At 34.4% G+C, this 72089-nt stretch overlaps 3 protein-coding genes across 3 annotated transcripts in view; all 3 read left to right on the plus strand.

Moving 5' to 3' along the window:
- LOC134705776 (hephaestin-like protein) overlaps positions 1-3535 on the plus strand; it is an 8565-nt gene extending 5030 nt beyond the window's left edge. The window contains exons 7-10 of the mRNA XM_063564494.1: positions 227-366; positions 911-1017; positions 1857-2028; positions 3229-3535. Of these exons, the coding sequence (XP_063420564.1) occupies positions 227-366; positions 911-1017; positions 1857-2028; positions 3229-3535 (726 nt within the window). The remainder of the gene's footprint in view (positions 1-226; positions 367-910; positions 1018-1856; positions 2029-3228) is intronic.
- Positions 3536-10541: 7006 nt separating this feature from the next.
- On the plus strand, positions 10542-15329 carry LOC134705143 (hephaestin-like). Its single transcript, XM_063563896.1, has 4 exons — positions 10542-10616; positions 11803-12022; positions 13542-14477; positions 15230-15329. The coding sequence occupies exons 1-3, from the start codon at positions 10598-10600 to the stop codon at positions 14464-14466; spliced, it is 1164 nt and encodes a 387-aa protein (XP_063419966.1). The 5' UTR covers positions 10542-10597; the 3' UTR covers positions 14467-14477; positions 15230-15329.
- A 14734-nt stretch (positions 15330-30063) lies between these two features.
- Positions 30064-39501, plus strand: LOC134705142 (hephaestin-like). The gene is made up of 9 exons (XM_063563895.1): positions 30064-30110; positions 31110-31281; positions 31844-32109; positions 33296-33513; positions 34365-34485; positions 35230-35445; positions 36395-36614; positions 37596-38531; positions 39417-39501. Exons 1-8 carry the CDS (start codon positions 30080-30082, stop codon positions 38518-38520), a joined length of 2169 nt encoding a protein of 722 aa, XP_063419965.1. The 5' UTR covers positions 30064-30079; the 3' UTR covers positions 38521-38531; positions 39417-39501.
- The last annotated feature ends 32588 nt before the right edge of the window (positions 39502-72089 follow it).

Genomic DNA, 72089 nt, shown 5'->3' on the forward strand with positions numbered 1-72089 from the left:
GCACCAAATCGAAAAATATGGAATTTACGTTATTTTAATGCTATTATCATACAGTAAAAATCATATATTATTTAGACTAAGTATATGATAAATACCGATATTCGAGTTTAATAATATTGATACAATCAAAAATGTTGCGAGATTTAACTTTTGACATAACAGCACCAATGAAATGCTTCAGAAAATCTGAGTTGATGATATTAAAAACTATATATTTATTTCACAGATTAACGGTTATATTTATGGAAATGGTCCGGATTTTGAAGTTTGTTCTGGTGAGAAGGTAGTCTTTTATGCTTTCGGAATAAACTCTGGAATACAAACAGTTACAATTTATGGAGGGATACAATCATGGGTGAACAGAAGGTAAGAAATAAATAAGACTTTAAAATATTATTTTCAACATATGTGAATGATAGCTGATAGAAAAAAAGAACTTATGTTAATATTGACAATTTTTTTACGGTTGGTATATGTATATAACATATGGAGACTTTTTGCCGGTGTACTCTCATTAAAAGTTTTAAAACATTCAGAGATACATTAAATTCACTAGATAAAAGACCAGTTAAAAACGTTTGAATAGATATAGAAGTGTCTTCTTTTATTATATGTATAGACTATCTGCCTGTGAGAAAGACTTTGATTCTGTATCATATATATGTCTGAGAAATACCAGTTTGCATCTAAAAAAGAGATGTTTAAGACTAATTTTCTTCTTGATTTCAGTTTTATCTTAATTGAAATATGTATGAAAATCAGGGAGTGTTTATAACCGGCAATGTGACAGCTATCACGAAATAAATTTGTATTTACAAATTATTATTAATTTTCAATATCAATGCATGCGTTTTATATTTGAACAAATGTATAACATGATATGGCACAACATATTTCATTGCCAATCTAGATTCGAAGGAATTAGTATACAATCTGGAATAGCTAAAGTAATCAGTGTTAATCCAGAAGGTACTGGACGTTGGCTGATGGGAAATACCAATCTGGACAGCTTTGAAAGTAAGTATGCTCCAGTTGTTTTATATGCTAAGTTGTAATTACATTGTTTAAATAGTAATTTAAAATGCTCACGAAAAGCGAAATATGCGATACATAACTAAAGTAAGATTTTAAGACTGCCATGGATGATAAAAATAGTTTTCAGTTTAACATATATTTTTTTTTATCAAAACGAATTGTCGCAAATACTTCTGACAATGAAAAGATAAAAAAAAAACCGTGAAGACTAAAATTTGTTAACTAATGATAACAATAGTGGTCAATTAATTTCATACACATCGGTGTCCATAAATAAATCTTTTATATTCATTTTCACTTTGAAATCAATTCTTACACTTTGTTGATAGCTGCGTAAAAGCGAAATTAATCAAAAAGGTCTAGAATTCAAGACTAAATAATTTTGTACAAAATTTAGTATGACCATGTTTCTATCCAAATTTTAAATTTACACACCCTGCTCTTTGTTCATCGTGTCTATATCTGACAAGAAGTAAATACAAAACTTTGTACATCATCTAAAAAATCTAAAATTAGAGAACTTCAACTCGTCATCAAATAATCTTCTAACATTCGGTGTATTTGTTTTAAATCTAAAATTAAAATTGAAAAGAAAACCATCTAAATGTAAAATTTTAATATAAATATTTGTCGTTTGGATTATTAACATCAAAACAAGTTACCTGGTTATTTTAAATGAAAAGTAACATCACTAAAATGCTGAACTCCGAGGAAAATTCAAAAACGTAAGTCACTAACCAAATTGCAAAATCAAACTCTCAAACACATCAAACGAACCGGAGGTGTAATGTCTGTCGTTGATATTCAACATTTTCTTCTAGATGGTATGTTTGCATTCGTGAAAGTCAACCAATGCCCAGGGATCAAACCGCTTACAACAATACCTTCCGGTAAAACTGTTCGGTTTTATATAGCAGCTGAAGACATTGATACTTGCTCCACACCAAATGGTATATTAGCTAGAGCAGGTCAGCTAACGAAAGAAAGGGCAGAGTAAGTGAATATTTGATTAAAAAAAACAAAACAAAAAACAAGTTACCAATCAAAAGTCAAATATATGTTCATTAAAACCAGCCAAAAAAAAGAGAAAGACTTCGAAAAGACAATACAACTATAACATACACTACACAGAAAACTAAAGATTTAGCGACACAAGCATATAACAAAAGCCTGAGCGGATGGAGGCAGTCGGCTTCATTTATCTTAGGGCTTGTGTTTATCGACTTAGGGACGACATCAAAAGTTCAATGTAGGATAAAAAAAACTTTATTCACATAGTTTTTTCACTGACCCCCACACCCCCCTCTTTACTTAATTAGGGAAAAATTACCAATAGGGATATATGTAAAAATCGATCCTAGATATACAAGACTTGCAGAATTTTGACCCCCATCCCCATCCCCAAACTATTTGATTTAAGTTTTTTATCCTACATCGATCTTTTGATGTCGTCCCTTACAGCTATGATTTCTTTTCTTTGTATACAACATTACCATATGCTATGTTTGGTCTTCGTCTTTAAATTGGTTCAGTCATTTAAAAACCTTATTTTAACATTTCTCACTGTGATTTTCAGAACTTAGAATATTAAATGGGATGACTTCTCAATTCATAGTTTCATTCATTCATTCCTTGATATTCAATATTTTTTTCTAGATGGTATGTTTGCATTCGTGAACAAATCAGCATTTCCAATCGTAAAATGTATGACTTACAAGTTTATATTAACGATTGTATGTTTTCATGTGTCTTGTAGTATGTATTTTGCTCATTGTTGAACGCAGGACGATGACTTTTATCAATTAATAAGCATTCGTAAATAATGATTAATGTTTAAGGATTAATTGCTTTGCTGGAGTAAATTAGCGAGACTACGGTATGCCATGTTCGGCCGAGGGGTCAACAGTGTGTAAGTTTGTTATTTGTTCATTTTAGTGGTCTGTACATGATATTTGTTTTATAAGCATTAGATTATCTCCTTTCCTTGGATATTCTTTATTTTCGCCCCCATAGTTATAGTTCATCGACTTAAAACCTTAATGCTTTCCTCATATTTAGTTTCAAGATAACCACTAGTGGAAGGTCTTTTATATTTGGTATGTAGATGGATTAGCATTGACAATGTTCCTATACCTTCTTATAAAAACTGGATCATCAACAGTATCACATTTTTACTTTACATAATTATTTCAGACGAGAACAAGAATTTATTGGTGCAGGAAAAATACACCACGGCCGATTTACACAGTATACTGATGAAACATTTACAACTCCTGTCCCAAGAACTGCAGACACAAAACATTTTGGCGACTTTGGACCACACGTGTATGCGGAAGTTGGTGACATCTTAGAAGTGGTTTTGAAAAATAAACTAAAGAATCGAAAAGCATCTTTTGTTCCTGTAGGTATTGATATCGAAAAGAAATATGAAGGGATTTTATATAGAAACGATAGAAAAAGTAAGTTATTAATTTTTAAGTCTTTATTGATGTGGTTATAATTTCAGAGCTAAAAAAGGGGCTTCTTGATTAATTATCATCTTCATCAGTCATGCATCACTTTACAGAAAATTAAAAATTTTAATATATGAAAATAATGTTCAAAAAGGTTTAGGTTTCTTTTGCCAGAGATTTAAAATCTCCTTTAATTTCAATGAAGTTGAATTTAACCAAAAAAAATGAAGATTTACTTTCTCTCAGACAAAGTTTGCCAAAGTTGGCTTTCAAAACTATTGTACTTATTATGGACTGCTAGGTACCTGAAGAAACCATCAGATCAATCCTCGGTTTGATTAAGTACTGACTTTTTATTAGTATTGGCGTCCACCATGCAAATGTTATTAATGTCTACATATGATAGAATCGAACGGGAAAATGCCTCTAAAGAGGGTCACTGCATACAACAATGGGTTTAGATAATTTCAACCTTTAAAAATTAAAACACTCATCTTAGTTCCTTGAGATATGTATGCGGTAGTATGATAGAAATAGCAATATAATCTGTATGTTTATATCATTTTTGTTGGTTTTTTGTTTCTATCCAAATAGCATTGAGAAAAACGCTACATCTGTCTTTTTGTATTTGTTTTGTTTTATTTTATTTTTTTAATTGATGTTTTATGATGAATCAAATGTAGACAAAAGCAAAAATTAAACGCTATATTATCATTAAGATTTCCATTGTGAATTATTTGTATACATTCATTCAGTGACTTTATGTGCATATTTGATTTATCAATGATATATTTTTCATTTATACATATCTCATTGAAACAGCGATAATGACACTTTCTTGTTCTTCATAAAAATCTAAACAAAAAAATCCTGATAGCAAACTCATGGCTTCAAAACTTGAAAATAAAGCCTGCTGAATTCCATGTATGCACATGATTATGGATTTGTTGAACGACTACTTACATATCTAACCTCGCCTTATACTTGTGTTTGCCCGTCCCAAACCAAGAGCCTCTAGTTCAGTGGTTTTCGTTTGTGTTTGTGTTTTGTTTTGCATATTTGTTTTTCGTTCATTATTTTGTTCATAAACTCGACAGTTAGTTTTCTCGTTTGAATTGAATTAACTTTGGCATTTCGGGGACTTCTATTTTTGACTATGCGATATAGGCTTTGCTCATTGATAACAAAGTACGATGACATATAAAAGTTAAATTCAATGTCATTCGGTCTTTTGTAAAGAGTTGTTTCATTGGCAATCATATCACATCTTATTTTTTAAATATAATTAAATGATTAACTCAATTAATGAAACACATCAAATTGGACTGAGGCTTGATAGATATGATGAATCCAACTTTACATAGCAACTTAAATAAAATATTATGTTAAGTAGTACCTAGAATTTCCTCTTTCAAAAGGTAGTCTGCGGACCTTATATTACAAACAATTAGTATTAAGATATGTACATGAAGCTTTCACGGTATTTATTGAACACATAAACAAATTCTATTCCACCTTGGTGGCTCTAATTCTTTACACAAAACATAGTTTAGATAAAACTTATAGTAGGCTACCAAAAAGTTACTCAAACTATTATAGAAGACCAAATACTAAATATAGTATTGCACGAGACCTAATTAAAACATAATTTCAATGAAGTTGAATTTAACCAAAAAAAATGAAGATTTACTTTCTCTCAGACAAAGTTTGCCAAAGTTGGCTTTCAAAACTATTGTACTTATTATGGACTGCTAGGTACCTGAAGAAACCATCAGATCAATCCTCGGTTTGATTAAGTACTGACTTTTTATTAGTATTGGCGTCCACCATGCAAATGTTATTAATGTCTACATATGATAGAATCGAACGGGAAAATGCCTCTAAAGAGGGTCACTGCATACAACAATGGGTTTAGATAATTTCAACCTTTAAAAATTAAAACACTCATCTTAGTTCCTTGAGATATGTATGCGGTAGTATGATAGAAATAGCAATATAATCTGTATGTTTATATCATTTTTGTTGGTTTTTTGTTTCTATCCAAATAGCATTGAGAAAAACGCTACATCTGTCTTTTTGTATTTGTTTTGTTTTATTTTATTTTTTTAATTGATGTTTTATGATGAATCAAATGTAGACAAAAGCAAAAATTAAACGCTATATTATCATTAAGATTTCCATTGTGAATTATTTGTATACATTCATTCAGTGACTTTATGTGCATATTTGATTTATCAATGATATATTTTTCATTTATACATATCTCATTGAAACAGCGATAATGACACTTTCTTGTTCTTCATAAAAATCTAAACAAAAAAATCCTGATAGCAAACTCATGGCTTCAAAACTTGAAAATAAAGCCTGCTGAATTCCATGTATGCACATGATTATGGATTTGTTGAACGACTACTTACATATCTAACCTCGCCTTATACTTGTGTTTGCCCGTCCCAAACCAAGAGCCTCTAGTTCAGTGGTTTTCGTTTGTGTTTGTGTTTTGTTTTGCATATTTGTTTTTCGTTCATTATTTTGTTCATAAACTCGACAGTTAGTTTTCTCGTTTGAATTGAATTAACTTTGGCATTTCGGGGACTTCTATTTTTGACTATGCGATATAGGCTTTGCTCATTGATAACAAAGTACGATGACATATAAAAGTTAAATTCAATGTCATTCGGTCTTTTGTAAAGAGTTGTTTCATTGGCAATCATATCACATCTTATTTTTTAAATATAATTAAATGATTAACTCAATTAATGAAACACATCAAATTGGACTGAGGCTTGATAGATATGATGAATCCAACTTTACATAGCAACTTAAATAAAATATTATGTTAAGTAGTACCTAGAATTTCCTCTTTCAAAAGGTAGTCTGCGGACCTTATATTACAAACAATTAGTATTAAGATATGTACATGAAGCTTTCACGGTATTTATTGAACACATAAACAAATTCTATTCCACCTTGGTGGCTCTAATTCTTTACACAAAACATAGTTTAGATAAAACTTATAGTAGGCTACCAAAAAGTTACTCAAACTATTATAGAAGACCAAATACTAAATATAGTATTGCACGAGACCTAATTAAAACATAATTTCAATGAAGTTGAATTTAACCCAATAAAATGAAGATTTACTTTCTCTCAGACAAAGTTTGCCAAAGTTGGCTTTCAAAACTATTGTACTTATTATGGACTGCTAGGTACCTGAAGAAACCATCAGATCAATCCTCGGTTTGATTAAGTACTGACTTTTTATTAGTATTGGCGTCCACCATGCAAATGTTATTAATGTCTACATATGATAGAATCGAACGGGAAAATGCCTCTAAAGAGGGTCACTGCATACAACAATGGGTTTAGATAATTTCAACCTTTAAAAATTAAAACACTCATCTTAGTTCCTTGAGATATGTATGCGGTAGTATGATAGAAATAGCAATATAATCTGTATGTTTATATCATTTTTGTTGGTTTTTTGTTTCTATCCAAATAGCATTGAGAAAAACGCTACATCTGTCTTTTTGTATTTGTTTTGTTTTATTTTATTTTTTTAATTGATGTTTTATGATGAATCAAATGTAGACAAAAGCAAAAATTAAACGCTATATTATCATTAAGATTTCCATTGTGAATTATTTGTATACATTCATTCAGTGACTTTATGTGCATATTTGATTTATCAATGATATATTTTTCATTTATACATATCTCATTGAAACAGCGATAATGACACTTTCTTGTTCTTCATAAAAATCTAAACAAAAAAATCCTGATAGCAAACTCATGGCTTCAAAACTTGAAAATAAAGCCTGCTGAATTCCATGTATGCACATGATTATGGATTTGTTGAACGACTACTTACATATCTAACCTCGCCTTATACTTGTGTTTGCCCGTCCCAAACCAAGAGCCTCTAGTTCAGTGGTTTTCGTTTGTGTTTGTGTTTTGTTTTGCATATTTGTTTTTCGTTCATTATTTTGTTCATAAACTCGACAGTTAGTTTTCTCGTTTGAATTGAATTAACTTTGGCATTTCGGGGACTTCTATTTTTGACTATGCGATATAGGCTTTGCTCATTGATAACAAAGTACGATGACATATAAAAGTTAAATTCAATGTCATTCGGTCTTTTGTAAAGAGTTGTTTCATTGGCAATCATATCACATCTTATTTTTTAAATATAATTAAATGATTAACTCAATTAATGAAACACATCAAATTGGACTGAGACTTGATAGATATGATGAATCCAACTTTACATAGCAACTTAAATAAAATATTATGTTAAGTAGTACCTAGAATTTCCTCTTTCAAAAGGTAGTCTGCGGACCTTATATTACAAACAATTAGTATTAAGATATGTACATGAAGCTTTCACGGTATTTATTGAACACATAAACAAATTCTATTCCACCTTGGTGGCTCTAATTCTTTACACAAAACATAGTTTAGATAAAACTTATAGTAGGCTACCAAAAAGTTACTCAAACTATTAAAGAATCCCGATACCGTCATGTTTATCAAACTAAAACTGTTATATATTTTTTTTAGGTAAAAAATTATGTGGTCTACTAACTGATCAAGGAGATACAAAACTATATAGGTTCGTAATTCGTGACAATGTTTCGCCAAACACTAAGCTCGGACTGCAGTGCTTTTCTTCCTTCTTTCATTCTGCAGGCGAAGGATATGTTGAAGATGTGAATTTTAGATTGACAGGACCATTAACTATATGTAAACGTGGAGGATTATACGGGGACGGAAAACAGGTAAATAATAATGCGTGTACCTATAGCAATTTAGTTGCATAAACAAACCGGATCGTAAATACAGTTGTTGGATTTAAGCATTATTTTGATAGAAATTTAGTTTGTTTACTATCTGTATCAACTAAACACGTGAATTCGCCATCTCCAAAAATACATTGGTACTTGGATTACGATAAATAAATAACTAGGTTTGTTAAAGGGTCAGTTTGAATTTGTTTTAAACGAAGATTTTGCATTCCTGCTGAGGGAATACCTGTGTATTGTATATATTACCGATCGTTCATGTTTAACCGTTTAGAATCACACTTCACTTGTATAAGAAACTTTAAATCAGAGCTTCTTGACATTTTTTACCAAGTTTTTAATGACTATGTTGTACCATGATTTATATTTATTGAGCATAACCTTTCTTTAATATAAGAACTTTTCGCCCTTTCCTACGAAAAAAACTAATGTGAACTCTTTTTTAGAATAATGCATTCATCTTAAATAAATGTTAGCATGCATTACTATAGGATGCATTCCACATCAATAACCCTCATAAATGTCTCGTCAAATTTCCTTTTAACGAATACTTATATATTTTGACATAAAAATGGCCACGATTGAAATTTTTGTGGTATTTTCATTGAAACATCAAATCGGAGCTTTCTGAAGTTTGATATCAATACTCTTTGAGTCCGATATACCATATGATGCGGTTATAATCCCTCGCTGATTGCTTCCTCTTTACTAAAAACTTAAATCGGGGTATCATTAGTTAGTAGGTATTTAATCTTGTTAGGATCGAATTTATTAACATTTACATTTCCGAAAAAAAAACACAAATCGAGTTCCGCTTTTACTGGTTTGCTCTCTTTCTTATAAATTAAATGCCATTAGTTATTGCTAGAAATAGCTTTCTTGGTCGAAAATTTATATTCAGTCTATAGTGTTGATTCATTTTGTTTTGAAGGTCGGATTTGACAAACAATTTTTCCTACAAGCATCAGTATACAACACACAAAAAAGTTTGGGAACTCAATATAAAGGAGTGTATCCTGCTTATAAACCCACCGCAGTAACACGATTTCCAGGTAAATATTTCAGACACAAAAATTGAAATGTTTAAGACATCTTCTATCTTGAATCATATATAGATATAGAAAGATGTGGTGTGTGTGCCAATGAGACAACTCTCCATAGTCCGTTTTGAAATGTGATGATATATCCGTTCCAAAAATAAGATTTTGTGTCCCTATGTTGGTCATTCTTCTTCTTGGATATTCCATAAATCACAGTGTTAAAGTTTAGAATTAGAAAAAAAAAATGCTGAAAGTGTATAGAAGACCAAATACTAAATATAGTATTGCACGAGACCTAATTAAAACATAATATCTTAAATCTTCTGTGTCACCACAACTGATACCGTTTCTAACGTATGCCATTTTACAGCTGCTCTAATGTCTGCAATTGACCATACATTAAAAGTTATTATAACAACAGAAAGCCATGAACATGTAGGAAAACAGAGCAAGCATATGATGTTGTTTGGAAAACCCCTTTGTTAAAGCTGGTATAAGATTGACAACAAATTAATCTCCTTTATTTAACCTTCATATTTGAAAAAAACCAGATGCGGTATGGAATTCAAGGTAATTTGGTATTTATAGTTTCTTGGTCTTATTTGCGCTTGCCCGAAGTCAAGAGCCTCTGGCCTTTGTTAGTCTTGTATAATTTGTATCTTTATATCATTTATATTAATTGGAGTTTAGTGTGACGTTCATTTTCGTCCCCGATGGTATCACCAGCCCAGTAGTCAGCACTTCGGTGTTGATATGAACATCAATTATTAGAGCGTCACTCTTATGTAGACGAAACGCACGTCTGGCGTATTAAGTTACAATCCTGGTAAATTTGATAACTATTTCATTGAACTAGTACACAATTTAATTTAGGGGACAGCTGAGGACCATCTCCGGGTGCGGGATTTTATCGCTGCGTTGAAGACCAACGACAAGCCTTCGGCTGTTGTTTGCTCTTATTCAGATTGTTGTCTCTTTGACGTATTCCCCAACCCCATTCTCAATTTTATTTAATACAAGAAGAGAAGGAATTACACCTTATTTAATTTCTAATCAATAAACTTTTACAGCAATAAATGGTTTGCAGTATGGAAACGTCAAAGGACTAGAAATGTGTGCTGGCGAAACAGTCCTAATCAGTATTTTAGGATTTGCAGGGAGTAATACTATGTATCAGTCTATAATATTTGAGGGTAACAGTGTGGGGTATAATGGACAAACGGTCGATGCACTAACTGTTGGAAATGGCGAGGCAGTCACAGTTACCATGACACCAGACAATGTTGGTAAGAAATATGAATAAGAAATGCAATGCAACAGCATTATTGTATGACAATAAATAAGATAATCTTTTGAGCTGATAAAAAAATGGTTTTCCGAAATTTTCTGGTCCCTTCTTGTAAACCGGTTCATGCTTACTCACAGAAAATCGTATTCGAAAACAAATTTATCTTAAAAATATAGTGTCTTTGACCTGGTAAAACAGGTGCAAACTCATCATATTTATTTCATACGCCACCAGTAAATTCTATCTTACTCGATTTTCTATAAAATATACTTCTTTAACTTGAACAAAGCTTTTTTTAACTTCCTCTATCTTGTCGTATTGGCTATGAAGCAAGGAGAGATAAAAATAAAAACAAAACAAAAACAAAACAAACGAACGAACTGTAACGGTGGCTAATCAGGATTAAAACACATACAAGGATTAATTTTCTTTCAGTTATTATTTGAAGAAACAATTGGGGATACAGACCCGTTCATTTAAACAGGATCTAAACTATTTTATCCTGCTTCTCAATCTTGGGGAAAAAATGTATTGCAAGACAAAAATGGGGAACCAATTATTTTCATAAGTTCCTAAATAACTGTTTCCGCAAATAAAAATTTTATGAAACAAGAAAAAAACACCATCTCTGTAATAAAAATTATATGATAAATTGCATATAATGAATCTACATCTTAATAATACATTTGATACTTGCTTTGATGGCTTAGTTCAAAAAGTTGATTAAAACAAAACACAAGAAATGACGTCTTCGGGTGTAACCAGCCCAGTAGTAGTAAACACTTCAGTGTTAACATGCATTTCATTAGGTCATTTTTTAAATACATTAACTGTTAACAAAAGTATGAATTATTCGAAATATTAACGATTTTTTTATCCCGGGCAAAGATTTCCTTAGCCTTATTTCGCACAACTTTTTGGAATTTCGGGTCCCCAATGGTCTTTAACTTTATACTTGTTTGGCTTTATAACTATTTCTGATTAGAGCGTCACTGATGAGTCTTATGTAAACAAAACGTGCGTCTGGAGTATCAAATTATACGCCTGATACCTTTGACAAATATTTGGGATTAATTTCCAGAATATTGCTGTTCAAAGATGCAGTCTGTCATAAAATGTTAGAACTATATTACATACAAAACAGCCAACTTTTTTAATTATCAATTGTATGTATCAATATTTAGGGGTTTGGTTTATAAAAAGTGGTCAGACAAACTTACAAGAAGATGGAATGATCGCTACGTACACTGTAAAAGACTGTGGAATCAAATCATATGTACCAAAGTCAATACAGTCAGGTGGTAAACTATGGAGATATTACATAGCTGCTGTAGATGTGGAATGGGATTTCTCTGAAAGGAAAATTCATCCTGTCACACTTGGAGATATGCGAGATCCAAACACGTGAGATATCTTAACTTTTACGCCTATAAAACCAAAACGTTGAGATTGATTTGTTGTGATTTTAAAATGTGGAACTTTGAAATCATTAATAGATACAATATGTACTGTTAAAAGATATATTCAATACTGAACAAATCTTTCATGTTTCCCATCATTAGTTATTTTACGAAATATTAATAAAAAATTACATTCGAATTTCTTAATCTAGATCAAAATTGATCAAATATAGCCTATTAATAAATGTCTCATGGGTGTTGATAAAATTCCTAACATACTCTAACTATGCGGAGATAGAAATTTTATTTGAAAATTTAGGGAAACCAAATAATTCTTCGCTACAGACATACTGGGAGGCATGTTTTTTGTACAATTGAGGAACATTGCGTTGCGTTATGTGTAATACTAATATAAACATCAAATTGTTAAGATCATTCTTATTTGTCCCTTCCTGTCATATTTACAAGTAGTTATTACTCCTCTGATTTCGAAATCAAAAGGATAGTGTAATCTTTTTACAGTCTAGCCCATAAACCAATGTTGGCAGAATACATGTAAATACGGATATTGTTTTATTGAAAATTGCTTGTATAGACCGTTGGAAGTCATTTGAATAAAGAGATGGTTTTACTTTTGCCCTCTATTGGTTTTGTCAGCTGTTCAACGTAAGAATTAGAATTAAAATTTTCAAATATTATGGTTTGGATGATCACTTGACATACACTATTTTGATCTGAGCGTCACTGATGAGTCTTATGTGAACGAAACGTGCGTCTGGTGTATTAAGTTATAAATAAAGGCAACAGTAGTATACCGCTGTTCAAAACTCATAAATCCATGGACAAAAAACAAAATCGGGGTAACAAACCATAACCGAGCGAAACGCATTAAATATAAGAGGACCTTTGATAACAATGTGGGTGTCCTATCTGGTGCAGTGAGACTTGTAGCGTTTATTATGAATTAAATCATCAAGTTTTCAAACATCTATTAGATGTTCGCTGCAAAATTCCTACTTGGTTGGATTTCAACTGTTGTCACTCTGATATTTTGTCTGAAAAAATAACTGTACATGTACATATACTTGTTTCTTCCATTCTATCTAACAGTTTCATTCTCATGTTTGTTACATCGTTTCCAGCTAATTCTCTCTTATGAGTCGTTTGGTTTTTATCTTTTAAAACTGTTTTCACACTCATGTTCTTATACCTCGACTTTCAATCATTTTCAACCTCGTGTTTGTTTTTCGATGACTTTACTTGTTTTCACTCCTACAGTTTCTTAACTTCAATTTTGTTTGTACCTGCAACTGTTTCCCCTGTAGTTTTCACTCTAAAGTTTATTTCGCTGTTTCCAACTGTTTTATTCACATATTTGTTTTTTGCCGTTTCTATCTGTTCTCGAATTCATATTTTTGTTTACCTCGACTTTAAATTATTTGTACCCTCAGGTCACTGTTTACACTATCGTTTGTTTTAACCTTTCTATCATCCATGCAATCATTAACTATTTCATATTTTAGAGATGGTAATGTTTATATAAGAGACAACAGGGAATTCATTGGAACGAAATATATCAAAGCGGTTTACAGAGAATTTACAGACGGATCATTTAAGCATTTAGTAAAACGAAGTTTTAGAGATTACCATCTGGGTGTATTAGGACCTTTTGTCCGAGTTCAAGTTGGTGATACCCTTGAAATAGTATATAAGAATATGGTAAATTTTCCAAACACAATCAATATGAGGAATCTTAAAGGCGAAAACCACATGGTGCGTGAGCAAGCAGAAAATGGAGTAGCACCTGGTAAAACTGCAACTTTTAGATGGTATGTTCCAGAGAGATCGGGTCCTGGTCCGTTTGACCCGAATTGCGTTGGCCGATCCTATGATTCTACAACTAATCCTCTAAAAGACTCGAATACTGGCCTTTTCGGACCTTTGGTAGTTTGTAGAAAAGGAGTACTTGATAAAGATGGTTACAGGACTGATAATGTTGATCGTGAGTTTGCTCTAAACTTTGAGACCTATGATGAAACAAAAAGTCACTTTTTCAAGTTAAATACTCATGTATACGCACCTGGACGACAAGATTGTAATAATCCTACTTTTGTTGAATCAAACCAAAAACGTGCAATTAATGGTTTTATGTTTTTCAATACACCTGCAATGAATATATCTGTCGGAGAACAGGTTTCCTGGTATATTATGTCAACTGGAGATAAAGCATCTCAACATTCCGTTAAATTCAATGGACAAGCACTTACCATGAATGTGTTTGGTAACACCAAACGAACAAGTGTTATAAGTGTTGAGGCAGGCACTTATTATACAGCAGAAATGCTTGCTGACCATGCCAGCACATGGCTCATTAGTAACCATGTAGGTGAAAATATGTTTAAAGGTGCAATGGCAAGCTATACCATCACCAAAGATCCTGTTCCATAAATTCACTTAAGGTAAGATTATAAAGATTTGTTTTTGGTAATAAAATGTTTAATGAATTGATTGGTCAGAGTTATAACTCCAAAATTGTATGAAAAACTATATATATATATATCAATTAACAAAGAAACATGCTATGTGCATGCCATGTTATCGCTATTCCTTTTAATACATATCATGATATAGTTTTTGTAAGCCTGTGATTTCCTGCAGGTAATACACGGTATGTGAGATGATGTGAAGTTTGCTTCTCATAAAATAAATGACTGTTTATCGTTTACAATTCTTTAAAAGATTATTACTACAGTTTTAGAATAAAATCCGAAAATAAAATATTTCAGGCAATGTAGTTGGCAACATCCAAATAGAATACATTACGCAATAACAACTTTAGTCTTAACGATAAATTCATTACAATTCTCTCATTTTTCAAAAATGTTATCTAACAATTAATATCTATAAAAATAAGAAGATGTGGTATAAATAACAATGAGACAACTCGCCAGAAAAGACCATATGACACAGACAACTATAGGTCACCGTCATCTACAACAAATGATGTTAAATATCAGTTTGGTTTTCTGATTGTGCGTTTTATATATAAAGGAAATGTTCTAACGATCATGTCTAAAAGATGGAAAAATAAAAACAAAATAAAAAACATCCATAAAATGTCTTTTCTTTTATTATAATATATACTGAAAAGCATACGCAAACAAATACTTTTTATATACATGTATTTAATTTCTTTTTTGTTTTATTTTAGGTCATTAACAATTTAACTCAACATTGGAGCAGCCAACATATGAACATTTTTTCTTATTTGTAAACTTTTACGGAAAATATTTCGATTGATCTATAGAACGATGAGTTTAAATATTTACAAACCAAAAGGAAATCAATAATATGAAATACAAAAGTAGTTGGAATAAAGTTATTGAACAATCAGTTGACTTTTGTTTGATGAATTTATAACAGAAAATGATTGAAAAATATGAAAAACAATAAACAAAATTTTCATATTTTTTTCTGATGTTGTGCTAGCATCAATACGATTTATGGAGAACAAATATGACGGACACGACCCAACAACAACCACTGAACTACAGGTTCCTGACTCTGGACAGACACAAACAAAAAATGAGGCGGGGTTAAACATAATGTTGAGCGCTCAATCATTCCCTAACCTGGGCAATAATGTTACAGTACAATTTAATTCATACAAAGTATTACGGACGTCACAGGGTATTTATACATCCATAACAACAATGCAAACACAACTTACAGATCCGAGAGTACACTCAGTTACTGAGAGGTAGTACAAAGACAACAAAAATACAGTAATACAGTAAATCATGTAGCTAAGACAAAAAATATAAATAAGAACACACCAAACATCCAAGGTATTTAGGGCAAATACATCATTAACATTGAGAGAAAAACATCACATTGTGCAATACCATTATATGGGTATCAACAAAATGGAGTACTGTTAAAGTATGGTTTCACTGAGATTGTATTGCCTGTATAGAGTCTATTAAGTTTCCCAAACAAAGTTGGGAGACTTATTGTTTTTGATCAGTTCTTTTTTTTTTTCATTTTAATTATTATTCTTCTTTCTCTTCTTCTTATTCTTCTGCAACTTTAAGAATGAACTTGTCCGCAGCGGTTCTCTAAAACCATTTGCCAGATTTACTTATGGTTTCATAGAATGTTAGACTAATATGTTTAGGTGAGCCATCAATCTTTCGATTGTGCATTGGGCTCTATTACGGGGTATGTTGGAGGGCAGAAAGAAGGGAGAGATTTATTATAGAACCCTATGGGATTTTATTTTCTAAAATTTTTAAATTAATATAACTTGTAAACTGTAAATGATAGACACACGCAGTCTGCAGAAATGATGATAGGACAATAAAACAAATCACATGAAATATAGGGTGAGTTCCTGGGGTATCTTCCCCACCCCCTTTAATTTGAGAATTTGCTATTATCTTGTAAACGGTCCAGATCCCAACCCCGAAACCATATATATTCTTGAATGGGTCGATTAAACAAATCAAATCAAACTAAATTAAAGGGAAGTCCTTGGGGTCACCCCACCCCGTTCAATTTGCAAATGTGCTATTAACTTGTAAACGGTTCATATTCCCATCCCTAAACGATATATATTCTTGTAGGGAATAATAAATCAAATGAAATGAAACAAAAGGGAAATCCCTAGGGGGTCACCTCACTCCCTTTTGTTTAAAAACTTGTAAACTGTCAAGATCCCAACCCCTCAACCATATATATTCTTGAATGGGACAATAAATATTTCAAATGAAATTAAAGGGAAGTCCCTGGGGGTTACCCCAAACCCAGTTCAATTTTATAATGTGCTTTCATCTTGTAAACGGTCCAGATCCCCACCCCTAAACCATATATATTTTTGTAAGGGACAATAAAACAAATGAAATGAAATAAAAAGGAAGTCCCTAGGGGGTCACCCCACCCCTTTTGTTTGAAAACTTATAAACGGTCAAGATCCTCACTCAAACCATACATATTCTTGTATGAGACAAAAAATCAAATCAAATGAGTATGGGACTATAGGAAAGACGAGTTATGGGAGCTTTGTTTGGGAGACTTCGTAACATCATCCTGTTACAATTACTTCTTGTTTATCCAGTGTTTTATGATTAAATTCTGCTTTTGTCGGAGTAAACAGAAGTCATTCTGGTGATCTTAGTTTCCAGAAACGTATTCCAGAGAATAAATATCTGAATTATAGAGAATGAACTGATGAAACAATGTTCTCTACAATTTTGAAATTCTTTTTGTTTTTTTAAAGTACTTAGTCGGTAATAATATTGTATATTTCTCTGTGCTATGATTCAAATTAAAAACATTGCAAAATGAACATCCAATTTCTTTCGTTCTTTAAAATAATTAACTAAAAGATTTAAGAGGAGTTACATTCTAGTAGAACCAATTTATTTGAAAATTCAGCAGCGGTTATTACGGCCTCTCTGGAAAATCTGGAACTATTTAACCTTTCGCTTTTGATTATGATGTAAAATATACAATTTCAACAGAATGTACGGGGCGTTGCAGATGAAGAAAACAAGGGGAGACATTGGTAGTAAAATATTTCCCAATCATAATATAAATACTGACAATACCTTTTGTCATACTGTTTTGAATTTTGGTCTGTTTTTTATTTTGTTTTTCTTCAGATGCATATACAAAAGGAAATTCGTTATGTTCAACTTTCAAGACTCCATTTCGGGTACCAAGAAAAGGCCTGCAATATCGAGACATCAATCATTAAAAGACACAATAAATGAAGAAAAAATATATACGTGTCGAAGTCGACAAAACGCTATGCAGGCATCTATATAAAGCTTCATATTGTAAAAGATTTCGGGTAAAAAAGATTGAAAATAAGTTTTATTCAGTGTATTGAAGTTATTCGTATACAATATTCACCAGAAGAAAAAAAACCTTGGCTAAAAGTACTCGTCATGCACAACGTTTTGCTATGTTTTACTTTAAAAAAAAAACTACGGTTTAAATATAATCTTTTGAAGACATATTTATATAGTTGGTTGTCAATAAGTTTGGTGGCAATATCAGCAAAATTATCATATTTATGCGTTTATTATAATGAATATAGTATCACCTTTATTGGTCATCCAATGGATAGATTAGTCGTAGAGTTGTCACTTGTTTAGACGTTCCCATATATATTTATATGTGTGAAGAATTTTCTTTTAATGATGATATAAACACAATTACTTAATTTTATCCTGAAATTTGCTATATTTTACATATTTAAACCAAATAAGTTCGCAAAAAATTATTAATTATGTTTAAATCAGGGAACAATGAAAGACACGATTATAACCTCCAAAAAAATATACTTTCAACACATGGTTGGATTTAATCCGCGCACAAATGACCTCATAATATTTTTCTTTAAACTGTTATAACTTGAAGTATTTAAATTGTAGGTGGCAAATGCGTATTTCATTTCACTTTACTTTGACTGTCCCTCTGGTATCTTTCGTCCCTCTTTCGTCTGCTGGACCCATATTTTGACTATTTTATTTATTAAGTCAGTTAAATTCACGCATCATTGTAAAGATAACGGAATTTGACGACACTGTCGTACAAAGCGAGAGGTTTAGCGCTATAAAACCAGGTTTAATCCACCATTTTCTACATTTAAAAATGCTTGTACCAAGTCAGGAATCTGACAGTTGTTGTCCATTCGTTTTTTATGTGTTTTGCCATTTGATTTTGCCATGTGTTTAGGGACTTTACGATTTGATTTTCCCCTGAGTTCAGTATTTTTGTGATTCTACTTTTTTTTACAATAATATCTTCCAATTTATAAAAAAAAGAACTTTTTTTTGTATTTTGGCTTGTCATTTGACTTTGACATGATAAATAAGGTAAAACCTACCACACAAAAAAACAAACGGGTGAAATAAACAGCTATAAACACGTTTATTCCCCGAATGCAACATTATTAAGAATAGTTAACTTCACATTCCTCGTTTGGTTTTACAAGATGGAGAATTGTATAGAAATAATTTAATCAGTCAATATATCACTATCAAAATTTTCTTTTGGCCACTTCTCGTTTAAATAAACGCACTTCATGTATGTATAACAACTGGTTAAATCAGTATATAACATTTATAGAAAGTTGAGTTCTAAAGAGTTATGCACTAACGACGTCTAAATATTATTATCTTTTAACAACCTTGATCCTGGTATATATGATAACAATGTCAATACGTTGTTCTTTTTACCTTTATATCTAGCTTAAAGAGGTTAACATATTTTGCTTCTGGTGCCAGGTGAAGTCTTTTTAAGTCTGTAATGTTTTTGCCATGACGGAGGGGGTATGATGTTTTACTGTTATCGATCCGTACGTCCTGAATTGGTTTCCGTTCTCTAACTTAACTTTGTCGCAACCAACAACCAATGGCCAATGAAATTGATTTCATGTTTCATACCAACTTCATAAATTTACATTTCTCAATTTATTCGGTATCCAAGAACTTGCAGTTGTCACTCAGATGTTGTTAAAGGTCACCAGTGCCAGACCAAGACCTTGTTGATAACTATTCCGTATCAACTTCACAAAAAATACACGATGGTCTTGAAGTATAGATTCTTGGTACTGATTTTGTTTATCATCTTAATAACATGTTTAAGTATTCTTTTGTTTGTCTTTTTTAAGATTACTTTTACTGTTGAGTGTTTTTTTTTGTGATATCCGTTTGTCGTGACTCAGTACTTGTACATCCTGTCCAGAAAGGCGATTTTTTGTATGTTTGCCTTTCATTAATGCTCATTTGCTTTGAATATATGCCCTTCTATTCTTCTTTGTTAACTTTTTGTTTTATGTTTATAGTGATTAAGGTTATAACACTATACTAGGTTGACTGTTGTGATATTTTGATATTTTTACCTTATATGTATGTTTGTTTTGTTTACACATCGTTGTCAATACAATGGAAATGTATGCGACTGTAATAGAAATGTTATCATGTGAGCGAAAAAAGTTATATTCGTCTAGGCATAACAATGTATAATTTAACTTTTTCAGAAGAATAGGTCACAGTTTAAACACACACTTAATGTTTTTGATGTGTTTTGTCATTTGATTAGAGACTTTCCGTTTTGAATTTTCCTTGGAGTTCAGTATTTTGTGATTTTACTGTCTAAGCATTCTTTTTCTCTGATGGCTTTGAAATAATGTTAAATGAAATATCGCAACCCAAACATTTTGCGATTTCATCTGTAGCTTGATATGCATACACTTGTTAAAATCTAAAAAAAAAATGAAAATGGTGCATGTTAATGTATATATATGGTACAGTGGTCACAATGTAGAAAACCACCCCAATTATTTTTTCTTTGGTTTTTTGTTGTTGTTGTTGTTGTTATTTTTGGGTTTTGTTTTGTTTGTTTGTTGTTGGGGTTTGTTGTTTTTTTTTTTTTTTTGGGGGGGGGGGGGTCTTATTTCCTTAATTGTTACATCATGTACACCTTTCATTGTGAAGTTTTGTAATAAAAAAAAAAACCAGTGGTTTTCATAATAATTAATGATAATTAATGAAGAAATATCTTCTCGATTTAAAATTTTAATTATTTTGTACATCTGGGGCCGTTTTAATAATATAAATCCTCTACTACATATTTTGTCGGAGAAAAGATTGCATTGCTTTCCCAGATTTCAAAAGAAAGCACAACAATTTTAGTGTTCACGGGTCTATATTCAGATTGGTGATGGATGGTTTTATTTTCGATCAGTGTTAGATATGTTATGCAAATTCGCATTTGTAATACCATTAAATGATTTTTAATAAAAAGAATCAAACGTATTTTGCATTTTTTATTCATGAACAATGAAACTGTTTGTTGTGCAAGTTATACAGTTATATTCAAATTCAATGTTTTGTCATAAAACATATACAATGTTTTTGACAATGAAAGTTTAAGCAAATAATAAACAACCAAATAAAACAAATTAAAACAAAACAGTATATATATATATAAAAAAAACAGTATATATATATAAAAAAAAAAAACCAGCATACAATCATAAGTGATAAATTTACAATAAAATTATTTCAATATTACAATAGCCGTGTTACAATAAGACGCAGTAAGCTGAAAGAAAAAGTATTTATTCTTTTGAATACAAATCTGCAAAAAAGAAACAATGTCTATTTATTAATATATTTGTAACTTTATTACAAGTTGTTCGTCTTTATTCTGCAAATCTACTGATATTCAACAATTTTACATGATTTTCAATTACAAGAAGAAAAAATGTTACTCTGAGCAAATTTTACGAAAACAATGTTACATGATATTTTTATTACAATATTACATACTAGGTTTAATGCAATACAGCGATTACAGGAATTCCAATAAAACACAAAAAGAAATGGAGTATCCATTCATGACACGAAACTAGTAAATGTAATCATAAAAACCCAAAGCAAAAGAATAACGCTTGCATTGTTGTGCTTCAACTTATGGCCGCAGTGAGACCTTCAACACAGACAAAAAATGACGGCTCCTAGCACCAGTTTTAGTTTGAAAAGTATCACGGATAGACTTTGAATTGAAACCAAATTTGGCGCCGTCAAAAAGAACGTAGTACTGTAGTTCAAATTTAAAACAAAATGGTTACCATGCTTAGTTGCAAATATCAAACTATGTAGACAACTATAGCCAATAACACGGTATGGTTTTTTCTATTTATTGAGGGCCGTATCATTTCCTTATAATTCTCACATCTCATTATTTCTATAAAGAGTATATTTTGGTAGCTAGGTTATGAAATGAAAGACAAAGGCCTGGTGAGCATTTTGCAACGTTAACAAATGTACCACACACCATAACCACTAGGAATCGTTTTATGACCTTAAAACAACACGAGAGACATACTCCGTAAATATAATAGAACAACAAAGGGTTTAGGGTATCTATCCATTACACCAAATCAGTCAAACACAGCAAAAATCCACGAACAAAAACTAAAGTTTACGCGCTTGTATTATTAAAGTTCTTTATCCCAAAATCACGATAATGCCTTCCGCAAACCTAATTTCTAGGAACGTTGCGTACTTTATTTAGTCTTTTGTACTATTTTTATTCGAGTGTTTCTGGAGAGGTTTTTTTTTAGTATAAACGCGCGTCTTCAAAATTATAATCTTGACATCGATTATGATTTTGTTTATTAGTAAACTTGTCTAATTTTAACATACTTTCATAATTTTTCGATATATTTCAGACATTACATATCATCCTAATGTATATATCGTTTACAAGTTGCAATTTATTTTCTTTTTCATTGTACATGTAATGTATTGTACAATGACCAAAAATAAACGAGTTTTAGCATGTAAAAATGTACCTCGTACATGTTATATCAAATACACAATATTGCTTATAAATCGTTTACACCTGTAAACATTTTGAAAATTAAAATATGTGGTTCTTAATTTATAAAGCACATCTCATTAACATCGATAATATTTTGTTATTGTTCATTGATTTAAGTGTGTTTCGTCCATTTTGATACAGTTACAAAATGCAAAGACCAGAAGAACATTTTTTTATGATTTCTTAATATCTCTAAAAGCACACATGCATTCAATTAAAAAAATCAGAATTCTCACCTGATAAATTAACATTTGGAGTTTCCACTTTAAAAACAAACAGGAATTACTTGCAATCTAGATAAGACTCAAGATGCAAGTGAATAGCCAGGATAGATTTCACAACAATGTCCTTAAAATTTCGAGGAACAATTGACGTCATGAAAGGTTTCTTCGTGCAAAAATATTACGTTTAAGTGGTGTTTTTTTTATATTAATATAGAGCATTTTCTTCAGCTGACACATCAAAAGTACAAAAGTATTTAGCTGAACAATGCGATTTATTGGTTGAGTGTGAAATTAAAAATTACATAGTTCAAGCATGAAAATATTGGCCTATAAATCACTTGAAGTTTTAATCTAAGTAAAGGTCAAGAAAAAAGTATGACCAAAATTTCGAACTCCAAGGAAAATTTAAAAAGACGGTCAATGAAATTAATAAAATCTAACGCTGTCAGTCAACAGAACAAAATAAACCAATACAACCTCTGACAAACAACGCAATGGAGTAAAAATTCAAACAAGCATTAACATAAATGCAAAGAAGACCGCCAATAAAAAAAGTTTTTGTCATTTATAGTACAGACCGTAAAAAATGTAGATTTTCCTCGCTGAAGTAAAAATTCTGTTTATATATAAACAAGGGTTAACAAAAAAAACAAAAGCAAACTAAAACATACTGTACCAAAACTTCAATCGCAACTTCAATTCTGGTGAATTCATTAAACAAAATGTGTCGAAAACTATAACAAAACATCTCAGTTTTTTTGTAACTGTATATTAAAATCAGGCAGAAATGCGACGAAAACCTACAATAAAGAGGGTCAATGAACAATTATCTGTTTTATCAGATTTTTTTTTAAATCATTGAAAAAACGAACTTCGCTTAAACGACATTTGTTTATGCAAACAGAACAATTCTAATTAAACGGTATTTACTTTTTAAGACGGCACTGCCATCAACAATATTTTTAGATACAGTGGTGAATTAAAAAGCCAACCAATTCCATGGAATGTTCTGTATTATATAATAATACACAAAAAAAATATTCATTTTAGTGTACACTGTATTTACTAGCTAGCGGAAATATAGTGTTACAACACATTTTGTGATTGTATGAATATTATGAGCAAAATAAAAATCTAAATTATAAAAAAATTCAAAAAGTATTATCAATGGAGCCAGAAAAAAAAGAGAATATTAATTTGATGGTTATTTTAAGACTTTTTTTCAATTCTCTCAATTGAAATGTTAAGAAAGAATTCAGAATATCTTTGAAAACATGAAAAATAGAATAATGGAATGGTTAATAAAAAAAATCGTCTGAACGTTATAATGCAGATATCTTCTTTTGAAAAGGTTTGCCGGACGAAATGATACAATACCGCAGAAAAAATAATTTAGACTTGTTAAGATTTTCATAAAATCTAATGATATACGAAACAACTTTACTCTCCACGCTGTTTTACTCACATCAATCATATATCCATTCCTTACTAGTTACTGTACAAGACCTTAAATTCATTCTTCCAATTACTGACAAACTTTTTTCTTCTAAAGAATTGTTTTTACCTGAGTATTTTTGTAATCTGAATTTTACAGGATTGTAGGTCTTATAAAGTTATTGTATTTCTTACACTTCATGGTTATAAAGATATCAAAGACATTTTTGTTTAATAAATATCACAGGTACTAGGGGAAGGATACGTGATTTTATAATCGCATTTGAAATAGTTGATGTGTATTGATTACCATACGAAAAGGTACTATATAATATGAGCAAAATCTTAAACTATACCAGTACAACATTACTAGTACTTGACCAACCAGTTCCATTAGTGGAACGTTGTAAACTGTAAAGGTAGGTTAAACATTAACTTAACAGTATTGAATAAGGAATAGGTATCCATTGTGCATATCTCTTATTGCTTTTATTTTTCTAAGCTCTCGTCTTTTACATAACTGTTTGATTTTTTCGATATTTTGGCTTCGAGTATTACTGTAGAGACACATTTTGACGAAATGAACATCTGGTGCAGTAAAATTTGTATTGTAAATCTGATTAAAACTAAAAAAAAACTATAAAATGTTCTTCTTTGTGTCTTTAAGAAGGTTACGTTTGAAATCTCTTTCATGAGAAATGAAATATCCATCGTCATTTTGTATGTTTAAACATGGAGACAGAGACGAAATTATTATTTTCCCCAGAAAACCCTGCTTTTTCCAGGACAAGAATGTCTTGTTCTGGAAAAAATGGTATCAACAACTGAAATGTAGTGTATGAAATGACAGGTGTAACTAGTCAGATATTGTCAACTGCACATAATTTTTTAAACTGCATTTGAAAAAAACGAAGTTATTTACTGAAATTATATATAACTACCACTTCATTGTTACTAATGCTGATGAACTGTTTCATAACCGAACTGTATTGTAATAGAAGCCCGTTTCAATTTTGAATTTACTTTCACTTTCAGTCTCACCACAATGATTTTACTTTGTATTGCATTAACGGTTGTGATACATGGACAACATGTTAAATCGGAGTCCTATAGTCAACCGGAATATTTTGCAAAAATGGGACAAGGCGCTGAGAAGAATTATGTACTAGATGATCATGGTAAATACCTGTTCACTTAAATATCGTATATATTTATTGTTTAATTGTTACCTACTGTTTTATTGAATATTCATTCCAGCATTATAACTTTATAGCATGATTAAATATTCTGTTTAGCAATTTCATTCAATAAAGATCTCCCTGTGTCATGTTTCATTTCATCTGTAAAATTAACGGGAATTACAAAAAAAAATGACGTTTAAATTATTCATAATACGTGATTTCTATATGTCTTGTAATCATAACCTTCACGAAAGTTTCTGAGTAAACTTTTAATATTTGGAGTACTAGTACTAATTTAAAGCAATTTTACTTTTTTTTGTTCAGTAAAGACCTATGCCTGCTTTTTATGAAGGTATTAACCTTACAATCCAAAAGTAAAGAATTATTTGGACACATTCCGGGAACATATTGGTTTGTCTGTTTTTCTATGCGTAATAAGTAAAAAATAGCATATGAGTTTTGATATATTTCATGTCAGGAAACCACCAAAAGATTCATTAAGGCATTTTAGTTCGTACTTTTCGAGTTTTTCAAAAAAGATTATGTATTGCCTTTTGTACATAAATCAACGATACTTGACACTAAGGATATGCTCACAAAGACTTGCGATTAATTGGTTTTGTACAAAATTTTAATGCTTAGAAAATGTACAATTTCAATGAAGCTCATTTCTTAATACATATGTTAGGAATTTAATATTGTTTTTGTATAATGAAAATCAGGAGAATTTCTATGGAATTTGTTTTTGAAGAAAATAATCGTTAATTGATAAAAACTGAAGTTTAAAAAGTAGTATGAGTTGTAGCCATTTAGATGTTTACATAAAAAAAAAAGCATTTGTATCGAATTGTTGATAAAACAACTATATTACAAATGAAAACAATAGTTAAAAAAGATATCAGTTGAATAAAAGTAGTAAGATATCTTCCTCTTAATATCGAAACTCATTTAGATTGATATTGATCATTTTCTGATTTAGTGTTATACAAACTTAAAGTTTTCCTGCTATTTGTTTTACCTTTTCATTTTTTTTACTTCCGATTCCAGAAACGTGCACTTTAAATCGATTTCCTTCATTCTAGTATTATATAAAATGAATTGTATTCATTCTTTTTTCTTTCTTTTTCAATCAGTGGTTCTGATAAATTTATGATAGCTATATTGTAAAAATTATGGTTCATTTTCACTTAATTAACAGCACCAGTCCGTACCTACTACATCGCTGCAGTAGAAAAAGAATGGGATTATGCTCCTTTAGAAGAAAATACATTCAATAACGATATGAAGTAAGTTATTTTTCTTTCTAATATAATCTATCAATCGATAAATTTGTAAATGGTGATTTCTAACATATGATTTTCATTGTTATCATTTAAGTTTGAATAAAGTCTCAATGAGTATATCTGTATCGTTTACAATATCACTACCAAATTGTACAACTAGACCAGAATTAGAAAAGTGAACTCAAACTCAATTTTTCGAAAAGAATAAGTATATTCTTGCCATGCTCTTTTTGCCTAGGTGATTAACTACATTTCACCCTCAGACTTAGTGTCTCAATGGCTTTTTTTACAAATAAAATAAAATATTTGAAGTACTGTGTATTAAGATTAAGCCATATATTAGAAATGCTTTATTGTATGACTTGTTAAATGATAATTAGGATGGAAAACGTAGTACACGTTATACCACAAAAGTCTCCTTTCCATAATACAAATATACATTTTCTGAATACCTGCAAAATATTTTTCGATGTTATTCAGATTCTATCTGCAACATTTTCTATGTACACATGTTTAATCTCATAGATTGCTTTAGTTGACTTAAATATAAAAACACCACAAATACAACATGATATTCGTTGGATATGGACTTACACCGGCTATTCCAGATCGAATACTGTGTGAAATGTAATCTCTATTCCAAATTGACAATTTCTTTTACTCGTAATAAATATATCAAAGGTACCAGGATTATAATTTAGTACGCCAGACGCGCTTTGCGTCTACATAAGACTCATCAGTGACGCACAAATCAAAATATTTATAAACCAAGCAAGTACAAAGTTGAAGAGCATTGAGGATCCAAAATTCAAAACAGTTGTGCCAAATACGGCTAAGGTAATAAACTTGTAATCATATGTTGTAAAATTCAAGTAGCACACGTATGTTCATATCCTTAAGATGGCACATTATCTTTGAGCATTTATGTTCTTGGTCAAGTGCTGCTGCTTTCATAACTATTCCATAAATCAATAATCCTAAACAGTCACAAAATAATAATTTTCAATGGCTTTTGATTATTTTCAGCACAGCGAAGAAGTTTATCTACAATGGAGACAGACAGATTGGTAGCAGGTATACAAAAGTTGTATACACACAGTTTACAGACGGATCATACACAAAGGAAATTCCTGCGCCAAAATGTAATGGTTTTCTTGGACCCACACTTAAAGGAACAGTTGGTGAACAGATACGTATTCACTTTAAAAATATGGCGAGCAGACCATACACTATGCATCCTGAGACTAATCTTTGGTACAATGACGATAGTGAAGGTAAATTGTTTTTCACAATTTGTTTCAAGTTTGATTCTTTTTTTCAGTAATTTTATTCAACAGATGAAAAGAAATAATTTATGAAAACTGTTGATATCCTTAAATCTTGCATATTTTTTAAAAGTTCTATACAGGTTATAATTTTCCTAAATTACTTCAATTTTATTTTAATTCTCTTGTCCTAGCTACTGATTTTTCAAGTTGTTCGTGTTATTCTACAATCAGATATATTTTTTTGCCGAAGTTGTTATAATGACACATAAACTTTTCAACAGGTGCTTTGTTTGACGATGATACACCTGCGAGTCAAAAACTTGATGATCAAGTACAACCGGGAGAATCTTGGACATACAATTGGGAACTAAGAGCGAATTTTGGGCCAACTGATGATGATGAAAATTGTATTGGAGTTCCTTACTCCTCTCATCATAGAGCATATAAAGATAGGGATACTGGTTTGGTAGGAATGATGGTAATTTGCAAACCAGGTAAGCGGTTATGGTATTAGTTGTATTTTACAACCTATTCTTTTAATTCAAAAACGTACATAATTCCGCTAAAGTAATAAGACTTTCAAACTACATATGAAAAGAAAAGGGCAGCATTAAGCATAATATTAATTAATATTAGACCCATCGCTTGCTGTGTTAAATTTAACTTGTAGCATTCAAAGCTATTTTGGTCTAAAGTTCAGATAAAGTAAAAGTCCTTTCATGTCAAACCATACTTTATCCTTCTTTGTGATCAAAAATTTAATATATATGTTTTTTTACATATTAGAGCGCACTTGCTACCGCAAGTTCGATACAATAATTTTTGCAAAATAACATATATGCTCTGCTATTGTGATTCTACCGTGATACGAAGTCCTTCAGCTTTAACTTGTTACCAACATTATGCAAATATATAACATATTGACAAAGTAACAGCTTTCCTAAGGAACTATTTTTCTACTTTCGTAAAGGTTCTTCCTGACCGGGTCCGAGTTTAAGATTTCTTTTTAAATATATTGAAAATGGGGCATGTACAAACATATTTCAAATGTTTTCGATATTATACTGCAGGAATTTTACGAGATGATGACAGTCGTGTTGATGTTGACAGGGAGTATGTTTTGTTCATGGGTGCCGTTAATGAAAGCAACAGCTGGTTAATAGAGGAAAATGTACACCGCTGTGGACATCCTGATGAATGTAAATCCTTAGTAAAGTGTGGCAATAAAGACTTCATTGATTCTACTATATATCAACAGGTAATAAGTATTCATTTGTATTTTTATTTCATGTTGTTTTGTTGGGATTTTGTATGTGGCAAGGTATTGGTGTGTTTGAGCTCGACAAAGAATCGTTTAACAATTCATTACCAGTATTTGGAATCATTTCATATTGATACGATGAAATTTATAGCGAAATGTGTACAGGTCTTTAAACAAATTATTCACTTTTGACATAAGAATGTAAGTTACTAACACTTAAAATTATACATTATTTCACAGATTAACGGTTATATTTATGGAAATGGTCCAGATTTTGAAGTTTGTTCTGGTGAGAAGGTCGTCTTTTATGCCTTCGGAATAAACTCTGGAATACAAACAGTTACAATTTATGGAGGAATACAATCATGGGTAAATAGAAGGTAAGAAATAAATAAGATTCAAAAATATAATTTTCAACATATTCGAATGTACATTGATCAAAAACAAAAAGAAACGTGTATATGCCTATGTTGACATTTGCTTACAATAATAATTTATGTTTAACATATAACGACCTTTTACAAGTACTTTCTAATCCAAAGTTTAACATATTCAGAGAAATATAAAATAAACTAGACATAAGATAAGACCAGTTAAAATCCTTTGAATACATCATGTACATATAGCAGTTTCTTCTTTTTCAAAACGCTGAAACTAACTCTAAGAAATAGTTTGATTTTATATCTGAGAAATGCAATTTTATCTCTTAAAGAAAGGAATTTTGCAAAAATATTTAAGTAATGTATTTATTGAAATATACATGAAAAACAGGGACTTTTTTAAAACGGCATTTAGACATCAATATCGAAATCAAAACATGTATTTACGAGATCTTGTTAATTTTCAATATCAATGCATGCGTTTTATTAAAAAAAAAAAATAGATTAAAAAAAATAACATAACATGACACAACACGTTTTATTACCGATCTAGATTTGAGGGAATCAGTATACAACCTGGAATTGCTAAAGTAATCAGTGTTAATCCAGAAGGTACTGGACGTTGGCTGATGGGAAATACCAATCTGGACAGCTTTGAAAGTAAGTAAACTTAGTTGTAATTACATTGTTAAAATACTAGTAGTAATTTGTAGAATGCTCAAGACAAGCGAAATACACAATACATAACAAAACTAAAAGGTTTTGACTGGATTATCGGACATTTCAGTAGCTGCTATTTTTTCTCTTCACATTTACATCCAAATCATAATTAAAAAAATAGTTTGTTTATAAAATGTTGTCGAAATACTAAGAATTTTCTACTCCCGGAAAGCTTTACATTAGCAGTGTTTGGCAAAACCTGTCAAAAGCCGGTTCCTCAATGCTCATTAACATTCTGCATCAACTGTAATCGAATTTTCACAACAGTACTTCAATTTACCGCAGTGGGTAAATTAGAAAATTGACAGAAAGGTTGACAATTTATCGATCAGACTTTTCAGTTGATGTGAAGATCAAAATGGCTGTTTTAGTTTAAATGTATTGACTAGTAAGTGACATCAAAAGAAGTCTGTATATCTCATACACATTGTTCTTTATACAGATCCTGTAATATTCAATTTCACTTTAAAAATAGTTCTTGTACTTTTAGTGGTAGCTGCCTTTAAGCGAAATTAAAAGTCTCAAAGTGCAGATTATATTGAAAAATAAATGTTTTGATATAAAGTTTAGTATATCCGTGTTTATTTCTAAGTTAAAAGACACAACCTGCTTCTTGATTCTTTGGATTGAATAACTTTGTAAATGCATTGTGTCTTCACTTTGCAAGAAGTAAATACAATAATCAAAATTATAACACTTCATTATTCAAAATATGTATATAAAAAAACAATAACTCGCCATATTGAAACATCTTCTAGCTATCGATGCATAATTGTTTTAAAACTTGAATTTAAATTGACAAAAAAATCAACCTAAATGTCACATTTCAATATGAATTATACTCCTCGAGATTGTCAACATCGATTCAAAGTTACCGGTTAATTCATAATGAACTAGAGATGTCATGTCTGCTGTTGAAATTAAAACTATTTCTTCTAGATGGTATGTTTGCATTTGTGAAAGTCAACCAATGCCCAGGGATAAAACCACTTACAACAATACCCTCTGGTAAAACTGTTCGGTTTTATATAGCAGCAGAAGACATTGAAACTTGCTCCACACCAAATGGTATATTAGCTAGAGCAGGGCAGCTAACAAAGGAAAGGGCAGAGTAAGTGAATATTTGATTATGTTGATATTTCTATGACTAACAAGTTTTTACTTACGTTATCGATTTAAATCAACGTTTTTTCATTGTTTATATGTTTGTTGCGGTATTGGATTTGCTCATTGTTAAGACAGTGCGATGACTTTCTGTCATTTATATACATTCTATTAGAGTTATTTATATGTGTCTTGCTTTTCTGGAGTGAAAAGGTGAGATAAAAGTATGAAGTTCCGGCGGTGGCGTCAACAGTGTATTAGTTTGTGATAGGGTCATTTTATGGAGAAACACTAGTGGAAGGTCGTAATATGGTATACAGTTTTATTAGCTTTGGCGTATCTCATTTCCATAGAGATTCTTTATTCCCGTCACCTCGGTCATTGTTTATCGACTTTAAATATTTTGTTTTCTTTACTTGTACTATTTGTCGGTCAGTTTAAAGAGGACCTGAAATCGTAGGTCAATATATTTGGTACGTAGATGCATTAGCATTGACAAATGTCTTATAACTTCTAATAAAATTGAGTCATCACCAATATCGCATTTTTACTTAATTTCATTATTTCAGGCGAGAACAAGAATTTATTAATGCAGGAAATATACACCACGGCCGATTTACCCAGTATACTGATGAAACATTTACAACCCCTGTCCCAAGAACTGCAGACACAAAACATTTTGGCGACTTTGGACCTCACGTGTATGCGGAAGTTGGTGACATTTTAGAAGTTGTATTGAAAAATAAATTAAAGAATCGAAAAGCATCTTTTGTTCCTGTAGGCATAGATATCGAAAAGAAATATGAAGGGATTTTATATAGAAACGATAGAAAAAGTAAGTTATAACTTAATAGGTCTGTCATGATCGAAATGAAATTATAATTTCAGAGCACACAAAAGTGCTCCTGAAACAATTTTCATCTTAATCAGGCATGTTTCAGTTGTCGGAAAGTTAAACATAGAAGAATGTATCAATAATTATAGAAATCGACTCAGGTTGCCTTTTCCAGGGGTTGCATATCACCTTTAATAATTTAAATTTAATAAAAAATAAAAGTAAGATATGTATATTTCATTTTTTTTCTTTATCTAAAAAGGTTGGTTGCGGCTATTGGGCAAAACGCAATAACTATCTTTTTAATGGTTTTTTTCTTGTATAAGTTGATATTTTTTATGTATCAATTGTAGACAAATCAAAAAATAAGATGTTAGAATTAACATGAAAATTTCCATATTAAGTTATTTGTATACACCCCAATAGTGCCTTCGTGTGCATGGTTGATGTATCCAAATATAATTTGTATGTATAATACTTCATTGAAAAGAGCGATTATGGCACTGTCTAGCTCTTTATAAAATCTAAAAAACGATAGCAACTTCATGGTTTCAAAACTTGAAAATAAAGCCTACTAAATTCCATTCATGCACTGTCCACCTCATTCTTTACGAGCCTGTCCGAAGTCAGGAGCCTGTGATTCAGTGGTTCTTGTTTAATGTTGTTTTGAATATTTGTTTTTTGTTCATTATTTTGTCGTATGTTTTACCGTTTTCATTGTTTTTTATTTGTCATTTCGGGCTCTTGGAAGCTGACTATGCGAAATGGGCTTTGCTCATTGTTGAAGACCATACAGTCACTTACAGTTGTTAATTTCTGTGTCATTTGGTCTTTTTTTCATTGAAAATCATACCCACATATTCTTTTTTATATATAATTTAATCAATGAATGAAACAAATCAAATTGAATGAGGCTTAATACATATGAGGGAGCTAACTTTACATTGGGACTTGAATAAAAGATAATATTAAGTAGGAACTTGCATTTACTCTTTTAAAAGGTGGTATGCGGACCTTGCAAACATTAAAAAGGGGCGTCTTTACATGCAGATGGCACTGTATTTATTGAACATAAAGACATGACTTGATTATTTTTTTTAAAGAAATAGTTTGTACAAAACATATTGAAGACAATAAAATAATTACTCGCTATATTAAAGGGTCCAAACTTTATATATCTTTTTAGGTAAAAAATTATGTGGTCGTCTAACCGAGCCAGGAGAGACAAAACTATATAGGTTTGTAATTCGAGATAACGTAGCGCCTAATACTGACCTCGGGCTGCAGTGTTTCTCCTCCTTCTATCATTCTGCAGGCGAAGGATATGTTGAAGATGTTAATTTCAGATTGACAGGACCATTGACCATATGTAAACGTGGAGGATTGTATGGGGACGGAAAACAGGTAAATATCAAAGAATGTGTTTATAGAAATTTACAGTTGGTAAATTTATGCCTTGAAATGATAGAATTATAGTTTTATTTTACTATCAAATGAACATATAAACTCGCCATCTCCGAAGATGAAGGTACCAGAATGACGACAAATGAATAATGAGGTTTTACGCTAGACTGCATTTGGTTAAGATGTACATTTTGCATGCCTGCTGAAGGAAGGTTTGTGCATATGTATATTTGTAAGATCGTCCATGTGTGACCGTTCCAATAAAATCATGGCTCAATTTGTTTGAGAAATTACAAATAAGAACTTCTTGCAATTTTGTATCAAGCTTTTAGTGAGCAAATTGTACTATGTTTAAATTTGTTGCTCATAACCTCCCTGCCATATATGAAATGTTTCGAATTTTTCCATAAAAAAACCAAATCAGAACTTATAACATTATGCATTCAGCTTGACGTAAGAATGCATTACTTTATGACGCGTAACATATCAATGTTCCATCAACTAGTCAATTAACTTTTACTAATCTATTTCAATTGAATGAAATTTTGGTTGGTCGCATTTTTTCAAGAAAACGACACAGTTTTCTGATGTTTTGTATCAATACTTATAAGAGCATGCTTTACCATATGATGTGGTTTATCATTCATCCCCTAACCACTTCAGCTTTACGAATACTTATAGCGGGATATCATTTTTACCCTTTTATTTCCAAATAAAACACAAAACGGGTTCTGTGTATTGGTTTTCTTTTTCTTTTACTAGTAAGTAAAATGTCATTTCACTGCTAGAAATAGGTTTCGTAATCAACAATTTATAGTCAGTATGTAGTGCTGTTTCATTTTAATTTGTAGGTCGGATTTGACAAACACTTTTTCCTTCAAGCATCAGTTTACAACACGAAGACAAGTTTGGGAAATCAATACACAGGAATGTATCCTCCTTATAGACCAACAAAAGTGACACGATTTCCAGGTAAATATCCAATAAATATGAATATAAATGTCTCAAATTAAGAAAATCTTAGTTCATTTTAAAATGTCTGATTTATCCATTCCTAAAACAAGATATTCATCCCTACGTTGGTGATTCATATGCATGATTATTCTTCAAATCAGTGTTTAAGTACAGAGTGAGAAATACATGCTAAAAATGTTAAAAAGACAACATACTTGATACTAGTATAATATTACACGATAGTCTTAAAAGAGGGGTAAAAGATACCAGAGGAACAGTCAAACTCATTAATAAAAAATAAACTGACAACGCCATGGATGGAAAATAAAAAGACAAACAGACAAATAATAGTACAAATGACACAACATAGAAAATAATGTATGCATACTCTCATAAATCTTCTGTGTCACCACAGCTGATACTGTTTCTAGAGTATGCCATTTGACCATTTCCATTTTTGATCTAATGTCCGAGATTTGTCATACACTAAAAGTTATTAAAGCAAAACAAATCATGAACACTTTGGAAAACTGAGCAAGTGTTTTGTAGTTGTTTGACCATACCTGTTTGTTAAAGCTGTGTATTTGATTGACAACAAATAAATATTCTATATTTAACTTTAATGTTTGACATGAGAATATGCGTTATCTAAAAAGGTCAAAATATTAAATTCAAGCTAATTAAATATTTATTGTTTCTTTTTATTCTAAAATACAAGCAGAACTACACTTTGAAAAATTTCTTATTCGTATATTTTTACAGCAATAAATGGTTTGCAGTATGGAAATGTCAAAGGACTAGAAATGTGTGCTGGCGAAACGGTCCTTTTCAGTATTTTAGGATTTGCAGGGAGTAGGGATATGTATCAGTCTATAATCTTTGAGGGTAACAGTGTGGGATATAATGGACAAACTGTCGATGCTCTAACTGTTGGGAATGGCGAGGCAGTCACAGTTACCATGACACCGGACAATGTTGGTAAGAAAGAGGAATAACAAATGCACTGCAACACAAAGTAGTCAACTTAATATCTGTTACAATTTTATGAGAAGTTCTTGTAAATTTCTGTATTATATAATCTTATATTTAAAAAAAAAAATGAAATCGTTTTGAGCTGATGAAAAAAAATGATTTTCTAAAAATTGCTGGTTTAGTCTTGTGAATTGGTTCATCATGCTGACTTCAATCGAATGACAAATCAAATGTATCTTTTTAAAAATGTACTAGCTTTGACCTGGAAAAAAAATACGAACTCTGACTTATGTAAAACGCCACCAATAAATTATATCTCACACGATGTTCTATATAATATAAACTACTACAAAGCTTTTTCTAGCTTGTCGTATTGGATATGAAGCAGAAGAGGTAGAATAAAAGCATTTAGTGAACCAATGGTGAATTTTTTTTAAAAGGTGGATCACCAGTAATTATATACATATAAGGATTTCCTTTCAATCATTGCGTTTTAAGAAAGCATTGGGGGGACAGCCACGTTCTTTAAATGAGGGTCTAAAAATATTTTATCCTGCTTCTCAATCTTTGAAGAAGAAAATTTTTGTCAGACAAAAGAGGGATAACATTCATTCTGATAAGTTCGTTAACAAATATTGAAATATGATCTTTAACTATTTCCGCAATAAAAATGTCATAAAACATGAAAAAAACCAAAGCACTCCTTTATAGATTGTAAGACAAATTGCTTATAGAAGAATTTATTAAATTAACTTTTTCACTTTTAGTAGATCTTAACTTTCTGTTCTCCACTTAAATGATTTTACTTCAAAAAGTTGATTCAAACAAAACCAAATATTTAAAGTTTTCGGGATTCATTTCCAGAATATTGCCGTTCTGAAATGCAGTTTGTTTTAAAATGTCCATAGTATATATTTAACATTTTAACATGTCAGTTGCATGTTTCAATAATTAGGGGTTTGGTTGATAAAGAGTGGTCAGACAAACTTACAAGAAGATGGAATGATCGCTACATATACTGTTAAAGACTGTGGAATCAAATCCTATGTACCAAAGTCAATACAGTCAGGTGGTAAACTATGGAGATATTACATAGCTGCTGTAGATGTGGAATGGGAATATGCTGAAAGAAAAATTCACCCTGTCACACTGGAAGATCTTCAGGATCCAAACACGTGAGACAATTTTAATGAATATCATTTATATGGTAACTTTTATAAATTTCCTGTCTACAAAAGTATTGAATTTTTCGAATTACCAAGGATTTTCTATCATATGGCATAGATGACTTATTTGGCACAACGTTTTGGAATTTTGGGTGCTAAGTGCTCTTCAACTTTGTATTTGTTTAATTGTTTTGATCTGAGCGTCACTGATGAGTCTTATGTAGACGAAACGCTCTTGGCGTATAGATATAACTTAAACCTCAAAAAGATAAGTCTGTACAACTTTCATTTTATTAGTAGATTTAATAAAAATATACATAAAGAACTAGACGTTGTCTCATTGGCAATCATACCACATCGTCTTTTATACATATATATTTTTCGACCCAAGTCAAAGAAAATAATATTTCTTATATTAATAAATGTCTCTCATTAAATCTTAGTATTGAGTTGTAATTGTTAGAAAAGATTTGATGCTTCGCTACAGAAATAAACAAGTATTTCCAATTAGACCATCGCGTTTTTATATGTTTATTTTTGACATTTTTACCTATTTGTTTTGTTGCCAATATAATTAAATTTTATACGACTGTTATACAAGTGAGAAGTTTGGCTAGCTATAAAACCAAGTTTGATCCACCATTTTCTATATAAGAAGATGACTGTACCAAGTCAGGAATATGACAGTTGTTTCGTGCATTTGAAGTGTTTGAGCTTTTGATTTTACCTTTTGATCAGGGACCTTCCGTTTTGAATTTTCCTCCGAGTTCAGTATTTATGTGATTTTACTGTTCACTAGTTTTATCCTTACATTGATTTGTGAATAATGTTGTCCTTTTTTGTCATATTGCTTCACATTTATCCAAGTTCTTATTCATATGAGTTAATGTTTTAGAGATATTGAAAACCGTAGTAAGTGAATAGAATCATGAAGAAATATCTTTTAACACAAACATATTCCTGCGATAAAGTTTTTTTTTTATATTTCAGAGATGGTCATTTGTATGTAAGGGACACTAAGAAATTTATTGGAACAAAATATATCAAAGCGGTTTACAGAGAATTTACCGACGCTTCATTCAAGCATTTAGTTAAACGAAGTTTCAGGGATTACCATCTGGGAACTATGGGACCATTTGTTCGAGTTCAAGTTGGCGATACTCTTGAAATAGTATATAAGAATATGGTTAAGTTTCCAAATACAATTAATATGAGAAATCTTAAAGGCGATAACCACATGGTTCGTACGCAGGCAGAAAATGGAGTTCCACCTGGTAAAACTACAACGTTTAGATGGTATGTTCCAGAAAGATCAGGACCTGGTCCGTTTGACCCGAATTGCGTTGGACGATCCTATGATTCTACAACTAATCCTCTAAAAGACTCGAATACTGGCCTTTTCGGACCTTTGATAGTTTGTAGAAAAGGCGTACTTGATAAAGATGGTTATAGGACTGATAATGTTGATCGTGAGTTTGCTCTAAACTTTGAGACCTACGATGAAACAAAAAGTCACTTTTTCAAGTTAAACACTCACTTATACGCACCTGGACGACAAGATTGTAAGGATCCTGTTTTTGTCGAATCAAACCAAATGCACGCAATCAATGGTTTCATGTATTTCAATACACCTGCAATGAATATTTCTATCGGAGAACAGGTTTCCTGGTATATTATGTCAACTGGGGACAAACAATCTCAACACTCCGTAAAATTCAATGGCCAAGCACTAACCATGAATGTGTTTGGTAACACCAAACGCACAAGTGTCATCAGTAGTGAAGCAGGAACCTATTATACAGCAGAAATGCTGGCTAACCATGCCAGTGTATGGCTATTGAGTGACCATGTAGGTGCAAATATGTGGAAAGGTGCAATGGCGACGTATACCATCACCAAAGATCCTGTGCCATAAATTCACTTTAGGTAACATTATAAATTGATATATATTAAGATACAAGATAAATGTAGATACATATATATTACTAATAACCGATTAGAGCAAAAGTAAAAACCTAACTAATGTATAATTGATTATTTGACAAAACCAGCGTAAAAAAGTAAAAATATGATTCGACTGCCAAATTGAACACTTATCCTTAAGTCTCAGTAAATAAATTTGAAAAACGTCGTATGATTGCTAAAACAAATAAACGACCTTTTAGAGCATCGACCTAGGTTTCTCATTAGATGCAACACTGTTTTTATATTCTGATGGAGTATGCAAGTTTTGATTTTGTCTTTAGACTAGGTACAAAATTCAAAAACAAAATGTTCAAATTTTGAAGCTCTAACTGCATTTCATTTATTTTAAAACTGTCAAACAATTTATTAAAAGGAGTTATTGTTCTTGAAGGATAAACTTTTACAATTAAATAAAATGTTTGCTATTGTCTAGAAAATTACAACAGATAAACAAAAACTTAAAACAGCAAAAATGATCAGAGAGCCGAGATCTACAAATAAGTCAACATGATGTCAGAAATTGTTAGCTGATTCCTTATAAAAGTTATTGTCCTTCCATGGCGATTTTTCCCTTTTATTGCATATTATTTTATGACCTGTTATATATGTTACAAATAGATATAAACTTCAAAACGAGCTTATAATCAGCCACACAAAATCCTCAAATATTGTAGATTCTCATTATACTCGTTATTGGAGTTATTTCCCTTTAAAGATATTTATGTTTTTCTTTTATTATCGTAGAAATAGTCAAAATAAAACAAAAATGTTAATATTTTTTTAACATTGACCTAATATTGTATATATACTATCATAATCATTTGTATCTTCTATTTGTTTTTGTAGGTATTGACAAGTCCGCATTTAAGCAGTCGAAAACCTTAACAAATGACACCAAGAGTATGAAATACAAATATCTTTGGAATAAAATTATTGTATAAAAAGTTGACTTTTATTAGTTGAAGCAAATCGCTGTCATTTCCTAAAAACACTGTTCTTAAAACGTGTTAATCCTTGTTTACACTCTTCACACAGACATTGAGGAGTAAACTCTAATTCTAGCAATCTTGTTGGAATTGCTGGTTATTGCTGCTTCTTAAATTTTGTAATTTCATTTGGTCTTTCAACTCTTTTGACTTGAACGCAGTGATAAATAAAGGCAACAGTAGTATACCGCTGTTCAATAGCTATCAAAGGTATCAGGATTATAATTTAGTACGTCGGACACGCGTTTCGTCTACATAAGACTCATCAGTGACGCTCATATCAAAATATTTATAAAGCCAAACAAGTACAAAGTTGAAGAGCATTGAAGATCCAAAATTCCAAAACTCATAAATCCATGGACAAAAAACAAAATCGGGGCAACAAACTAAAACCGAGGGAAACGCATTAATTTAGATATAAGAGGAGATCAACGACACAACACTGAAATGTAACACACACAGAAACGGAACAAGCATCAGACAAGATCCCACGAGAATAACAAAAATAAATCTTATGTGGACGAAACTCACGTCTGAAGTATTCAATTAAGGACCTATTATCTTTCATGATTGTTTTTATATAACATATGAAGTCCTTAACTAGATGAAACATCATTAGTAGAACGAGACACTTATGTTAATAATCTCTAAAGAATGGAGTGGATGTATGAAATATCTGTAACACAGATCCATGACGACGGATTTGTCCCAATTGTAATATTCACAGTCCCTTCCTCTTTACCTCAATTGTTTGGTTTTGGTAAACTCTTTTGACATCATCAGAATAAGATCTTTTAAAGTTTGGAGAGTTGGCACGCGATGGATTGAATAATGAGGTTATAATGTTTCAAATATTTCAATGAAAAGAAATAAGCTGCACTCAACTGCATGTTTTTGGTTTCGTGTACTGTAAACATGTTTATGAGGTCTTGCACTTCTTTAAACCAAGGACAAGCACAAACAGATAATAAAACTAAATTGAACAGCGGCATAATAAAAGAAAGAATTTACTGAGTGATTTAGAAACCAGATGCTCCGCAGGGCGCAGCTTTATACGACCGCCGAGGTTGAACCCTGAACGGTTGGGGCAAGTATGGACACAACATTCAAGCTGGATTCAGCTCTAAATTTGGATTGTGATTAAATAGTTGACACAGCATAGGTTTCTGACACAGAGTGAATGTGGTCTAATGAACTTAAATATTTTGTTTTGTCTTGAGCAATTTACTATGCTGTTGAATATTAATAAAAAAAAAATCACATCCCCCTTTCCCTTATTCCAAAACTGATCTCAATTCAAATGTCTAATGGCCCCTAACACTAACTACTCATTTAAATACATCATAAAATATTAAAATGTAAAAAAGTGCTTGTTATCACTGAATGGTAAAGATTGTTTTAATTTATCAGTTGGTAGTAAAAGAGAATATACATTGTACATTGTATAAAACAATGATTTAAGTTGATTCAACTACTATTCTGGACAAAAAAAGATAACTTAAATTTTCAAAGAATATTGAAAATTTCTTGCTTTTGCACAATATTGTGCAATTAGATATTTCTTGCCATTGCGCAATTCTGTGCAATTGAAAATACTTGCCATTGCCCAATACTGTGCAATTGAAAATTTCTTGCTATTGCGCAATACTGTGCAATTGAAAATTTCTTGCTATTGCACAATACTGTGCAATTGAAGATTTCTTGCTATTGCTGAATACTATGCAATTGAAAATTTCTTGCTATTGTACAATACTTAAAATGATAATTTTGGATCCTGATTTGGACCAACTTGAAAACTTGGCCAATAATCAAAAATCTAAGTACATGTTTAGATTCAGCATATAAAAGAAGCCCAATAATTCATTTTTTGTTAAAATCAAGCTTAATTAAATTTTGAACCCTTTGGACTTTAATGTAGACCAATTTGAAAACGGGACCAAAAATTAAGAATCTACATACACAGTTAGATTTGGCATATCAAAGAACCCCAATTATTCAATTTTTGATGAAATCAAACAAAGTTTAATTTGGGACCCCGATTTTTGCCAACTTGAAAACTGGACCAATGATCAAAAATCGAAGTACATTTTTAGATTCAGCATATCAAAGAACCCCAACGATTCATTTTAGTTACAATCAAACTAAGTTTAATTTTGGACCCTTTGGACCTTAATGTAGACCAATTTGAAAATGGGACCAAGAATTATGAATCTACATACAGTAAGATTCGGCTTATCAAAGAACCCCAATTATTCTTTTTTTTATGAAATCAAACAAAAAAGTTTAACTTTGGACCCTTTAGGCCCCTTATTCCTAAACGGTTGGGACCAAAACTCCCAAAATCAATCCCAACCTCCCTTTTATGGTCATAAACCTTGTGTTTAAATTTCGTAGATTTCTTTTAACTTATACTAAAGTTATGGCGCGAAAACCAAGAAAAATGCTTATTTGAGCCCTTTTTGGCCCCTAATTCCTAAACAGTTCGAACCAAAACTCCCAAAACCAATTTCAACCTTCCTTTTGTGGTCATAAACCTTGTGTTAAAATTTCATAGATTTCCATTCAATTTTACTAAAGTAAGAGTGCGAAAACTAAAAGTATTTTTGCGGTCGTATAAAAATCGATTTATTCAAAAAAAAAAGTATTGAAATATATCAACGAAATGTTGATAATATCTAAATGATAACATTTGAACTAAGTCCCCAATCAAACCAGTTAACGAAAAATTGGAGTTGAAATAAAAGAGTTTAACTCGTATCATTTTAAAACAAGAATGTGTCCATAGTACACGGATGCCCCACTCGCACTATTATTTTCTGTGTTCAGTGGACCGTGAAATTGGGGGTAAAAACTTTAATTTGAAATTAAAATTAGAAAGATCATATCATAGTGAACATGTGTACTAAGTTTCAAGTTGATGTAACTTTAACTTCATCAAAAACTACCTTGACCAAAAACTTTAACCTGAAGCGAACGGACGCACAGACGGACGAACGAACGAACGGAGGCACAGACCAGAAAACATAATGCCCCTCTACTATCGTAGGTGGGGCATAAAAATGGAAACATAAAATGACGGATAATACCACTACCAGATATGGATACGAGGGTGATGTACTTTATTAAGTACATCTACGTGATAGAAGCTAAAAAAAGAAAAACATTATGATACTGAAATTTGGTTTGTTTGAAATTGTTTGTCTTCATAAGTTTGTCAGTGGATGTAAATCATTATAAGTACCGAACTTCAAGGTAAATTCGATAAGGGGAAATTAATAAAAACTGACAAAATCGAACGTAATTAACCATAGAAGCAATTAAAACAAGAATGTGTCCCCACTTCACGGGTGCCCCATCCGCACTATCATTTTCTATGTTCAGTAGACCGTGAAAATTGGGGGAAATCTCTAATTTGACATTAAAATAAGAAAGATCATAATGTATGTGAAGTTAGCAGCCGGTTCGTTATTCGTTATTCGATATTCAATATCCAACCAGCTGCTAGCAGCCAGTTTGATATTCAAAATTTAGTGAAAAATCACAAGAAAATTAAATACTGGAAATCATAAAAAACACGATTTTCATAGTCAAAAGGACTGATAAGATCATACGTAGGAATCATTAAATGACCTTTTCAAGCTGTCGCAATTTCTCGTTGTCCTCGAATATAAACCCTTTTCCGTGCGACTTATTTGTCTGTATGTAATAAAGAGTTTTGTCATAAAAACGACTTCAAAGATGTACTTTTGTGTATAATGTTTCATACGACAAAAAGAAAAACCAATAACTCTAGAAATATTTTTAACTATAAATAGATATATATGGAAAGCCTAAACAACAATTTCAGTCAAAAAATGTCCAAATTTTAGGACAAAGGGCACAGGGTGATGGCGAGAGCCCCCTGATCTCTCAATCTTTCTAATATTTAACAGACATTTAGTCAATAGGTAGATACAAACGTGACTAAAAGGACTTTGGGTACACTTCCTGTCTTCTATGTTTACGGAGCGCCCAAAGTGCCAGTTGGATATTCAAAATATATAGCGAAAACCTACCCGAGACCGCTTAAATGAGGCTGAGACCCCCCTGGTCTTTCATTGTCAATAAAATTCAATCAAATCATTGACTCTGTATATATAAAGATTGTATTAGATGGATTGTACAGAAAAACGTCATCTTCAATATCTACGGAGCGCTAAGATTGTCACTTTTCAGTCAAAAAATGTCCAAATTTTAGGACAAAGGGCACAGGGTGATGGCGAGAGCCCCCTGATCTCTCAATCTTTCTAATATTTAACAGACATTTAGTCAATAGGTAGATACAAACGTGACTAAAAGGACTTTGGGTACACTTCCTGTCTTCTATGTTTACGGAGCGCCCAAAGTGCCAGTTGGATATTCAAAATATATAGCGAAAACCTACCCGAGACCGCTTAAATGAGGCTGAGACCCCCCTGGTCTTTCATTGTCAATAAAATTCAATCAAATCATTGACTCTGTATATATAAAGATTGTATTAGATGGATTGTACAGAAAAACGTCATCTTCAATATCTACGGAGCGCTAAGATTGTCACTTTTCAGTCAAAAAATGTCCAAATTTTAGGACAAAGGGCACAGGGTGATGGCGAGAGCCCCCTGATCTCTCAATCTTTCTAATATTTAACAGACATTTAGTCAATAGGTAGATACAAACGTGACTAAAAGGACTTTGGGTACACTTCCTGTCTTCTATGTTTACGGAGCGCCCAAAGTGCCAGTTGGATATTCAAAATATATAGCGAAAACCTACCCGAGACCGCTTAAATGAGGCTGAGACCCCCCTGGTCTTTCATTGTCAATAAAATTCAATCAAATCATTGACTCTGTATATATAAAGATTGTATTAGATGGATTGTACAGAAAAACGTCATCTTCAATATCTACGGAGCGCTAAGATTGTCACTTTTCAGTCAAAAAATGTCCAAATTTTAGGACAAAGGGCACAGGGTGATGGCGAGAGCCCCCTGATCTCTCAATCTTTCTAATATTTAACAGACATTTAGTCAATAGGTAGATACAAACGTGACTAAAAGGACTTTGGGTACACTTCCTGTCTTCTATGTTTACGGAGCGCCCAAAGTGCCAGTTGGATATTCAAAATATATAGCGAAAACCTACCCGAGACCGCTTAAATGAGGCTGAGACCCCCCTGGTCTTTCATTGTCAATAAAATTCAATCAAATCATTGACTCTGTATATATAAAGATTGTATTAGATGGATTGTACAGAAAAACGTCATCTTCAATATCTACGGAGCGCTAAGATTGTCACTTTTCAGTCAAAAAATGTCCAAATTTTAGGACAAAGGGCACAGGGTGATGGCGAGAGCCCCCTGATCTCTCAATCTTTCTAATATTTAACAGACATTTAGTCAATAGGTAGATACAAACGTGACTAAAAGGACTTTGGGTACACTTCCTGTCTTCTATGTTTACGGAGCGCCCAAAGTGCCAGTTGGATATTCAAAATATATAGCGAAAACCTACCCGAGACCGCTTAAATGAGGCTGAGACCCCCCTGGTCTTTCATTGTCAATAAAATTCAATCAAATCATTGACTCTGTATATATAAAGATTGTATTAGATGGATTGTACAGAAAAACGTCATCTTCAATATCTACGGAGCGCTAAGATTGTCACTTTTCAGTCAAAAAATGTCCAAATTTTAGGACAAAGGGCACAGGGTGATGGCGAGAGCCCCCTGATCTCTCAATCTTTCTAATATTTAACAGACATTTAGTCAATAGGTAGATACAAACGTGACTAAAAGGACTTTGGGTACACTTCCTGTCTTCTATGTTTACGGAGCGCCCAAAGTGCCAGTTGGATATTCAAAATATATAGCGAAAACCTACCCGAGACCGCTTAAATGAGGCTGAGACCCCCCTGGTCTTTCATTGTCAATAAAATTCAATCAAATCATTGACTCTGTATATATAAAGATTGTATTAGATGGATTGTACAGAAAAACGTCATCTTCAATATCTACGGAGCGCTAAGATTGTCACTTTTCAGTCAAAAAATGTCCAAATTTTAGGACAAAGGGCACAGGGTGATGGCGAGAGCCCCCTGATCTCTCAATCTTTCTAATATTTAACACATTTAGTCAATAGGTAGATACAAACGTGACTAAAAGGACTTTGGGTACACTTCCTGTCTTCTATGTTTACGGAGCGCCAAAAGTGCCAGTTGGATATTCAAAATATATAGCGAAAACCTACCCGAGACCGCTTAAATGAGGCTGAGACCCCCCTGGTCTTTCATTGTCAATAAAATTCAATCAAATCATTGACTCTGTATATATAAAGATTGTATTAGATGGATTGTACAGAAAAACGTCATCTTCAATATCTACGGAGCGCTAAGATTGTCACTTTTCAGTCAAAAAATGTCCAAATTTTAGGACAAAGGGCACAGGGTGATGGTGAGAGCCCCCTGATCTCTCAATCTTTCTAATATTTAACAGACATTTAGTCAATAGGTAGATACAAACGTGACTAAAAGGACTTTGGGTACACTTCCTGTCTTTCATGTTTACGGAGCGCCCAAAGTGCCAGTTGGATATTCAAAATATACAGTGAAAACCTACCTGAGACCGCTTAAATGAGTGTGAGACCCCCCTGGTCATTCAATGTCCATAAAATTTGATACACTTATATACTCTGTAAATATAAAGGTTGTATTAGAAGGATTTCCCAGAATATTGTTATATTCGATATCTATGGAGGGCTTATATTGTCACTTTTCAGTTAAAAATTATCAAAATTTTAGGACAAAGGGCACAGGGCAATGGTGATAGCCCTCTGATCGTTCAATCTGCCTAATATTAAGCAGACATCTAGTCAATAGGTAGATACAAACGTGACTAAAAGGAATTTGGGTACACTTCCTGTCTTTCATGTTTACGGAACGCCCAAAGTGCCAATTGGATATTCAAAATATACAGTGAAAACCTACCTGAGACCGCTTAAATGAGTGTGAGACCCCCCTGGTCATTCAATGTCCATAAAATTTGATTAACTTATAGACTCTGTATATATAAAGGTAGTATTAGAAGGATTTCCGAATATATTGTTATATTCGATATCTATGGAGGGCTTATATTGTCACTTTTCAGTTAAAAATTATCAAAATTTTAGGACAAAGGGCACAGGGCAATGGTGATAGCCCCCTGATCGTTCAATCTGCCTAATATTAAGCAGACATCTAGTCAATAGGTAGATACAAACGTGACTAAAAGGAATTTGGGTACACTTCCTGTCTTTCATGTTTACGGAGCGCCCAAAGTGCCAGTTGGATATTCAAAATATACAGTGAAAACCTACCTGAGACCGCTTAAATGAGTGTGAGACCCCCCTGGTCATTCAATGTCCATAAAATTTGATTAACTTATAGACTCTGTATATATAAAGGTTGTATTAGAAGGATTTCCCAGAATATTGTTATATTCGAAATCTTTGGAGGGCTTATATTGTCACTTTTCAGTTAAAAATTATCAAAATTTTAGGACAAAGGGCACAGGGCAATGGTGATAGCCCCCTGATCGTTCAATCTGCCTAATATTAAGCAGACATCTAGTCAATAGGTAGATACAAACGTGACTAAAAGGAATTTGGGTACACTTCATGTCTTTTATGTGTACGGAGCGCCCAAAGTGCCAGTTGGATATTCAAAATATACAGTGAAAACCTACCTGAGACCGCTTAAATGAGTGTGAGACCCCCCTGGTCATTCAATGTCCATAAAATTTGATACACTTATAGACTCTGTATATATAAAGGTTGTATTAGAAGGATTTCCCAGAATATTGTTATATTCGAAATCTTTGGAGGGCTTATATTGTCACTTTTCAGTTAAAAATTATCAAAATTTTAGGACAAAGGGCACAGGGCAATGGTGATAGCCCCCTGATCGTTCAATCTGCCTAATATTAAGCAGGCATCTAGTCAATAGGTAGATACAAACGTGACTAAAAGGAATTTTGGTACACTTCATGTCTTTTATGTTTACGGAGCGCCCAAAGTGCCAGTTGGATATTCAAAATATACAGTGAAAACCTACCTGAGACCGCTTAAATGAGTGTGAGACCCCCCTGGTCATTCAATGTCAATAAAATTTGATACACTTATAGACTCTGTATATATAAAGGTTGTATTAGAAGGATTTCCCAGAATATTGTTATATTCGATATCTATGGAGGGCTTATATTGTCACTTTTCAGTTAAAAATTATCAAATTTTTAGGACAAAGGGCACAGGGCAATGGTGATAGCCCCCTGATCGTTCAATCTGCCTAATATTAGGCAGACATCTAGTCAATAGGTAGATACAAACGTGACTAAAAGGAATTTGGGTACACTTCATGTCTTTCATGTTTACGGAGCGCCCAAAGTGCCAGTTGGATATTCAAAATATACAGTGAAAACCTACCTGAGACCGCTTAAATGAGTGTGAGACCCCCCTGGTCATTCAATGTCCATAAAATTTGATACACTTATATACTCTGTAAATATAAAGGTTGTATTAGAAGGATTTCCCAGAATATTGTTATATTCGATATCTATGGAGGGCTTATATTGTCATTTTTCAGTTAAAAATTATCAAAATTTTAGGACAAAGGGCACAGGGCAATGGTGATAGCCCCCTGATCGTTCAATCTGCCTAATATTAAGCAGACATCTAGTCAATAGGTAGATACAAACGTGACTAAAAGGAATTTGGGTACACTTCCTGTCTTTCATGTTTACGGAGCGACCAAAGTGCCAATTGGATATTCAAAATATACAGTGAAAACCTACCTGAGACCGCTTAAATGAGTGTGAGACCCCCGGGTCATTCAATGTCCATAAAATTTGATTAACTTATAGACTCTGTATATATAAAGGTAGTATTAGAAGGATTTCCGAATATATTGTTATATTCGATATCTATGGAGGGCTTATATTGTCACTTTTCAGTTAAAAATTATCAAAATTTTAGGACAAAGGGCACAGGGCAATGGTGATAGCCCCCTGATCGTTCAATCTGCCTAATATTAAGCAGACATCTAGTCAATAGGTAGATACAAACGTGACTAAAAGGAATTTGGGTACACTTCCTGTCTTTCATGTTTACGGAGCGCCCAAAGTGCCAGTTGGATATTCAAAATATACAGTGAAAACCTACCTGAGACCGCTTAAATGAGTGTGAGACCCCCCTGGTCATTCAATGTCCATAAAATTTGATTAACTTATAGACTCTGTATATATAAAGGTTGTATTAGAAGGATTTCCCAGAATATTGTTATATTCGAAATCTTTGGAGGGCTTATATTGTCTTTTTTCAGTTAAAAATTATCAAAATTTTAGGACAAAGGGCACAGGGCAATGGTGATAGCCCCCTGATCGTTCAATCTGCCTAATATTAAGCAGACATCTAGTCAATAGGTAGATACAAACGTGACTAAAAGGAATTTGGGTACACTTCATGTCTTTTATGTGTACGGAGCGCCCAAAGTGCCAGTTGGATATTCAAAATATACAGTGAAAACCTACCTGAGACCGCTTAAATGAGTGTGAGACCCCCTGGTCATTCAATGTCCATAAAATTTGATACACTTATAGACTCTGTATATATAAAGGTTGTATTAGAAGGATTTCCCAGAATATTGTTATATTCGAAATCTTTGGAGGGCTTATATTGTCACTTTTCAGTTAAAAATTATCAAAATTTTAGGACAAAGGGCACAGGGCAATGGTGATAGCCCCCTGATCGTTCAATCTGCCTAATATTAAGCAGGCATCTAGTCAATAGGTAGATACAAACGTGACTAAAAGGAATTTTGGTACACTTCATGTCTTTTATGTTTACGGAGCGCCCAAAGTGCCAGTTGGATATTCAAAATATACAGTGAAAACCTACCTGAGACCGCTTAAATGAGTGTGAGACCCCCCTGGTCATTCAATGTCAATAAAATTTGATACACTTATAGACTCTGTATATATAAAGGTTGTATTAGAAGGATTTCCCAGAATATTGTTATATTCGATATCTATGGAGGGCTTATATTGTCACTTTTCAGTTAAAAATTATCAAATTTTTAGGACAAAGGGCACAGGGCAATGGTGATAGCCCCCTGATCGTTCAATCTGCCTAATATTAAGCAGGCATCTAGTCAATAGGTAGATACAAACGTGACTAAAAGGAATTTTGGTACACTTCATGTCTTTTATGTTTACGGAGCGCCCAAAGTGCCAGTTGGATATTCAAAATATACAGTGAAAACCTACCTGAGACCGCTTAAATGAGTGTGAGACCCCCCTGGTCATTCAATGTCAATAAAATTTGATACACTTATATACTCTGTAAATATAAAGGTTGTATTAGAAGGATTTCCCAGAATATTGTTATATTCGATATCTATGGAGGGCTTATATTGTCACTTTTCAGTTAAAAATTATCAAAATTTTAGGACAAAGGGCACAGGGCAATGGTGATAGCCCCCTGATCGTTCAATCTGCCTAATATTAAGCAGACATCTAGTCAATAGGTAGATACAAACGTGACTAAAAGGAATTTGGGTACACTTCATGTCTTTTATGTTTACGGAGCGCCCAAAGTGCTAGTTGGATATTCAAAATATACAGTGAAAACCTACCTGAGACCGCTTAAATGAGTGTGAGACCCCCCTGGTCATTCAATGTCAATAAAATTTGATGCACTTATAGACTCTGTATATATAAAGGTTGTATTAGAAGGATTTCCCAGAATATTGTTATATTCGATATCTATGGAGGGCTTATATTGTCACTTTTCAGTTAAAAATTATCAAAATTTTAGGACAAAGGGCACAGGGCAATGGTGATAGCCCCCTGATCGTTCAATCTGCCTAATATTAAGCAGACATCTAGTCAATAGGTAGATACAAACGTGACTAAAAGTAATTTGGGTACACTTCCTGTCTTTCATGTTTACGGAGCGCCCAAAGTGCCAGTTGGATATTCAAAATATACAGTGAAAACCTACCTGAGACCGCTTAAATGAGTGTGAGACCCCCCTGGTCATTCAATGTCCATAAAATTTGATTAACTTATAGACTCTGTATATATAAAGGTTGTATTAAAAGGATTTCCCAGAATATTGTTATATTCGAAATCTTTGGAGGGCTTATATTGTCAATTTTCAGTTAAAAATTATCAAAATTTTAGGACAAAGGGCACAGGGTAATGGTGAGAGCCCCCTGATCTCTCAATCTTTCTAATATTTGACAGACATTTAGTCAATAGGTAGATACACACGTAACTAAAAGGAATTTGGGTACTCTTCCTGTCTTCTATGTTTACGGAGCGCCCAAAGTGCCAGTTGGATATTCAAAATATACAGTGAAAACCTACCTGAGACCGCTTGAATGAGTGTGAGACCCCCCTGGTCATTCAATGTCCATAAAATTTAATACACTCATAGACTCTGTATACATAAAGGTTGTATTAGAAGGATTTCCCAGAATATTGTTATATTCGATATCTATGGAGGGCTTATATTGTCACTTTTCAGTTAAAAATTATCAAAATTTTAGGACAAAGGGCACAGGGCAATGGTGATAGCCCCCTGATCGTTCAATCTGCCTAATATTAAGCAGACATCTAGTCAATAGGTAGATACCAACGTGACTAAAAGGAATTTGGGTACACTTCCTGTCTTTCATGTTTACGGAGCGCCCAAAGTGCCAGTTGGATATTCAAAATATACAGTGAAAACCTACCTGAGACCGCTTAAATGAGTGTGAGACCCCCCTGGTCTTTCATTGTCAATAAAATTCAATCAAATCATTGACTCTGTATATAGAAAGATTGTATTGGAAGGATTTCCCAGAATTTTGTTATATTCGATATCTATGGAGGGCTTATATTGTCACTTTTCAGCTAAAAATTATCGAAATTCTAGGACAATAATATTAAGCAGACATTTAGTCAACATGTAGATACAAACGTGACTAAAAGGAATTTGGGTATACTTCCTGTCTTTTATGTTTGCGGAGCGCCCAAAGTGCCAGTTTGATATTTGATATATTGTCATATTCGAAATCTATGGAGGGCTTATGTTGTCACTTTTCAGCTAAAAATTCTCAAAATTTTAGGACAAAGGGCACAGGGCTATGGCGATACCCCCCTGATCTTTCAATCTGCCTAATATTAAGCAGACATCTAGTTAATAGGTAGGCAAAAATTATAACCTTATGTTGGAAGGGGGCAACTGTCCCCAATTGGGATTGTGAGAGATTAAACAAGCAGCTGACCACCGTCTTGGCAAAGAGAGAGACCAATTGAGCTCTGCAAATTGTGAGTTTTGGGATGAAAAAACCAGGCGCACCGGCTATGATTACCACGAATTTTATACTTTTTGAAAACCCATTGAATTGGGGATACTAGTAGTTGTTTTGGGTGACCTAAAATGATTTTATTTGGATGGTTAGGATAAAGACATGGATCCTATAGCTTAAAATAGCTGGAATTAGTTGTTGAAAACGTTAATGCCCTGTGAGGTATTGCCAAAATGAACCACCTCCGATGGTACTCCCGGATGAGGAAGGATCAGTTGGTTCAGTTGATCGAAACGAAGATCAACATTATTTGAGCTTTGTCCCAACCCTATACGAGGAAGGATATTATCACCCAGGCCAAAAAGGATGAGTTGATAGGTGTTAGCAGGATGTGGACAGATCAACTACTGGAGAAGTTACAGGAAAATTCAGAGAAGATAGGAAAGCCATTGGGGATAAAATTGAGGTACATACATCCACCATTTGTCCACTGAAGAAGGTATTTTTAAAACTACTTGAAAAATGACCCCATTATTGACATGGATGTGACGACCTACCTTGAGGTCTCTCGGATGTCAAGGGTGGAACTTATAGACGATTGTGCTTTGAAAGGATAAAAAGGATCAAAAAGTCAATGTAATGCTGCACAGTGAAAATTAACCAAACAGGTAAGATGGATGATGAGAACGAGGGACACTTTCACTCGGGAAACCAGATTTTCACCTTAACCACGGACTTGCTTGAAACCTAGGCCTAGGGAGATGGATGAAAAGATCGGAGAAAAGATTGCATAGTGCACCTCTGAAAAAAGGGCTGGACATCGAAGGCAATTGTAAAACTTCAAGTCAATATTAACAAACACCGACCGCTGGGTGAGTCCTAGTACATTGATTAGCCGGTGTGGATCAAAGCCAAGAAGACTGTAATCAATGTGAAAAATAGGCAGAAAAAAGGATATTAATGAATTTGAGAAGGCCAATTCCACCCTGGCGGTTACTGCATCTAGAATAGATGATAGTGAAGTATACCCGCTGCACATTTCAAACGTTGGTAAACAGCGGGAGAGAGAACTCAACTTATTGCTGATCGAAGGCTACAGGTGCTCGAAACACTTTTATAGCAAGAAAGTCCTGGAGACCAACAAAGAGTGTTGCGTCAACCGTAAGGCAGTCAAGATCGAGTTGCCAAAAAAGGGAAATACCAGCTGACCTTTGTCAACACCACCCATTCGATGAGAGTCTCTTTCGTGGTGTACGCGGACTTTGAGTGCTTTAATTTACCGATAAGGTTGAAACCAAAAACGATAAGGTAGCAATACACAGTTAGAAGTTCAGTTACGCATTATGGACATGGTGAATTTTTTTAATATGAAAGTTTTTGTACAATAAAATAGATTTTTAGATAATTGAAGAATAATATAGCCTTCATAGTGGGGTTATATGAACATTGAGATTGTTTTTAGCATGTTTTATATGGCATTTACCTGTTTGAATGTATAAATTACTAGTATTGTAGTGTTTATCAACAAAGATTTATCGCTCGATCTTTTCAATTCAATTTTATGGAAAAACGAGCAGAAATGCATGTATTTTTTTATTTTATTTTACCTTTCGATAGATTTTTGCCTATAATTTCAGGAAAGGTATCACTGTTCAAACCAACGCTTAGGGACGTTAAAACAAACGCTTAGAGGTGTCAAAACCATCGCCTAGGGGAGTTCACGTCAACGCTGTAAATAAATAACGTTTATAAAGATTACAGACCCTAAACAGTGTGAGGCGCTCGCCAGAGAGTTGCAAGAGATCAAGCGAAAGATTTAAGCCAGTAACATGCAGCATCGCCTCGAGAAGATTGAACTCAACCGGGACCTTTCCAAGGTGTTAAGCATGTGGTTGAGGCTCTGCGAGAGGCAGCTTCACCGATCACCAAAACGATCGTATACCTTCCTGCAGCAGTGACAGCCATCCCTCCTACACCGCCCAAGTTTGACTACCCACTACCCATAGCACCACCTACAGACATCATCATCGGACCTCGAGCACAGCAGTATTTGCAGATCAGTCACAATCCTTCCGCCGACCACACATGAAACCGATGGTATCTTCATCGGAAGCTAACCAGCATGCAGTTACTTCTGACGGCGATGATATTTTCGTGGATGGTGTAAGGTACAAAGGAACCCTTGACCTCTGGGAACTCATGGTGAAAAAGAAACCAGAATCGTTCGAGCCCGAAGTTTTTAAGACCTTGTCGACTATGCAGAGATCCTGAACAGTTCCGGTGCCATGTATCAAGGCAGTTAAACCTCTCGAGATCCCAAAGGCAATAAAGAAGATTGTGTCGCACATCTAAAGCAAGATGAGCAATGTAGCGGACTTCAAACCTTATTTCTACCCTCCGACTTTGACCAGCTCCTCTATCGCTTGGATCTGTGCAACGCTGCCTACAGTGCTGGAAACAATGGTGTGCGCAACGCAATTGTAGCGATCCTCGATGCAATGCAGAAAGGTGAACACATCAGTATCAAGGAATATAAGCAACTCCATCGTAATATCATGAGTTAAGAAAGGTTTTGCTCGAAAGTATGCATACGGTGGTAGAAGTTTGTTTCACACTATCTGCGTTATCTATCGCTGGTCGCATGTTCACCTCCTTTGCTGCCAAGACCTTGGAAAGTAAGGCTATGAGCGCTGCCACCAATGCAGCAATGATAGGAGTTAAAAAGGTGGTAGCCAAAGTCGTCGACCATGTCGTTGACAAAGTGACCCATCCTCGAAAACCCAGTGTCCAACGCAGCAAACCCAATCAACAGCTAATTGTTAAACGCAGTAAGCCCCACAACCAAACCCAGTAAAGCAATCTCATCTCTGGCCGTGGCATCGCTATCATCCACAACTTCCCCCAACGCTATAAATAAATACATAATGTCTGACATCCTTACAATCACAGAAGTGTTGACCTTCGATGAAAGTCTTCAAAAATATAAATACCAAGTTCACGTATTCGAACCTTGAGCCGGCGCCCAACTAACCAACTCTGGAGCGGAGACCCGAATCAACATCGAAACACAGGACCTGTTCCTCCACCAAACCGAGCGTTATCTCTTGGTAGGAGGGCGACTTCAAAAGCACGACGGCACTCCATATGCAGACGTTGATCTCATTCACAATGGTATGTATCTCTTCAAAACTATCTGTTATCGACTCTCCGGCCAGCAAATTGAACACATTAACGACCCCGGCATCGCCACCACTATGCTGGGAATGTTAACCTACCCCGACGACTTCTCAAAATTGCAGGGTCCCAACTGTGGCATAAGGATTCTTCCACCGATGCCGAGGCTGAGAACACAGAATTTGCAGCCTGCCATGGATTCATTATCACCAAGACCACCAACAAAGAATCATACTCGTTTGCCATCCCCCTGAATCATATTTTGGGATGATTCCAACAAAATATTGTACAGGCACAAACTCCGACTCGTTCGCAATTCAGATGCAAATGTCATTCTTAGGGCAGCCGCCGTCAATAACGTGGCAAAAATAATCCTGATTTAATTCTCTTGGTTCCTCCCTCACGTCACTCCTGCAGACGAAAACAAGATGCAACTGTACAAAACCATCCAGAATAAATCCAAGATCCACTGTGGATTTTTCATGAGACATTGCGATTTCATAGCCGTTCCCCAAGCCTCACAGTTGTTTAACTGCTGCCTAGCTGCCAATAGTGGTCGCGAAAAGCCTAGATATATCACCATTGCCTTCCAAACCGACAGAGATAATGACAAAATCCATAATGCTTCCGTATTCTATCACTGCTCAGTCGTCCACTTTAATGCCGGTTTCTCACAAAACAAGGTTGCCATAGTGTTCAAGAAGGCTGTAGACTTCAGAAAGAAATTCTACAACATTGACACCCTCCTCAGTAATGGTGGTGTCAACCCCTCTGGTTTCATTGACTTATAGCCTCTGTTTGTCATCGATGTAAGTCATCAGTCCGAATGGACATCCAGATTCGAGCGGAATTCGAGCGTTATGTTCCCGCCAACACCGAAGATTTTGCACTTGCAATGTCCTTCAGTTCGAATCGAACGGTCAGAAGTTGAACGTCGTGTTTTAATGAATAAATGGACACCATACTGTTGCAACAAATCGTCAACAACACAGACCCAAAACAAGGGTTTTCCATTCTTGTCTCTGGAAACGATATTCGCATTCTTACCTGGTTTGACCCCCTTACCTAACTACAATTTAAGGAATCGAACACCATATTGGGATTTAAGCGACATCTCTACACATTTGATCGGGCAACAAACGGTTACAAAGAGGGTGAATACATTGTTAGCATCAGAAGCATCAACAGCATCCTGGTGAACAGTAGCATCATCAATAAAAGCTACGTACACGTCACCCAACAGTCCACTATCTACAGCTTTTCCCCCCGCAATCGATCCCGGGATCAAGATCATGCAAAAGCCAAAACGCATCGTGTACTTACCCGTGACCGTGAGAACCATCAATCGCATGCAAACATACCTCACCGATCAAAAACGGCGATCCTATCAATCTCCGCAGTGAACATCTCACCATCCGCTTCCATTTTCGCGAGGTATGCATAAATAGTCTATCAAAATACGGTTTGAACTTGATAAAAGGTCAAGCTAATAAATTACAGAAAGCAGCCAAAAAAGGTTGCCCGGTCACCATTCGTTTATCCCACACAAACCTGCAAGGTGCACACAAAATGTTGCTTACCCTACGACAGATTGAAAAAGCTCCTAGAAAAGGTTCTAGTGGTATGACTCTGAAAATAAACACTACCCAATTGAAGAAAAACATTCAAAAAGAAAGGGGATTCCTACCCAAGTTAGCGGGAGTGGCTATGCGAGCCCTTCCTATGTTGGCGAACACAATTCTGCCAGCATGAAGTGTTGGAGCCCTTATAAGTTGCCTGTGTGAAATATAGCCGTCAATAACGCATTTGGACCTGGATTTTACTTCAAACGGGGTGGTTGTGTAAGCTGTGTGAAGTGCGTGGTATAGATATGTATATCTTCCCTCGCCAAGCTAACTTCAACCTATGGTGACGGTTTGTACTTAAAACAACTCGATTCTACTAGGGTTCTGGTTTGATCTGATCTGGATCAAACAGTCCGTTCAAGAACATCCCCCTTTTAATACAATCTTTATATATATAGAATCTATGATTTAGTTGAATTTTATGGACATTGAAAGACCCGGGGGGTCTCAACCTCATTTAAGCGGTCTCGGGTAGGTTTTCGCTATATATTTTGAATATCCAACTGGCACTTTGGGCGCTCCGTAAACATAGAAGACAGGAAGTGTACCCAAATTCCTTTTAGTCACGTGTGTATCTACCTATTGACTAAATGTCTGTCAAATATTAGAAAGATTGAGAGATCAGGGGGCTCTCACCATTACCCTGTGCCCTTTGTCCTAAAATTTTGACATTTTTCGACTGAAAAGTGACAATCTTAGCCCTCCGTAGATATGGAAGATGACGTTATTCTGATAAATCCATCTAATACAACCTTTATATATACAGAGTCAATGATTTGGTTGAATTTTATGGACATTGAAAGACCCGGGGGGTCTCAACCTCATTTAAGCGGTCTCGGGTAGGTTTTCGCTATATATTTTGAATATCCAACTGGCACTTTGGGCGCTCCGTAAACATAGAAGACAGGAAGTGTACCCAAATTCCTTTTAGTCACGTGTGTATCTACCTATTGACTAAATGTCTGTCAAATATTAGAAAGATTGAGAGATCAGGGGGCTCTCACCATTACCCTGTGCCCTTTGTCCTAAAATTTTGACATTTTTCGACTGAAAAGTGACAATCTTAGCCCTCCGTAGATATGGAAGATGACGTTATTCTGATAAATCCATCTAATACAACCTTTATATATACAGAGTCAATGATTTGGTTGAATTTTATGGACATTGAAAGACCCGGGGGGTCTCAACCTCATTTAAGCGGTCTCGGGTAGGTTTTCGCTATATATTTTGAATATCCAACTGGCACTTTGGGCGCTCCGTAAACATAGAAGACAGGAAGTGTACCCAAATTCCTTTTAGTCACGTGTGTATCTACCTATTGACTAAATGTCTGTCAAATATTAGAAAGATTGAGAGATCAGGGGGCTCTCACCATTACCCTGTGCCCTTTGTCCTAAAATTTTGACATTTTTCGACTGAAAAGTGACAATCTTAGCCCTCCGTAGATATGGAAGATGACGTTATTCTGATAAATCCATCTAATACAACCTTTATATATACAGAGTCAATGATTTGGTTAAATTTTATGGACATTGAAAGACCCGGGGGGTCTCAACCTCATTTAAGCGGTCTCGGGTAGGTTTTCGCTATATATTTTGAATATCCAACTGGCACTTTGGGCGCTCCGTAAACATAGAAGACAGGAAGTGTACCCAAATTCCTTTTAGTCACGTGTGTATCTACCTATTGACTAAATGTCTGTCAAATATTAGAAAGATTGAGAGATCAGGGGGCTCTCACCATTACCCTGTGCCCTTTGTCCTAAAATTTTGACATTTTTCGACTGAAAAGTGACAATCTTAGCCCTCCGTAGATATGGAAGATGACGTTATTCTGATAAATCCATCTAATACAACCTTTATATATACAGAGTCAATCATTTGGTTGAATTTTATGGACATTGAAAGACCCGGGGGGTCTCAACCTCATTTAAGCGGTCTCGGGTAGGTTTTCGCTATATATTTTGAATATCCAACTGGCACTTTGGGCGCTCCGTAAACATAGAAGACAGGAAGTGTACCCAAATTCCTTTTAGTCACGTGTGTATCTACCTATTGACTAAATGTCTGTCAAATATTAGAAAGATTGAGAGATCAGGGGGCTCTCACCATTACCCTGTGCCCTTTGTCCTAAAATTTTGACATTTTTCGACTGAAAAGTGACAATCTTAGCCCTCCGTAGATATGGAAGATGACGTTATTCTGATAAATCCATCTAATACAACCTTTATATATACAGAGTCAATGATTTGGTTGAATTTTATGGACATTGAAAGACCCGGGGGGTCTCAACCTCATTTAAGCGGTCTCGGGTAGGTTTTCGCTATATATTTTGAATATCCAACTGGCACTTTGGGCGCTCCGTAAACATAGAAGACAGGAAGTGTACCCAAATTCCTTTTAGTCACGTGTGTATCTACCTATTGACTAAATGTCTGTCAAATATTAGAAAGATTGAGAGATCAGGGGGCTCTCACCATTACCCTGTGCCCTTTGTCCTAAAATTTTGACATTTTTCGACTGAAAAGTGACAATCTTAGCCCTCCGTAGATATGGAAGATGACGTTATTCTGATAAATCCATCTAATACAACCTTTATATATACAGAGTCAATGATTTGGTTAAATTTTATGGACATTGAAAGACCCGGGGGGTCTCAACCTCATTTAAGCGGTCTCGGGTAGGTTTTCGCTATATATTTTGAATATCCAACTGGCACTTTGGGCGCTCCGTAAACATAGAAGACAGGAAGTGTACCCAAATTCCTTTTAGTCACGTGTGTATCTACCTATTGACTAAATGTCTGTCAAATATTAGAAAGATTGAGAGATCAGGGGGCTCTCACCATTACCCTGTGCCCTTTGTCCTAAAATTTTGACATTTTTCGACTGAAAAGTGACAATCTTAGCCCTCCGTAGATATGGAAGATGACGTTATTCTGATAAATCCATCTAATACAACCTTTATATATACAGAGTCAATGATTTGGTTAAATTTTATGGACATTGAAAGACCCGGGGGGTCTCAACCTCATTTAAGCGGTCTCGGGTAGGTTTTCGCTATATATTTTGAATATCCAACTGGCACTTTGGGCGCTCCGTAAACATAGAAGACAGGAAGTGTACCCAAATTCCTTTTAGTCACGTGTGTATCTACCTATTGACTAAATGTCTGTCAAATATTAGAAAGATTGAGAGATCAGGGGGCTCTCACCATTACCCTGTGCCCTTTGTCCTAAAATTTTGACATTTTTCGACTGAAAAGTGACAATCTTAGCCCTCCGTAGATATGGAAGATGACGTTATTCTGATAAATCCATCTAATACAACCTTTATATATACAGAGTCAATGATTTGGTTAAATTTTATGGACATTGAAAGACCCGGGGGGTCTCAACCTCATTTAAGCGGTCTCGGGTAGGTTTTCGCTATATATTTTGAATATCCAACTGGCACTTTGGGCGCTCCGTAAACATAGAAGACAGGAAGTGTACCCAAATTCCTTTTAGTCACGTGTGTATCTACCTATTGACTAAATGTCTGTCAAATATTAGAAAGATTGAGAGATCAGGGGGCTCTCACCATTACCCTGTGCCCTTTGTCCTAAAATTTTGACATTTTTCGACTGAAAAGTGACAATCTTAGCCCTCCGTAGATATGGAAGATGACGTTATTCTGATAAATCCATCTAATACAACCTTTATATATACAGAGTCAATGATTTGGTTAAATTTTATGGACATTGAAAGACCCGGGGGGTCTCAACCTCATTTAAGCGGTCTCGGGTAGGTTTTCGCTATATATTTTGAATATCCAACTGGCACTTTGGGCGCTCCGTAAACATAGAAGACAGGAAGTGTACCCAAATTCCTTTTAGTCACGTGTGTATCTACCTATTGACTAAATGTCTGTCAAATATTAGAAAGATTGAGAGATCAGGGGGCTCTCACCATTACCCTGTGCCCTTTGTCCTAAAATTTTGACATTTTTCGACTGAAAAGTGACAATCTTAGCCCTCCGTAGATATGGAAGATGACGTTATTCTGATAAATCCATCTAATACAACCTTTATATATACAGAGTCAATGATTTGGTTGAATTTTATGGACATTGAAAGACCCGGGGGGTCTCAACCTCATTTAAGCGGTCTCGGGTAGGTTTTCGCTATATATTTTGAATATCCAACTGGCACTTTGGGCGCTCCGTAAACATAGAAGACAGGAAGTGTACCCAAATTCCTTTTAGTCACGTGTGTATCTACCTATTGACTAAATGTCTGTCAAATATTAGAAAGATTGAGAGATCAGGGGGCTCTCACCATTACCCTGTGCCCTTTGTCCTAAAATTTTGACATTTTTCGACTGAAAAGTGACAATCTTAGCCCTCCGTAGATATGGAAGATGACGTTATTCTGATAAATCCATCTAATACAACCTTTATATATACAGAGTCAATGATTTGGTTGAATTTTATGGACATTGAAAGACCCGGGGGGTCTCAACCTCATTTAAGCGGTCTCGGGTAGGTTTTCGCTATATATTTTGAATATCCAACTGGCACTTTGGGCGCTCCGTAAACATAGAAGACAGGAAGTGTACCCAAATTCCTTTTAGTCACGTGTGTATCTACCTATTGACTAAATGTCTGTCAAATATTAGAAAGATTGAGAGATCAGGGGGCTCTCACCATTACCCTGTGCCCTTTGTCCTAAAATTTTGACATTTTTCGACTGAAAAGTGACAATCTTAGCCCTCCGTAGATATGGAAGATGACGTTATTCTGATAAATCCATCTAATACAACCTTTATATATACAGAGTCAATCATTTGGTTGAATTTTATGGACATTGAAAGACCCGGGGGGTCTCAACCTCATTTAAGCGGTCTCGGGTAGGTTTTCGCTATATATTTTGAATATCCAACTGGCACTTTGGGCGCTCCGTAAACATAGAAGACAGGAAGTGTACCCAAATTCCTTTTAGTCACGTGTGTATCTACCTATTGACTAAATGTCTGTCAAATATTAGAAAGATTGAGAGATCAGGGGGCTCTCACCATTACCCTGTGCCCTTTGTCCTAAAATTTTGACATTTTTCGACTGAAAAGTGACAATCTTAGCCCTCCGTAGATATGGAAGATGACGTTATTCTGATAAATCCATCTAATACAACCTTTATATATACAGAGTCAATGATTTGGTTGAATTTTATGGACATTGAAAGACCCGGGGGGTCTCAACCTCATTTAAGCGGTCTCGGGTAGGTTTTCGCTATATATTTTGAATATCCAACTGGCACTTTGGGCGCTCCGTAAACATAGAAGACAGGAAGTGTACCCAAATTCCTTTTAGTCACGTGTGTATCTACCTATTGACTAAATGTCTGTCAAATATTAGAAAGATTGAGAGATCAGGGGGCTCTCACCATTACCCTGTGCCCTTTGTCCTAAAATTTTGACATTTTTCGACTGAAAAGTGACAATCTTAGCCCTCCGTAGATATGGAAGATGACGTTATTCTGATAAATCCATCTAATACAACCTTTATATATACAGAGTCAATGATTTGGTTGAATTTTATGGACATTGAAAGACCCGGGGGGTCTCAACCTCATTTAAGCGGTCTCGGGTAGGTTTTCGCTATATATTTTGAATATCCAACTGGCACTTTGGGCGCTCCGTAAACATAGAAGACAGGAAGTGTACCCAAATTCCTTTTAGTCACGTGTGTATCTACCTATTGACTAAATGTCTGTCAAATATTAGAAAGATTGAGAGATCAGGGGGCTCTCACCATTACCCTGTGCCCTTTGTCCTAAAATTTTGACATTTTTCGACTGAAAAGTGACAATCTTAGCCCTCCGTAGATATGGAAGATGACGTTATTCTGATAAATCCATCTAATACAACCTTTATATATACAGAGTCAATCATTTGGTTGAATTTTATGGACATTGAAAGACCCGGGGGGTCTCAACCTCATTTAAGCGGTCTCGGGTAGGTTTTCGCTATATATTTTGAATATCCAACTGGCACTTTGGGCGCTCCGTAAACATAGAAGACAGGAAGTGTACCCAAATTCCTTTTAGTCACGTGTGTATCTACCTATTGACTAAATGTCTGTCAAATATTAGAAAGATTGAGAGATCAGGGGGCTCTCACCATTACCCTGTGCCCTTTGTCCTAAAATTTTGACATTTTTCGACTGAAAAGTGACAATCTTAGCCCTCCGTAGATATGGAAGATGACGTTATTCTGATAAATCCATCTAATACAACCTTTATATATACAGAGTCAATCATTTGGTTGAATTTTATGGACATTGAAAGACCCGGGGGGTCTCAACCTCATTTAAGCGGTCTCGGGTAGGTTTTCGCTATATATTTTGAATATCCAACTGGCACTTTGGGCGCTCCGTAAACATAGAAGACAGGAAGTGTACCCAAATTCCTTTTAGTCACGTGTGTATCTACCTATTGACTAAATGTCTGTCAAATATTAGAAAGATTGAGAGATCAGGGGGCTCTCACCATTACCCTGTGCCCTTTGTCCTAAAATTTTGACATTTTTCGACTGAAAAGTGACAATCTTAGCCCTCCGTAGATATGGAAGATGACGTTATTCTGATAAATCCATCTAATACAACCTTTATATATACAGAGTCAATGATTTGGTTGAATTTTATGGACATTGAAAGACCCGGGGGGTCTCAACCTCATTTAAGCGGTCTCGGGTAGGTTTTCGCTATATATTTTGAATATCCAACTGGCACTTTGGGCGCTCCGTAAACATAGAAGACAGGAAGTGTACCCAAATTCCTTTTAGTCACGTGTGTATCTACCTATTGACTAAATGTCTGTCAAATATTAGAAAGATTGAGAGATCAGGGGGCTCTCACCATTACCCTGTGCCCTTTGTCCTAAAATTTTGACATTTTTCGACTGAAAAGTGACAATCTTAGCCCTCCGTAGATATGGAAGATGACGTTATTCTGATAAATCCATCTAATACAACCTTTATATATACAGAGTCAATGATTTGGTTGAATTTTATGGACATTGAAAGACCCGGGGGGTCTCAACCTCATTTAAGCGGTCTCGGGTAGGTTTTCGCTATATATTTTGAATATCCAACTGGCACTTTGGGCGCTCCGTAAACATAGAAGACAGGAAGTGTACCCAAATTCCTTTTAGTCACGTGTGTATCTACCTATTGACTAAATGTCTGTCAAATATTAGAAAGATTGAGAGATCAGGGGGCTCTCACCATTACCCTGTGCCCTTTGTCCTAAAATTTTGACATTTTTCGACTGAAAAGTGACAATCTTAGCCCTCCGTAGATATGGAAGATGACGTTATTCTGATAAATCCATCTAATACAACCTTTATATATACAGAGTCAATCATTTGGTTGAATTTTATGGACATTGAAAGACCCGGGGGGTCTCAACCTCATTTAAGCGGTCTCGGGTAGGTTTTCGCTATATATTTTGAATATCCAACTGGCACTTTGGGCGCTCCGTAAACATAGAAGACAGGAAGTGTACCCAAATTCCTTTTAGTCACGTGTGTATCTACCTATTGACTAAATGTCTGTCAAATATTAGAAAGATTGAGAGATCAGGGGGCTCTCACCATTACCCTGTGCCCTTTGTCCTAAAATTTTGACATTTTTCGACTGAAAAGTGACAATCTTAGCCCTCCGTAGATATGGAAGATGACGTTATTCTGATAAATCCATCTAATACAACCTTTATATATACAGAGTCAATGATTTGGTTGAATTTTATGGACATTGAAAGACCCGGGGGGTCTCAACCTCATTTAAGCGGTCTCGGGTAGGTTTTCGCTATATATTTTGAATATCCAACTGGCACTTTGGGCGCTCCGTAAACATAGAAGACAGGAAGTGTACCCAAATTCCTTTTAGTCACGTGTGTATCTACCTATTGACTAAATGTCTGTCAAATATTAGAAAGATTGAGAGATCAGGGGGCTCTCACCATTACCCTGTGCCCTTTGTCCTAAAATTTTGACATTTTTCGACTGAAAAGTGACAATCTTAGCCCTCCGTAGATATGGAAGATGACGTTATTCTGATAAATCCATCTAATACAACCTTTATATATACAGAGTCAATGATTTGGTTAAATTTTATGGACATTGAAAGACCCGGGGGGTCTCAACCTCATTTAAGCGGTCTCGGGTAGGTTTTCGCTATATATTTTGAATATCCAACTGGCACTTTGGGCGCTCCGTAAACATAGAAGACAGGAAGTGTACCCAAATTCCTTTTAGTCACGTGTGTATCTACCTATTGACTAAATGTCTGTCAAATATTAGAAAGATTGAGAGATCAGGGGGCTCTCACCATTACCCTGTGCCCTTTGTCCTAAAATTTTGACATTTTTCGACTGAAAAGTGACAATCTTAGCCCTCCGTAGATATGGAAGATGACGTTATTCTGATAAATCCATCTAATACAACCTTTATATATACAGAGTCAATGATTTGGTTGAATTTTATGGACATTGAAAGACCCGGGGGGTCTCAACCTCATTTAAGCGGTCTCGGGTAGGTTTTCGCTATATATTTTGAATATCCAACTGGCACTTTGGGCGCTCCGTAAACATAGAAGACAGGAAGTGTACCCAAATTCCTTTTAGTCACGTGTGTATCTACCTATTGACTAAATGTCTGTCAAATATTAGAAAGATTGAGAGATCAGGGGGCTCTCACCATTACCCTGTGCCCTTTGTCCTAAAATTTTGACATTTTTCGACTGAAAAGTGACAATCTTAGCCCTCCGTAGATATGGAAGATGACGTTATTCTGATAAATCCATCTAATACAACCTTTATATATACAGAGTCAATGATTTGGTTGAATTTTATGGACATTGAAAGACCCGGGGGGTCTCAACCTCATTTAAGCGGTCTCGGGTAGGTTTTCGCTATATATTTTGAATATCCAACTGGCACTTTGGGCGCTCCGTAAACATAGAAGACAGGAAGTGTACCCAAATTCCTTTTAGTCACGTGTGTATCTACCTATTGACTAAATGTCTGTCAAATATTAGAAAGATTGAGAGATCAGGGGGCTCTCACCATTACCCTGTGCCCTTTGTCCTAAAATTTTGACATTTTTCGACTGAAAAGTGACAATCTTAGCCCTCCGTAGATATGGAAGATGACGTTATTCTGATAAATCCATCTAATACAACCTTTATATATACAGAGTCAATGATTTGGTTAAATTTTATGGACATTGAAAGACCCGGGGGGTCTCAACCTCATTTAAGCGGTCTCGGGTAGGTTTTCGCTATATATTTTGAATATCCAACTGGCACTTTGGGCGCTCCGTAAACATAGAAGACAGGAAGTGTACCCAAATTCCTTTTAGTCACGTGTGTATCTACCTATTGACTAAATGTCTGTCAAATATTAGAAAGATTGAGAGATCAGGGGGCTCTCACCATTACCCTGTGCCCTTTGTCCTAAAATTTTGACATTTTTCGACTGAAAAGTGACAATCTTAGCCCTCCGTAGATATGGAAGATGACGTTATTCTGATAAATCCATCTAATACAACCTTTATATATACAGAGTCAATGATTTGGTTAAATTTTATGGACATTGAAAGACCCGGGGGGTCTCAACCTCATTTAAGCGGTCTCGGGTAGGTTTTCGCTATATATTTTGAATATCCAACTGGCACTTTGGGCGCTCCGTAAACATAGAAGACAGGAAGTGTACCCAAATTCCTTTTAGTCACGTGTGTATCTACCTATTGACTAAATGTCTGTCAAATATTAGAAAGATTGAGAGATCAGGGGGCTCTCACCATTACCCTGTGCCCTTTGTCCTAAAATTTTGACATTTTTCGACTGAAAAGTGACAATCTTAGCCCTCCGTAGATATGGAAGATGACGTTATTCTGATAAATCCATCTAATACAACCTTTATATATACAGAGTCAATGATTTGGTTGAATTTTATGGACATTGAAAGACCCGGGGGGTCTCAACCTCATTTAAGCGGTCTCGGGTAGGTTTTCGCTATATATTTTGAATATCCAACTGGCACTTTGGGCGCTCCGTAAACATAGAAGACAGGAAGTGTACCCAAATTCCTTTTAGTCACGTGTGTATCTACCTATTGACTAAATGTCTGTCAAATATTAGAAAGATTGAGAGATCAGGGGGCTCTCACCATTACCCTGTGCCCTTTGTCCTAAAATTTTGACATTTTTCGACTGAAAAGTGACAATCTTAGCCCTCCGTAGATATGGAAGATGACGTTATTCTGATAAATCCATCTAATACAACCTTTATATATACAGAGTCAATCATTTGGTTGAATTTTATGGACATTGAAAGACCCGGGGGGTCTCAACCTCATTTAAGCGGTCTCGGGTAGGTTTTCGCTATATATTTTGAATATCCAACTGGCACTTTGGGCGCTCCGTAAACATAGAAGACAGGAAGTGTACCCAAATTCCTTTTAGTCACGTGTGTATCTACCTATTGACTAAATGTCTGTCAAATATTAGAAAGATTGAGAGATCAGGGGGCTCTCACCATTACCCTGTGCCCTTTGTCCTAAAATTTTGACATTTTTCGACTGAAAAGTGACAATCTTAGCCCTCCGTAGATATGGAAGATGACGTTATTCTGATAAATCCATCTAATACAACCTTTATATATACAGAGTCAATGATTTGGTTGAATTTTATGGACATTGAAAGACCCGGGGGGTCTCAACCTCATTTAAGCGGTCTCGGGTAGGTTTTCGCTATATATTTTGAATATCCAACTGGCACTTTGGGCGCTCCGTAAACATAGAAGACAGGAAGTGTACCCAAATTCCTTTTAGTCACGTGTGTATCTACCTATTGACTAAATGTCTGTCAAATATTAGAAAGATTGAGAGATCAGGGGGCTCTCACCATTACCCTGTGCCCTTTGTCCTAAAATTTTGACATTTTTCGACTGAAAAGTGACAATCTTAGCCCTCCGTAGATATGGAAGATGACGTTATTCTGATAAATCCATCTAATACAACCTTTATATATACAGAGTCAATGATTTGGTTAAATTTTATGGACATTGAAAGACCCGGGGGGTCTCAACCTCATTTAAGCGGTCTCGGGTAGGTTTTCGCTATATATTTTGAATATCCAACTGGCACTTTGGGCGCTCCGTAAACATAGAAGACAGGAAGTGTACCCAAATTCCTTTTAGTCACGTGTGTATCTACCTATTGACTAAATGTCTGTCAAATATTAGAAAGATTGAGAGATCAGGGGGCTCTCACCATTACCCTGTGCCCTTTGTCCTAAAATTTTGACATTTTTCGACTGAAAAGTGACAATCTTAGCCCTCCGTAGATATGGAAGATGACGTTATTCTGATAAATCCATCTAATACAACCTTTATATATACAGAGTCAATGATTTGGTTGAATTTTATGGACATTGAAAGACCCGGGGGGTCTCAACCTCATTTAAGCGGTCTCGGGTAGGTTTTCGCTATATATTTTGAATATCCAACTGGCACTTTGGGCGCTCCGTAAACATAGAAGACAGGAAGTGTACCCAAATTCCTTTTAGTCACGTGTGTATCTACCTATTGACTAAATGTCTGTCAAATATTAGAAAGATTGAGAGATCAGGGGGCTCTCACCATTACCCTGTGCCCTTTGTCCTAAAATTTTGACATTTTTCGACTGAAAAGTGACAATCTTAGCCCTCCGTAGATATGGAAGATGACGTTATTCTGATAAATCCATCTAATACAACCTTTATATATACAGAGTCAATCATTTGGTTGAATTTTATGGACATTGAAAGACCCGGGGGGTCTCAACCTCATTTAAGCGGTCTCGGGTAGGTTTTCGCTATATATTTTGAATATCCAACTGGCACTTTGGGCGCTCCGTAAACATAGAAGACAGGAAGTGTACCCAAATTCCTTTTAGTCACGTGTGTATCTACCTATTGACTAAATGTCTGTCAAATATTAGAAAGATTGAGAGATCAGGGGGCTCTCACCATTACCCTGTGCCCTTTGTCCTAAAATTTTGACATTTTTCGACTGAAAAGTGACAATCTTAGCCCTCCGTAGATATGGAAGATGACGTTATTCTGATAAATCCATCTAATACAACCTTTATATATACAGAGTCAATCATTTGGTTGAATTTTATGGACATTGAAAGACCCGGGGGGTCTCAACCTCATTTAAGCGGTCTCGGGTAGGTTTTCGCTATATATTTTGAATATCCAACTGGCACTTTGGGCGCTCCGTAAACATAGAAGACAGGAAGTGTACCCAAATTCCTTTTAGTCACGTGTGTATCTACCTATTGACTAAATGTCTGTCAAATATTAGAAAGATTGAGAGATCAGGGGGCTCTCACCATTACCCTGTGCCCTTTGTCCTAAAATTTTGACATTTTTCGACTGAAAAGTGACAATCTTAGCCCTCCGTAGATATGGAAGATGACGTTATTCTGATAAATCCATCTAATACAACCTTTATATATACAGAGTCAATGATTTGGTTAAATTTTATGGACATTGAAAGACCCGGGGGGTCTCAACCTCATTTAAGCGGTCTCGGGTAGGTTTTCGCTATATATTTTGAATATCCAACTGGCACTTTGGGCGCTCCGTAAACATAGAAGACAGGAAGTGTACCCAAATTCCTTTTAGTCACGTGTGTATCTACCTATTGACTAAATGTCTGTCAAATATTAGAAAGATTGAGAGATCAGGGGGCTCTCACCATTACCCTGTGCCCTTTGTCCTAAAATTTTGACATTTTTCGACTGAAAAGTGACAATCTTAGCCCTCCGTAGATATGGAAGATGACGTTATTCTGATAAATCCATCTAATACAACCTTTATATATACAGAGTCAATGATTTGGTTAAATTTTATGGACATTGAAAGACCCGGGGGGTCTCAACCTCATTTAAGCGGTCTCGGGTAGGTTTTCGCTATATATTTTGAATATCCAACTGGCACTTTGGGCGCTCCGTAAACATAGAAGACAGGAAGTGTACCCAAATTCCTTTTAGTCACGTGTGTATCTACCTATTGACTAAATGTCTGTCAAATATTAGAAAGATTGAGAGATCAGGGGGCTCTCACCATTACCCTGTGCCCTTTGTCCTAAAATTTTGACATTTTTCGACTGAAAAGTGACAATCTTAGCCCTCCGTAGATATGGAAGATGACGTTATTCTGATAAATCCATCTAATACAACCTTTATATATACAGAGTCAATGATTTGGTTGAATTTTATGGACATTGAAAGACCCGGGGGGTCTCAACCTCATTTAAGCGGTCTCGGGTAGGTTTTCGCTATATATTTTGAATATCCAACTGGCACTTTGGGCGCTCCGTAAACATAGAAGACAGGAAGTGTACCCAAATTCCTTTTAGTCACGTGTGTATCTACCTATTGACTAAATGTCTGTCAAATATTAGAAAGATTGAGAGATCAGGGGGCTCTCACCATTACCCTGTGCCCTTTGTCCTAAAATTTTGACATTTTTCGACTGAAAAGTGACAATCTTAGCCCTCCGTAGATATGGAAGATGACGTTATTCTGATAAATCCATCTAATACAACCTTTATATATACAGAGTCAATGATTTGGTTAAATTTTATGGACATTGAAAGACCCGGGGGGTCTCAACCTCATTTAAGCGGTCTCGGGTAGGTTTTCGCTATATATTTTGAATATCCAACTGGCACTTTGGGCGCTCCGTAAACATAGAAGACAGGAAGTGTACCCAAATTCCTTTTAGTCACGTGTGTATCTACCTATTGACTAAATGTCTGTCAAATATTAGAAAGATTGAGAGATCAGGGGGCTCTCACCATTACCCTGTGCCCTTTGTCCTAAAATTTTGACATTTTTCGACTGAAAAGTGACAATCTTAGCCCTCCGTAGATATGGAAGATGACGTTATTCTGATAAATCCATCTAATACAACCTTTATATATACAGAGTCAATGATTTGGTTAAATTTTATGGACATTGAAAGACCCGGGGGGTCTCAACCTCATTTAAGCGGTCTCGGGTAGGTTTTCGCTATATATTTTGAATATCCAACTGGCACTTTGGGCGCTCCGTAAACATAGAAGACAGGAAGTGTACCCAAATTCCTTTTAGTCACGTGTGTATCTACCTATTGACTAAATGTCTGTCAAATATTAGAAAGATTGAGAGATCAGGGGGCTCTCACCATTACCCTGTGCCCTTTGTCCTAAAATTTTGACATTTTTCGACTGAAAAGTGACAATCTTAGCCCTCCGTAGATATGGAAGATGACGTTATTCTGATAAATCCATCTAATACAACCTTTATATATACAGAGTCAATGATTTGGTTAAATTTTATGGACATTGAAAGACCCGGGGGGTCTCAACCTCATTTAAGCGGTCTCGGGTAGGTTTTCGCTATATATTTTGAATATCCAACTGGCACTTTGGGCGCTCCGTAAACATAGAAGACAGGAAGTGTACCCAAATTCCTTTTAGTCACGTGTGTATCTACCTATTGACTAAATGTCTGTCAAATATTAGAAAGATTGAGAGATCAGGGGGCTCTCACCATTACCCTGTGCCCTTTGTCCTAAAATTTTGACATTTTTCGACTGAAAAGTGACAATCTTAGCCCTCCGTAGATATGGAAGATGACGTTATTCTGATAAATCCATCTAATACAACCTTTATATATACAGAGTCAATGATTTGGTTAAATTTTATGGACATTGAAAGACCCGGGGGGTCTCAACCTCATTTAAGCGGTCTCGGGTAGGTTTTCGCTATATATTTTGAATATCCAACTGGCACTTTGGGCGCTCCGTAAACATAGAAGACAGGAAGTGTACCCAAATTCCTTTTAGTCACGTGTGTATCTACCTATTGACTAAATGTCTGTCAAATATTAGAAAGATTGAGAGATCAGGGGGCTCTCACCATTACCCTGTGCCCTTTGTCCTAAAATTTTGACATTTTTCGACTGAAAAGTGACAATCTTAGCCCTCCGTAGATATGGAAGATGACGTTATTCTGATAAATCCATCTAATACAACCTTTATATATACAGAGTCAATGATTTGGTTAAATTTTATGGACATTGAAAGACCCGGGGGGTCTCAACCTCATTTAAGCGGTCTCGGGTAGGTTTTCGCTATATATTTTGAATATCCAACTGGCACTTTGGGCGCTCCGTAAACATAGAAGACAGGAAGTGTACCCAAATTCCTTTTAGTCACGTGTGTATCTACCTATTGACTAAATGTCTGTCAAATATTAGAAAGATTGAGAGATCAGGGGGCTCTCACCATTACCCTGTGCCCTTTGTCCTAAAATTTTGACATTTTTC

The sequence above is a fragment of the Mytilus trossulus genome, chromosome 2 (assembly GCF_036588685.1).
Source record: "Mytilus trossulus isolate FHL-02 chromosome 2, PNRI_Mtr1.1.1.hap1, whole genome shotgun sequence".
NCBI classification, from domain to species: Eukaryota; Metazoa; Mollusca; class Bivalvia; order Mytilida; family Mytilidae; genus Mytilus; species Mytilus trossulus.

Excerpts from the sequence above, each read along its gene's own strand:
- LOC134705142 (XM_063563895.1), top strand. The coding sequence starts at position 30,080 with ATGGGAAATACCAATCTGGACAGCTTTGAAA. Across the intron at positions 33,514-34,364 it reads TGTATGGGGACGGAAAACAG|GTCGGATTTGACAAACACTT; the intron begins GTAAATATCAAA and ends TTTAATTTGTAG. Across the intron at positions 34,486-35,229 it reads AAAAGTGACACGATTTCCAG|CAATAAATGGTTTGCAGTAT; the intron begins GTAAATATCCAA and ends ATATTTTTACAG.
- LOC134705143 (XM_063563896.1), top strand. Across the intron at positions 12,023-13,541 it reads GATATGCGAGATCCAAACAC|AGATGGTAATGTTTATATAA; the intron begins GTGAGATATCTT and ends TTCATATTTTAG.